This window comes from Pipistrellus kuhlii, unplaced genomic scaffold (assembly GCF_014108245.1).
Source record: "Pipistrellus kuhlii isolate mPipKuh1 unplaced genomic scaffold, mPipKuh1.p scaffold_m20_p_35, whole genome shotgun sequence".
In the NCBI taxonomy this organism is placed as follows: Eukaryota; Metazoa; Chordata; class Mammalia; order Chiroptera; family Vespertilionidae; genus Pipistrellus; species Pipistrellus kuhlii.
Genome location: NW_023425535.1, coordinates 5,841,674 through 5,913,305, shown reverse-complemented (window position 1 = coordinate 5,913,305; position 71,632 = coordinate 5,841,674). Strand labels below are relative to the sequence as shown.

Here is a 71,632-nt window from a genome sequence, read left to right as displayed (position 1 = left end):
CTGAAGAATGTGTTCATTTGCATTTGAATGCTACATCATCTTTCCTTTGTCCAATCCCTCTCCCAGTGATCTGCAGGGAGTAGCAGGTGATTCCATGGTGAAGCTGCCCAGATGGCCATGCTTACAATGTTTAGTCTTCCTTTGTCATTGTTATCAGCTAGGCAGAGCCATATAGCTACTTAAGTATGGATTGTGATTGACCTATGAACAAAATTCAATTTTCCTGACATTGTCTTAAATCTTAGTAAACTGCCTCTGGTGCGGAGAGGTCTAGGGGAGGCCAGAGAGGGCAAGACTAGTTGCTCTCCTGCAAAGAAATTATTCAGTGGTTTGTTTGAACTTCAGGGGGAAAAAAATTTTGAGATCTGAAAAACTGTGTGACCAGATCTGTTGCTGAAACTTCTCCCTAAGTAAGCAGGATGTAAGAGAAGGAAGAGACATAAGAAAGTAAAGTTTAAATTTGCCTCATCAAGAATCTAGAGAACAGAATTGAAGCTCTTAATTATTATGTCTTGTATTTTTCTTAGACATGTAATGTTATTAATCTAAAAAAAATGCCAAATATATTTGACTTGCCAGCTTTAAAAGTTCAAAGTATAAATTAAATTAGGAAGAGTTAATTGCAGTAACTAAATGCCTACAATATAGTAGGCAGAACTGTATTACATTTGTTAAAAATAAGCAGTAATGATCAAAGATCTCAAGGATTGGTGTATTCTCATTTGACAGATGAGAAAGTATGTGATGCTTACACTTAAAAAAATTATTTTAAGTCAGTGATGCAGTGTGTTTTGAAGTCAGTTTTTCTGAAGTAATGTTTCAATGTAACATATGAAACTTTTATACTTGATCTGTTTTGTTTTGCTTTATAAGCCATTGTTGTCATTTGTAATCACATTGTAAGCTTGAATTTGGGCTTGTACCTGCATCTTGCATTTTGTAAACTTTAGGGAGTCATTTTAAGTTTCAGTCATGTGTATCTACCTTATAGATTTAAATAGATTTCATCACAAAGGTTTATAATTTATTTAGAATTATGCTAAAACAATGTGAAAATAATATTTTGTATGATTTAACCCCCCGCAACTGCTTGGACAATTTTCACCGATATTCTGTCGGGGGGAGAAGGGGAGGACTTAGAAAGGCAGATAAATCTGTATCTATAGGAAAAATGTGGCATTTTAAATTTCAAGTGGCTGGAGGCCTGGGAACAGGTACTGGACCTGCTCCCTCCTCCCTTGCCTTTTCTTTGAAATTTGAGGCATGGTTATGTATTTTTGAAGGATATAGAAAGAAAGTTTAGAAGTTAATTTGAAACTATAAAAGGCCAGCAACTAATAGGAAGGAATTCGTATGTTTATTGTAGAAAGCAGGGAGCCTCCTTGGACATCAAAGAAGGACTGTAGACCTCAGAAGGAACATGTACTGAAGGAACACAGCTGCTGAACTGGACAATGGGCCTTTGAGGAGCTAAAGAAGGATCTTGTCTCAGCACCTGCTCTAGCCTTGCCAGACATCGCCAAGCCCTTACACCTCTACGTGAGTGAGGTAAGGGGAATTGACAAAGGGGTTCTCACTCAGACTCTAGGTCCCTGGAAGAGACCTGTTGCCTATCTGTCTAACAGACTGGACCCTGTGGCAGCAGGGTGGCCAGTGTATCTCCAGGCAGTGACCACCACAGCATTGGTGGTGAAGGAGGCAGATAAGCAGACTCTGGGCCAGGAGCTAACCCAGATAAGCCAAGCTTTTCTCCTGGACCAGCCCTATGTCCGAATTCATAAGACTGGCCATCAACCCTGCCAGCCTGTTTCCAGATGATGATGGAGGAACCCATTCATGACTGCACAGAGGAAACAGACAACAAGGTATTGTTCACGGATGGGAGCAGTTATGTTCAGGATGGGACCTGATATGCAGAGGCAGTGGTAGTCACCCTGGACCACACCATTTGGGCACTTTTGGCCTTAATCCAGGCCCTTTGATGGAGACACTGCGCCATCCACAGAGAAAAGAGGGTTACCAACTGCAACCGGAAGAAATTGGCTGAACAGAAGCAAGCCACCTAAGGACAAGATGATTGGTGGACCCTCTATATGCAAGACTGTTGGTCCCAGAGGCTCTAGGTTAGACTTGCCCAGTGACACCAGGTTACCCACTTAAGTGTCACCAAGACTTCTGAACTTCTGTGAGGCAGAGTTGCTAGAAGTACTGTCTGTGCACAGGTAAATGCTAAGCAAGGTAAGGGGGTCCCCCTGGAAATTCCGGTCCCAGGGATCTTCCCCAGGAGAGCATTGGTAGGTGGATTTCAGAGATTAAGTCACCAGCAATAAGGTCTAGTTTTTGTAGACACTTCAGATTAGGTTGAAGTATACACCACTAGGATGGAAACTGTCTCTATAGTAATCAAAAGATTACTCCAGGAGATTATACCTAGATTCTGGCTGCCAGTATCAGATAACAGCCCCACCTTTGTAGCTAAGGTATCTCAAAGTATAGCTCTAGCCTTAGGACAGGTAAAGCAAGACTCTGGAAAAGGGATTTAACTAAATGTGTCCTAGAATCAGTGAAAATTGGACCAACCCCCTGTCCTTTGCCCTCTTAAGGGCCAGATGTACCCCTTACAGGGGAAAGTTTCCCCTTTTTCGGGGGGAGGGGAGATCATGTATGGTAACCATTCCCTTACTCAAGTCCTTACAGACTCTGCAGTTTGCTTGTTCCAGATGCACTGCCAGTGCCCACCGCAGACCCTATACTCCAGGAACTCAGTGTGGGTAAAGAAATTCACTGCCCAAGGACTCAAAGGGACGCTACACTGTTATCCTGAGCACACCCACGGCTGTTGAAATGGCACCCAGACCTGACTACATGACTCCCAGCTCCTGCATGGCCTGGATCCTGGCAACTAGCGGCCTCACCTGTGAGATCCCCAGCCTGGGCTCCCTGCAGGCAAGGAGGAGAACTGATGCCTGCAGGAGGGGAACTGGACTTCAGTGAGGACAATACTGATGGGAACTGTGGTACTAAAGGTCTTGGTAACTGTATTTGTTGTTTATGCTGAAAGGAAGTAAGCTAAATCAATGATTTGACTTGTGCACATAAGACAAGGGGAAATGAGAAGGCAGGGCAGGGCAAGGATAAACTCCTGACTCCACTGTGGGGAAGTTATCCTCCATTAACTGGACCCTAGCCCTCACCCAACCAATCAGGGTCAGCCAAAGCAGTGACATCACCACCGGAGTAAAACCTCAGGGCTTGGCGAAATTCGCACTCTCTTCCGCCATGCTGAAGTGGGTGGGACAGAGCCCATGCTAGCATGGAAGAGGTTCTTTTGTTTATTGCATCAGACTCGGCTCCCTGGTGGTCCTTGGGGACCACGAAGTCTGGGCGTAACAGAAATAACAAGAAATTATTAAAGGTGAGTAATAATAAAACAGTATAAACTAAGGCCTGAGGCAGGGAGTTAATTAATAGAGATGCTATTATATACTTTAGGGCCTTTTCTTTAGGTAAGGTGCTTGCAGCAAGAAGTGTTATTTATGACACAGACTTTGCCTTGCTCAATCCAGGGCTTTTTCAGTGAATAACAATCTTTAGAGACTTGAGAAGTAGCTTCGGTTAGTGGTAGTGGTAGCATAAGCTGTCCTGTAGACTATGGTTTAGCACATTTTACTCTGAAAGAGATGTTAACAAAAAAAGAAAAAGAAAAAAAAACATTGAAACCTGTAAATAATTTTTTTGTGAGTTTATTTGAGCCTTACTGTCGACACATGCCGGGAAGCAGAACTTCAATGGATTGAGATAATGCTCCCAAGAATGGCGGGTTACATTTCTCTATTTATACACTAAAATCAAAGGAGGGAGATAGGTGGGTTACATGATGGAGTAAGGAGGTGGGAGAAAGCAAAGTGGTGGGAAACTCCTGGGACTGGATAAAAAGTAAAATGATGGACATTTACTCAGGTGAGTGCAGGAACAATTAACATGATAACGAAGGAATTTGAGGCATCTGTTCTGGTGCCCACCACATTTGATTGTGCCCCAGAGGTTCCAGAAAAAGGGAAGTTACAAGTTACCCAGACATCTCATAGATATGTTATCTTTGAGGCAAAAAGGCAAATGGGCTCAGTAAAAAGATCAAAGTTGATCTTTATCTGGGAAAATATCTGGGACATGACTACCTACTATCACCTGTTAGATATTTAATTTTCAAACCATCTTTTGTGGTTATCTTAGGTCTCTGGGTTTGCAAGACTGCCATGCAGGCCTTTCCTGAGCTTGTCGAGTTAGAATGTGGTTCTTTTCTTTCACAGAGATGTGGGAGGTATACATTTACTTGAGATTATTTGACCCTGAATTTGGCTACTTATAACATACTTACAAGTTAAGGATTTGGGAAGCCAGTATGACTAAAATTTTGCTACATTAGGGATTTAAAAAAAAAAAAAAAAAAAAAAAAAAAGGAGCTATAGCCGAGACCAGTTTGGCTCAATGGATAGAGCGTCGGCTTGGGGACTAAAGGGACCTGGGTTCGATTCCGGTCAAGGGCATGTACCTTGGTTGCGGGCATATCCCCAGTAGGGGGTGTGCAAGAGGCAGCTGATCGATGACTCTCTCTCATCGATGTTTCTAACTCTATCTCTCTCCCTTCCTCTCTGTACAAAATCAATAAAATACATTTTTTAAAAAAGGAGCTATAAGTGGGAGCATCTCATGTGGTTGCAACCTCTCATAAAAGGCAGAGAAGTACCAGCCATGGGTTTAGATGACACTTATAAAAAGAAAGAAAATGAAAACATTGTTTATCTAGAAACTAAAAGCCTGGTGCACTTAATTTTTACACTAGGGGAGGGGAGTGTCCCTCAGCCCAGCCTGCTCTCTCTCCAATCTGGGACCCCTCATGGGTTTAGGCATGATCCTGCAGAGATTTGGCCTAAACCAGCAGTCAGATATGCCTCTCACAATCCAGGGCTGCTGGCTCCTAATCACTCACCTGCCTACCTTCCTAATCACCCCCTAATCAGGCGTCCTCAAACTTTTTAAAGTGGGGGCCAGATCACGGTCCCTCAGAGAGCTGGAGGGCCGGACTATATTAACTACTAATTCCTACTGTAACACCTCAGCTGTGCTCACTGCCCAAAAAACCTGGCGGGCCGGATCAGACTCCTCTGCGGGCCGCATGTGGCCCGCGGGCCGTAGTTTGAAGACCCCTGATTACTGATCCCCTGATGGCCTGATTGACATCTAATTGCTTTCCTGCTGGCCTGATCTCCCCCAACTGCCCTCCTCTGCCAGCCCAAATGCCCCAAACTGCCCTCCCCTGCTGGCCCAATCTCCCCCCACTACTCTTCCCTGCTGGCCTGGTCATCCCCTACTGCCCTCTCCTAGTGGCCATCTTGTGGTGGCCATCTTGTGGTGGCCAACTTGTGACAAGGAGTGGGTGGCCATCTTGTGATGGCATGGGATGGCTCTTGTGATAATGTGAGGGTGTGAGTGTACAAGGGCCACCTAGGCTTTTATTAGTATAGATACTAGAGAATGTTCCTTATCTGGCACTCACTGACTTCCCAGGATCCTTTTGAAAGAGAAGTTTCAAGTTGTTTAGAAGCACACACAAGTAGAAATCTGATGATCTAGTTCACATGTGTCAAACACAAGGCCCGCGGGCCAAATCCGTCCCGCCAGGCCTTGCAATGTGGCCCGCACCGTGCTGTCATCACTGCACTCTGCTGCGTTTCCATCACAATGACAGTTTATGACTGTTCAGTAAACCATTCGGCCCGTGATTTAGGCTGGATTTTAGATTTTGGCCCCTTCTCTGATTGAGTTCGACACCCCTAATCTAGTTGATGGCAATGCAGCTTTGTCCTCCTATGCTGGCATTCAAGGCTCACTTGAGACAGACAGATCTAGGAGTCGATACTGCCGACCTGTGGGGAGACTTAAAAATGGTGCCTATAAAAGCGCTTTTTGGGAGAAACCAAGATGGCGGCATAAGTTAAACACCTAAATACAGCCTACCACAATAATTTTAAAATTACAACTGGAAAAAAGCAAACATCACCCTGAACCATCAGAAGGCTGGCTGAGTGGAAGCTCTACCATCTAGGAAGGAAAGAGAAAGTACACTGAGCCTCAGGAGCTGTGGAAGTGCGGAGTTCTGTGTGCAAGGAAGGGGCAGCTGCCAAATTCACTGCTGGCTTACTTGAAGCACGCGCAGAGAGGGCGGGCAGCTAACTCGCGGCTAGCTTTCTTGTTCTGGAGGAAAACAAAACCTCCCTATTGCGCTAATAGCCAGCTTAAGTCAGAAAGAAATTAGACTGTCAGGCATTGGACAAAATTTTCTCAGAGGTGCACATGGCCAGTAGTGGGGGGCTCAGGAATAGGACCCTCTTAGGGTGGGGCTGATGGGAACCAAGCTTGTCTATGCCACCCCGAGACTCCACCCCATCCAAGTGGAGCACAGAAGCCCTCCCAGTGGCTAGTTTTCTCATCCAGGTGAAAAACAAAACCTCCCAACAGCATTGATAGCCAGCTCTGGTCCTGGAAGAAACTGAATGTCAGGGAGCAGGCAAAACTTGAGAACAGCCTCCCTGCAAGTGGTGCATGTGCCATCAGCCAACATTGCGAGACTCGGCAAATAGGACCATCTTAAGGCTGGGCTGACAGAAAACCAAAGCTTGTCTTGCCACTCCGAGACTCTGCCCCATCCATGCTGAGCACAGATGCCCTCCTAGCTGAGACACTGCTGATCCTCACAGCCAACTGGCTTGGAGATCAACTCTCCCCAGTGATACCAACAACAAGCAAGGTTTAACAAGACTGCACACACAGCCCACAAAGGACTGCACCAAGACTGTCCACCCTCAGGTAACTGGGAAGGCTGAGCTACTGGGCCCTGCTAGGACACCTAGCACACAAAGCTACTCCATCAACTCAGGGAAGCAGCTAAAATGCAGAGAAGAGGCAGGCGACAAAGGAAGGAAATGGAGGAAAGCAAAAGAATGGACATAGAGTTTAAAACCACAGTTATAAGGTTTTTCAAGAATTTCCTAGAAAAGATCGATAAAATAAATGAGACCTATGAGGATATGAAAAGGGATCAACTAGAAATAAAGCATACAGTGAATGAAATTATATATATATATTACACAGAGTCCTAAAAACAGAATGGAAGATCGCAAGAATCAAGTCAAAGAGTTGGGACACAAAAAGCCAGAGGACACATCTCCACAGAAGCAAGAAAAGAAGAAAATCCAGAAAATTGAAGATAGTGTAAGAAGCCTCTGGTACAACTTCAAGCACACCAATATCAGAATTACGGGGCAAGAGAGAGAGCAAGATACTGAAAACCTATTGGAAGAAATAGTGACAGAAAACTTCCCCCACCTGGTGAAAGAAATAGACTTACAAGTCCAGGAAGCGCACAGAACCCCAAATAAAAGGAATCCAAAGAGGACCACACCAAGACACATAATATTTAAAATGCCAAGGGAAAAAGACAAAAAGAGAATCTTGAAAGCAGCAAGAAACAAATAGTTAGTTACCTATAAGGAAGTACCCTCACGACTGTCAGCTGATTTCTCAACAGAAACTATGCAGGCCAGAAGGGAGTGACAAGAAATATTCAAAGTGATGAACAGCAAGAACCAATCAAGATTACTCTACCCAGCAAAGCTATCATTCAGAATTGAAGGTCAGATAAAGAGCTTCACAGACAAGAAAAAGCTAAAGGAGTTCATCACCATCAAACCAGGATTGTATGAAATTCTGATCAACTCTCCCCAGTTGAAGAGGAAGAAGATAAAGATAAAAATTATGAAGAACAAATATGTAACTATCAACAAGTGAATCTAAAAACCAAGGAAATTAAAAAATCTGATGAACAATATGAACCAGTGAATATAATACAATCAGAGATATAGAAAGGGAGTGGACTGACTATTCTCTGGGAAAAGGGGAGTGGGGGGTGCTGGAAGGGGCAGAGAGTGGGGTATGAACCTGGTGTAGGGGTGCAATGGAGAGAAAAAAAGAGAACAATTGTAATAATCTGAACAATAAAAAGTTAATAAATAAATAAATAAATAAATAAATAGGCTTTTTGGACTGTTTAAAGGCCTGCCCAAATAAATGAGGGCTATTCCAGAAAGCTCTGGGGCAATGTTGATCATATTAGCTGACAACTTTGATTATTGGGATCTTTTAAAGGCAAACAGGAACTGTGAGTTACTATAAACCTCTGTGTTTTCTGGAATTTGGACAAGTAAAGCTTAAGGGTTAGGGACAATTGGCTAGGTAGGAATCACTGCCTTATTTATAAGTCCTGAACTAGTCCTCCCTCTCTATTAGGCTCTTGTACCCCTAAGATGACTAGGTTTCAATAAACCTTGGGCTTCTAAAATAGATGGCCTATTAGAATACTGAGTCCTAGAGCCTCAGGATTGAGGGGATAGTGTTTCTGATGTGCATGTGAAGCTTTTTTCAGGATCAGGAAGGCATGGGAAAGGAATAATTTATCCCAGCTACACCCTAAAGGCTGAGAAAAAGATCTCTTTCTTGACTTCCCAGACCTGCCTGTAGCGGCTACAGCCTCTGGGGATGGTTTACCAGTGTTTGGGAGGAGTACAGAGAAGGTGGCTCCAGCATCCGAGAGGAAATTAATTTCCTTGCCTCCTCCCTGGCACTGTCAGGCTTACCTTGCCCCCTCCCCACACACACACACACACACACAGTCAGGCTTACCTGGGGCTCCTGGTTGGAGGTGGCAGTCCCATGAGGAGCGGGATTGAGAGACCCCGAGCCCCATCAGTCCTATTGGGCTAACTGGTGGCCAGCCCTGTCCCAAGGAACCTCAATCTTCAGAGGCAGTCCAACTTCTAGGGGTTTCCTTCACAGACAGGACAGGGCTTCGGGAGTCCAACACATCCCTTGGGGCAACTCCAGCACATAAGTCCAACCTGTCTACTGTTGTAGCAGGTGAACGGGACTGACCGTTTGTCTCCAGGCTCTGACTGTGGGCCCTTGCTTTGTAGAAGCATGGCATTAAGAGCTTTGGTTCTGGCCTGCCTCCCCTTGTTTCTTCTTTTTTTCCCATTCTGGTCTCTATTATAGCACACAGAGGCAGTAACTTTCAGGAGATTTTTAAAGTATTCTTGGGACCAATAGCCAATTCTTGCAACCTCCTGATGTCTGGGACAGCCTATGTGATAAATGTGGCCTTTAAAATTAGTTGTCCTAATTCTGAATCTGGGGTAATGTTGGTACACTTAACCAAAGCCTCAGTGAGCCTTCCAAAAAGGCCAATGGGTTTTCACCAGCCCCTTGATTAACGGTGGTTAATTTAGAGTAGTTAGCAGGCTTTGTTTTACTATGTTTGAGGCTTTCTGTGACACAGAACTGGCAGTTCTTTATTTTCTAGTATATTTTGCTTTTCAGTGGCTGAGAGGGTCAGGTGTAATATGAGTATGATGTCTCTATATGAGAGATCAAATATTTAAATGAGGTTTTGGAAGACCTTAATATATTTGTCAGGGTCTTCTGAGAACTTTCCTATATCACTTTTAATTTGTCTCATGTCCTAGGGTAAGAAGGGATCTGGGCTAAAGTATGGCCAGATCCTTCATCTGTCTTGGGGCAAGCTAAGGTTGGCTCAACCCTCTCCCTCAGTGGACTTGGGTTATTATTTCCAGGAGCAAGGGACTTACTTTAAAAGAAGGTGACATTTTTTAATAAATCTGGCCTGGACCTTAGGGTAAAGAACATTTGGACATATGGGACTTCTCACCATTTCCTACGTTTCCTACTGAACACATTAAAAATTCTTTCTGGAGCTAGTTTTTATTATTTTCTAGTTGGCATTTGAGGCCAAACCTGAGTGCAGAGGAAAAAAACAGGCTTTTTTTATAGGACTCTCTTTCACGGCCCGCATAGAAAGAGTTCCAATTTAGGGTTCAGGTTCTGGAGAAGGGCCGCACACAAATGAAAAGAGACTTGAAGAAATTCAATTAGGTGATATGGAGGGCCAGGCAGTAGTCCCACTCTAGTGGGAGAACTACTACCTGCTCTGTCCTTACCATCCCCTTTTATTGAGGCTTTGGGAAAAACATCTTAGGCAACATAAACAGAAATTTACATGTAGCCCTTAGGCAGGAAATAACAGAAACATTCACGGGACAAACAAGGTAGATTCTGTTTCAGCTAACAATATCTCAACTAAAGGTTAGAGCAATTAAAGTTGTTGACCAGCCTTCCTGGCTTCCTGTCAACATCTCTTTTTTAGTGAAACTGATTTGTTTTCCAGCACTTTTTTTTTTAAGGTTTGTGGGTCAAACTTATCCCAGTTCTTGAGGAGAGTAGATAGCAAGCTTCCCATGTGAGAAAAGAAAAAAAATGAAACATGCAAGGATGCCTCCCACCCTTGTAAAGGGGACCACCTTATCAGCCTGGGGTTGCAGACAAGGAGGCAGGGTGGGCTTAAGCTCCCAAGCTCATCAGAGGCTGCCCCTTTCTAATGCTCCCGGTGACTTCTTGATGGGGTGGTGTGTAGAACCAGTGATCTCAGGCCCCTTGTTTGTGATTAAAGTGCCTGAGGCAGCTGTCATATTTTTGAAGTACCTACTGGACCATATTCCCGAGAGGTTTAGTCTAGGATGAGGACTTAAGAGAGTACCTGGAACCCTGGTTTGGCCCATATCCAGTGATCCGAGGAAAGTATTAACAGCTCCGGTCCCCATCCCTTTATTCCCTCCTCATTAGAGGTTTATCCTCTGCCTGAATTTTGGATGGAAGCTCCTACTAGTCAAATTTAGTACTTTAAGCTTTCTGCTCACTGGCTTACCCTTTTATTTTTATTGAACCTTAATTTCTGTTGTTTTATTTTCAAGCTTTAAAAATGTCACCTTCTTTTAAACTGGGCAACTAACAGGGTTGCTTCCCTGCTGGGAGAGGGATGTGCTAGTTGACTTTTCAGGGTACTACAAAGGCACACCTTTTTAGTTATTTATTATAGTGTACTTTGGTAGAAGAGATTTTTATTAATAAACTTTCTTTTTAAAGCTTATTTTATTCAGGTATGCCATATCACCTTCTCTATATATTTTCATTATTGTTTCTAATTAATAATTTCCTGAAGTTTTACAATCACCTTTTAGTTCAAACATATGACCTGCTTAGAAGCCTGAAATTTAGAGTAAGAGTCCTTTCCATGGTTTTTTAAAGACTTAAATGCACCAAAGTAAGGCAATGCTGTCCAATAACAAAGTTCAAAAGTGGCATGTTATAGATTTGTTTAAAATACAATTGATAAAACCTTTGCTTTATAATATTCTGAGACAACAATCTTCTAGTACAACATACAATTTGTATATACAACATGTGGACGTGGCTTATTGCAGACGATGTATTAATCATTGAAAACAATTTATAAATCCCAATAAAAGAAACGTAAAACCCCAGAATGTCACTGGCAAACACAGAATTATCTGTCAAGCTTGCCCTTTTTCCCTGACTGAAAGTTTCTTGTTTGAATTGGCTTTGAATCTGTGTAAGTTTTTATTTTTATTTTTTTCTGGAGTAGACTGAAATTTCTGTAACATTCAAAGAATAAGTATTTTAAATAAAACATTGCTATTAATTTTTATTTGGCAGTTTCCTCGTGCAATTTCAAGTATATTGCATTGGTCTAATTTAGTTCAAAGATATTTCTTTTTAGGGAGAGAGAATAAATATTTGAGTCACCTCAGGGCCCTTGGGGTGTCATTAAGCTGTCTCTCAATTAAATTCTTGAAATATTACATTTGGGAAAGTTGTCAAATATACTCAATTTAAAGATCATTAAAACTTAAACCGGTTTTAATATTAAAGATTTTGTATTGACCACAGAATTAATTATTTTCAATTTGGCCATAACATTTTTATACCTTAGTGACATCACAGATATGATATACTTTGTATGTCACAGAGGAAATGCTGGGAGGACATGCCCATCTCCCCCCATTTCTTTGCTGCTGTGCCCCCAGGGGCGCAGAAGCTGAAAGCAGTGATCACCTCATAGTTCACCTTACTTCCTGCTCCCACAGGGCCTGCGCAGGTGTGTGACATCATAGCCAGGAGTGAACCCCCTAGTCCCCATTGATACCTCTGCTGCCTACCAACGTCTAATGCACATGATGCTGGGCGGGGCCTGGCCAATTTCCCCAGTTAACATATATGTAACCTTCACAAATTTAACTTTAAAATTAACCTTAGAATCTTAAAATCTTAACCTAGCGAAACAACCTTTGGTTTTGAGTGGCACAAAACCTACACGGAGCAGAGACAGAGGGCTATCTGTGTTCACAAAGACGGCGAAGAGCAAGCCGAGCTGGCAAATCAGTAACGAGGGCACATGGCAGACAAGGAGACTCTCAAGATTCAAACCCTGCCACAGGTTCAGCCTGTCCACAAGCAGCTGGACGTTCCCTATCTTTACACAAATAGATTCAAACATCAACAGGAAGTATCAATAGAAACACAATATTTACAGGTGCACACAATCCACAGGCACTCCTTTAAAAAGGCAAAGTCTCTCTTCCCAGGTTTGGGGACTGACCTCCCAGAACCTCAGTATTCTTCCAATGGACTATTTTGGCCATGTGGCTTGCCTGGTTGCCTCTCATTCTCCTTGTGTCATTTTCACCATTTTTCTAAAGAAAAACAGTATCAGGTCTATCTATAGCATCCACGAAGAGATGGGGCTCAGGCCAATGGGCCACCCAAAATCAGGTGGGATGCCTCCCCTGGAACTAGCCATTCCCTCTACACGGGTATAGAAAGTCCTGGAAGCATCCCTAACTTGTGAGAAATGGTTCCCTAACTAAATTTCAAATGATGGACTGGGAAATAAAAACATGGCGAAAATGAGACTTTTAAGAACACTCCCAAGTTTGCAATCATTTTACAGAATCACAGTGAAGGCGAGAGGCCAGTTACCTAGCAATTAACAGGCTAACTTAACACTGTGGCTGTAATGCTGAATTGTCTGAGAGGCTAAAACTTCTGCAGGGTGGTAGCAGGGCGGAGTTATCCCTAGCCCTCACCCAACCAATTGGGGTTAGCCGAGGCAGTGACATTACCACCGACCAGAGTAAAACCCCTGGACTGGGCGAAATTTGCTCTCTCTTCCGCCATGCTGCCGGCATGAGTGGGACAGAGCCCATGCTAGCATGGAAAAGGCTCTTTTGTTTATTGCATCAGACTCAGCTCCCTGGTGGTCCTTGGGGATTACGAAGTTTGGGCATAACATATGGGGGAATTCGTCTGGGATCCCCAGCCAGTACCATGAGGGAGTCCGATCCGGAGAGCCTGACTGGCCGTGGTAGGTGTGTGTGTGTCTGTGTCCTTGTGTGCATGCTCTGGAGGGACGTAAAACCCCTCGTGGAATTGGTGCCCAGATATGCCTGGTGGACGCACCATGAAGGCCACGGGCAGGAGGTCAGAAGACGTTCTGACCTCCCGAGAGGGCCCTTGAGGGACCCTCATGTGCGGAGAGGGATGGTAACCTCTCGCAGGATGAGGTGCGTGGTGTTAGCCGTTGCCTCACCTGCGGAAATCTTTCCCAGATCTGAGTTTGGTATCAGTGAGCGAAATGGGGCCCCAGGATGGAGCCCGCGAAGTGTGGCCAGCATGGTGGTGTGGGGCCCCCTGGCGGCGTTGGGTCGGAGGAGGGGCTTCTGCGGGGCTCAGTCTGTGCATTGGAGCACGGCTGGGCAGTGGTGGCCTTGCTCAAGGAGCAGGCAGCTGGGTTAATTTGCTGGCTGCCTGGAGAAGGGGAGGCGGATCCGGGAAGCCGCTGGGGCAACCCGCACTTTCTCCTCGGGGGCCACCTGAGTAGCGTGGTTGGTGCAGCCGCGGAAGCAGCCTCCCTCTGGGGACCTGGGCCCAGGGGGCCTGGGCCAGTGTGGAGGCATCGGGTCCCTGGCAACATTGGGTACGGAATAAGAGCTCAAGGGTGAATTTCTGTGCTCAGTAAAGGGAAAAGGCCAGTTCAAAACGAGTGCGCATAGTTTTGGGCTGTGCTTAAAACTCTTTTCTGTGTACAGAATGAGCTTTTAAAATGATGGAGATAACTGGGAGATAAATTAAAACTGGTTTCCCAAGTTATTGTAAGCAGCTTTTGGAATTCCCTGCCATGAGGCAGAAACTAGATAGTAATGGTAACAAGGGAGTCTTCAGCTACAGAATGTGTTTATTTGCATTTGAATACTACTCCAGTGATCTGCAGGGAGTGGCAGGTGATTCCATGGTGAAGCTGCCCAGATGGTCTTGCTTACAATGTTTAGTCTTCCTTGTCATTGGTATCAGCTAAGCAGAGTCATATAGCTACTTAAGTATGAATTGTGATTGACCTATGAACAAAATTCATTTTTTCTGACATTGTCTTAAATCTTAGTAAACTGCCTCCGGTGTGGAGAGGTCTAGGGGAGGCCGGAGAGTGCAAGACTATTAGCTCTCCTGCAAAGAGATTATTCAGTGCTTTGTTTGAACTTCAGGGGGAAAAAATTTTGAGATCTGAAAAAATGTGTGACCAGATCTGTTGCTGAAACTTCTCCCTAAGTAAGCATGATGTATTAGAAATGTAATGTTATTAATCTAAAACATGCCAAATATATTTGACTTGCCAGCTTTAAAAGTTCAAAGTATAAATTGAATTAGGAAAAGTTAATTGCAGTAACTAAATGCCTAGAATATGGCAGGCTAAACTGTATTACATGTACTAAGAATAAGCAGTAATGATCAAAGATCTCAAGGATTGATTTATTCTCATTTGTCAGATGAGGAATCTATATGATGCTTGAGCCCTATCCAGGTTGTTTCCTACAGACCTAAGTAAATTTGTTGGGAATTTATAGTGTGCCTCTTGTGAAGAAGTAGGCCAAGTCATATATTTTTCTCTTAATGTAGAAAAAGTGATAGCCATATTAATTTGTTTTGTTTTGCTTTTCTCATATGCCATTGTTGTTGAATTTGGGCTTATATCTGCATCTTGTATTTGTACATTCGGTTGTTTAAACTTTGGGAATCATTTTTGGTTTCAGTCATGTGTGTCTACTTTATAGATTTAAGTAAACTTCATCACAAAGGTTTATAATTTATTTAGAATTGTGTTAAAACAATGTGAAAACAATTATTTGTATGATTTAACCCCTTGTGACTGCTTGGACAATTTTCACCGATGTTCTGGGGAGGGGGGAGTAGAGGGGGCTTAGAAATGCAGATAAATCTGTATCTGTAGGGAAATGTGGCATTTTAAATTTCAAGCAGTTAGAGGCCTGGGAACAGGTACTGGACCTGCTCCTCCTCCCTTGCCTTTTCTTTAAAAATTTGAGGCATGGTTATGTATTTTTGGAAGATAAGATTTTTATAAAAGTTATAAAGAGAATGTTCTGACAGGTTAGTTAGGAGAGGCAAGCCTGTTAGTTTCCTGATGGGCATTGGGGCAGCCAATTTAGTCTTGAGAGAGCCGATAGGACCCGTACATCAGCCCAGGAAGCCACCGGACAAACTGCCTGTTTTCCTTGGACATCAAGAAGGACTATGGTCCTCGGAAGGAACACGTACTGGGGGAATGTAGCTGTTTAACTGGTCCAAGTGGAACAATGGGTCTTTGAGGAGCTAAAAGAAGGCTCTCATCTCAGCAGCTGCCCTAGCCTTGCCAGACGTTGCAAAGCCCTTCCACCTCTACGTGAGTGAGGTAAGAGGGATTGTGAAAGGGGTTCTCACTCAGACTCTAGGTCCCTGGAAGAGATCTGTTGCCTATCTGTCTAAGAGACTGGACCCTGTGGCAGCAGGGTTGCCAGCGTGATTCCAGGCAGTGGCCACCACAGCATTGGTGGTGAAGGAGGCAGATAAGCAGACTCTGGGCCAGGAGCTAAGCTTTTCTCCTGGACCAGCCCTGTGTCCAGATTCATAAGACTCTGGCCATCAACCCTGCCAGCCTGCTTCCAGATGATGGAGGAACCCATTCATGACTGCACAGAGGTAACAGACGACAATGTACTGTTCACGGATGGGAGCAGTTATGTTCAGGATGGGACCTGATATACAGAGGCAGTGGTAGTCGCCCTAGACCACACCATTTGGGCACAGTTCCTGAACTTTTGGCCTTAATCCAGGCCCTTTGATGGAGACACTGTGCCATTCACAGAGAAAAGAGGGTTACCAACTGCAACTGGAAGGAATTAGTTGAACAGAAGCAAGCCACTGAAGGACCAGATAATTGGTGGACCCTCCATATGCATGACTGTTGGTCCCAGAGGCTCTAGGCCAGAGTTGCCCAGTGACACCAGCTTACCCACTTAAGTGTCACCAAGACTTCTGAACTTCTGTGAGGCAGAGTGGCTAGAAGTACTGTCTGCACAGTCCTTACAGGCTCTTCTGTTTCCTTGTTCCAGATGCACTGCCAGAGCCCACTGCAGATCCTATACTCCGAGAACTCAGTGTGGGTAAAGAAATTCACTGCCCAAGGACTCAAAGGGATGCTACACTGTTATCATGAGCACGCCCACAACTGTTGAAATGGCACTCAGACCTGACTACTCCCAGCTCCTGCATGGTCTGGGTCCTGGCAACTAGCGGCCTCACCTATGAGATCCCCAGCTTGGGCTCCACACAGGCAAGGAGGAGAACTGATGCCTGCAGGAGGGGAATTGGACTTCAGTGAAGACAATACTGATGGGAACTGTGGTACTAAAGGTCTTGGTAACTGCATTTGTTGTTTATGCTGAAAGGAAGTAGGCTGAGTCAATGATTTGACTCGTGCACATAAGACAAGGGGGGAATGAGAGGGCAGGGTGGGGTGAGGATAAACTCCTGACTCCACTGTGGGGCAGAGCGGAGTTATCCTCCATTTTGTATAACTGGACTCTAGCACTCACCCAACCAATCAGGGTCAGCCAAAGTAGTGACATCACCACCGGAGTAAAACTCCTGGACTTGGAGAAATTCGCTCTGTCTTCCACCATGCTGTCGGCGTGAGAGGCACAGAGCCCATGCTATCATGGAAGAGGCTCTTCTGTTTATTGCATCAGACTTGGCTCCCTGGCGGTCCTTGGGGATCACGAAGTCTCTGCGTAACAAGCCAATTAATTTGGAGTCTTGTATTGCATTAGCAGGCTAAGGGGAATGTTGCTTCTCAAATTATGAGCAAAAACATGGAGGGAGTTTTCCCTTTTTACACTTTCCTAGTCCTTTGTTTCCCAAATTTGGAATGAGCCTTCTGGACCTTTTCTCTGGCTTGGCTTGTAACCTGAGTTTGTAACTTAAACATAGTACATTTCAGATAACTAGAGCATGGAGTAGCCAAGACAGCAGCAGAACTGCTTGAAAGGTCAGATAGTTGAGCTTATTTTCTCTATCATTCAAGCAAGCAAGCATTTACAGAAGTCAAAATACTGTTAAAATTTCAAACAGCAGTTTTTTAAATTTTAATAAATCTTTATTGTTCAGATTATTACAATTTTTCCTCTTTTTTTTCCCCCATAGGTCCCCTCCACCCAGTTTCCACCCCACCCTCTGCCATTACTTCCCCCTGCCCACTGTCCTCATCTATAGGTGTACAATTTTTGTCCAGTCTCTTCCTACCCCTTCACACCCCTTTCCCCCTAAGAATTTTCAGTCCACTCTCTTTCTATAATATACCCCAATTCTATTATATTCACAAGTTTATTCTGTTCATCAGATTTTTAATTCACTTTATTTTTAGATTCACTTGCTGATAGATATATATTTGTTGTTCATAATTTTTATCTTTACCTTTTTCTTCTACTTCGTCTTCTTAAATAATACCCTTCAGCATTTCATATAATACTGGTTTGGTAGTGATAAACTCCTTTAGCTTTTTCCTATTTGTAAAGCTCTTTATCTGACCTACAATTCTGAATGATAGTTTTGTTGGGTAGAGTAATCTTGGTTGTAGGTTATTGCTATTTACCACTTTGAATATTTCCTGCCACTCCCATCAGGCTGCATAGTATCTATTGAGAAATCAGCTGGCAATCATTTGGGTGCTCCCTTGTAGGTAATTAATTGCTTTTCCCTTGCCCCTTTTAATATTCTCTCTTTGTTTTTGCTTTTGGAATTTTAATTATGATGTGTCTTGATGTGGTCCTCTTTGAATGCCTCTTGTTTGGGGTTCTCTGCACTTCCTGGACTTGTAAGTCTATTTCTTTCACCAGGTGGGGGGAAGTTTTCTGTCATTATTTCTTCCAGTATGTTTTCAGTCTCTTTCTCTCTCTCTTCTTCTGGGACCCCAATTATTCTGATGTTGGTACGCTTGAAGTTGTCCCACTATCTTCAAATTTTTGGATTCTTTTTGCTTTTCCAGTTGACGGTTTTTTGCTTCTTTGTATTTCAAATCTTTGACTTGATTCTAACATTCCTCAAATCTGTTGTGTCTCTGTATAAAATTTTTTATTTCAGTCAGTGTATGCTTAATTTCTAGTTGATCCTTTTTTATATCCTCAAGGATCTCGCTAAATTTAGCAGCCTTTTCTAGGAAATTCTTAAAAAACCTTATAACCATGGTTTTGAACTCTATAGCGAGTTGTTTGTTTTCCTCCATTTCTTTCATTTGTGATCTGTTTCTTTGTCTCCACATTTTCCCTGCTTCCCTGAGTTGGTAGGGTAGCTTTGTGAACTAGGTGTCATATATGGCCAAGTGGCTTGGCCTCCCCAGTTACCTGAGGTGGACACTCTTGGTGCACCCCTTTGTGGACTGTGTGTACAGTCTTGTTGTAGTTAAGTCTTTTTTTTAAATAAATCTTTATTGTTCATATTATTACAAATGTTCCTCATTTTTCCCCCTCCATTGCTCCCCTCCACCAGGTTCCCACCCCACCCTCTTCCCTTTCCCCACCCCTCATTGTCCTCATCCATATGTGCACAGTTTATGTTTAGTCTCTTCCCGCACCCCCCCTCTCCCTTTTTCTCCGAGAATCATCAGTTCACTCCCCTTCCATACCTCTGATTCAATTATACTCACCAGTTAATATTGTTCATCAGATTTTTTAATTTCCTTGGTTTTTAGATTCACTTGTTGATAGTTACGTATTTGTTGTTCATAATTTTTATCTTTCTTTTCTTCCTCTTCATAGAGAACCCCCTTCAGCAATTCATATAATTCTGGTTTGGCAGTGATGAACTCCTTTAGCTTTTTTTTATTGGTGAAGCTCTTTATCTGGCCTTCGATTCTGAATGATAGCTTTGCTGGTTAGATTATTCAGTAAGTTCTTGCTATTCATCATCTTAAATATTTCTTGCCATTCCCGTCTGGCCTGCATGGTTTCTGTTGAGAAATCAGCTGACAATCGTATGGGTGCTCCTTTATAGGTAACTACCTGCTTTTCTTTTGCTGCTTTTAATATTCTCTCTTTGTCTTTTGCTCTTGGAATTTTAATTATGATGTGTCTTGGTGTGGTCCTCTTTGAATTTCTTTTGTTTGGGGTTCTGTGCGCTTCCTGAACTTGTAAGTCTAATTCTTTCACCAGGTGGGGAAGTTTTCTGTCACTATTCTTCCAGTATGTTTTCTGTATCTTGCTCTCTCTCTTCTTCTGGGACCCCCATAATTCTGATGTTGGTTAGCTTGAAGTTGTCCCAGAGGTTTCTTACATTATCTTCAACTTTCTGGATTCTCTTCTCTTCTTGCTTCTGTGGAGGAGTGTCTTCTAACTCTATGTTCCAAATCTTTGACTTGATTCTCATGATCTTCCATTCTGTTTTTAGGACTCTGTATAATATTTTTTATTTCATTCACTGTATGCTTTATTTCTAGTTTATCCCTTTTTATTTCTAATTGAGTCCTTTTCATATCCTCATAGGTCTCATTTATTTTATTGGCCTTTTCTAGGAAATTCTTGAAAAAACTTATAACTATGGTTTTGAATTCTATATCCAGTTGCTTTTTGTCCTCCATTTCTTTTGTTTGTGATCTGTTTCCTTGTCTCAGAATTTTCTCTGCTTCCCTGAGTTGGTAGGGACGCTTTGTGTGCTAAGATGTCCTATATGGTTCACTGGGTCAGTCTCCCAGTTACCTGAGGTGGACACTCTTGGTGCACCCCTTGGTGGACTGTGTGTACAGCCTTTCGTAGTTAAGTCTTGATTGTTGTTGGTCTCACTGGGAGGAACTGACCTCCAGACCAATTGGCTATGAGGATCAGCTGTGTCTATTCCAGGAGATAACCTTATTCTACTAGACTTGAAAAATTGCAAAAGCCTCTGCAAAGCTTGGGTGGGGTAGAGTTTCAGGGTGAAGCCTACAGCCTTGGCTTTCTGTCATCCCCGCCCTATGAGGCTCCTGAGTCTCAGTGTTCCTCAGTGTCCTCGCTGCAAGCACCTCTGAGAGAAAGGTGCTCTCATGTTTTGCCCGCTACCAAACAGTCTAGGCTCTTCCCCAGTGATCTCGGAACTGGGGTTCAGTGCAGTTGGAAGTGGGGTAAGAAGTGGGCTTCAGAGCAATCTGGAACTTTTATCTCCATCCCGCTAGGACAATCCAGCAGCACAGTCTCTGTGCACAATGTGCACACCTCCAGAACTTCCTTTTGCCGTTCCCCTGAATTTTTGCCTTACAGCCCAGTCTCCCTCCATATGTGCCTGGGTCCCCAGGGTCTTGCCTAGAACTAGGATTCAGTGCAGTTGGAGCTGGGGCTCAGCACAGTCCAGAGCTTTTGTCTCCTTCCCGCTAGGGCAATCTGGCAGCAGAGTCAACAGTCTATCCTCTGCCCAATGTGCATGCCTCTGGGGGCTCTGCCTTTCGCCATTTGCCTGAGTTTCTGCCTTATAGACCAGACTCCCTCCATATGAGCCTGGGTCCCAAGGGTCTCGCCAGAACTTGGCTTTAGTTCTGTCAGAACTGGGGATCAGCATGGTCCGGAGCTTTTATCTCCTTCCCGCTAGGAAACGCCAGCCAGGCACTCAGCCTACCCTCCTCTCCAGCTCCATCCTCTCTGAGCACGCAACATGTCTCCATACCTTGGGCTTTTACAGCTCCTCTGATTTTCCTTCTGGTCTTCTTTTCCTTCTAGTTGTAGAATTTCCAGTCAGTCAATTTTCCTGTAGTTCTAGATAATGTCCATTTTGTATTTTAGTTGTATTTTTTTGAAATAGTTGTGTGAGGCTGCAGTTAGGCGTTTACCTATGCCACCATCATGGTTTCTCCTCAGTTAAGTCTTTAAAAATATATATTTTATTGATGTTTCTAACTATCCCTCTCTGTAAAAAATCAATAAAATATATACTGTACTGTATACAGGTAATAAATTTTCTTTATTTTCATTTAACAATAAATGTGTACCATATTCTTCTTCATGGAAAAATAAGACATCCCCTGAAAATAAGACTTAGCGCATCTTTGGGAGCAAAAATTAATTAAGACACTGTCTTATTTTCGGGAAAACAGGGTAGTTAATCAAACATCTCACAGATATGTTATCTTAGAGGCTAAAAGGCAAATGGGCTCAGTAAAGAAGATTTAAGTTGATCTTTGTCAGGGAAAATATCAGCCTAGGTCATGACTACCCACTATAACCTGTTTTTAGTTAAATATTTAATTTTAAGACCATCTGAAAATTATTTTAGGTCTCTGAGTTTGCAAGACTGCCACGTAGGCTTCCCCTGAGCTTGCCAGGTTAGCATCTTTTCATCCACACTGATCTCAAACTGTTAGAGAGTGGGAATATTTGAGCATGCTTTCTCTTAGTCGTCTTGGCCATAAATCCCAGCAACAACTAATAAAACAGCCTTGCAAGATGGATCACTGTCAACTTTCCTGATAACAGGATGCAGTTACTTACTCCGCCAGGCGCCGGGACCCTATAAATGGCATGTTGACTTTACCCAAGAAAAACTACTTTGTTTAAATTGTTTTAAAATTGTTTGCTCTGCAAAAACAGGAGGTAATGAATGGGTATAAATATGGTTGGACACAAAGGGTCAGGACTGCTATGGGGGCTGCATAGAGAGAGAGCAGTCAGCCAGCCAGTTATTAAAAAGGCTCCCTAAATTTTAATTTGGTCTGGACTCCAGTGGTCATTTGTTTACTAGAGTTCGCTCCACAATAAAAGGTGGCTGGAGAGGACAGAGCTATCAGCTCTCCCACAAAAAGATTACTTAAAGCTTTGTTTAAAAATTACCGGAGAACGCGTTGGGAAAACCAAAATTTAGTGAAAATCACCTTAAGTAGTAATTATTACTTTGGAAAGGGAAATAGGAAAAAATTGTAAACCTGTCTTTATCTATTAAACATGCCTTTAATTAGGGAAAGAAATGTGGCATAACCAAAGCAAGCAGGATGGGGGGGGGGGGGGGGCAAAACACATGGCAATCCTGTAATACAGATGCCCACTCCCCCAGTATGCTAATTTAAAGTCTCCTTCTCCCCATGAAAATTTTTACAAAATTTAGAAATGCATCTGGGATTTCCGCATATGTAAAAAGCTAGCTTAAAACAAATGCGTGCAACTGTCAGATTTTAGATATTAGGCAGTTTTGAGCTAAAAACTTGACTCTCTTTACGGATGGTACAGAATAAAACCCCAGGACTATTTTTTTTTTCCTGCAAAAAGAAAGATGGTGGCCAAAACCGATTTGGCTCAGCGGATAGAGCTTCTGCCTGCAGACTGAAAGGTCCCAGGTTCAATTCCGGTCAAGGGCATGTACCTTGGTAGTGGGCACATCCCAAGTAGGGATTGTGAAAGAGGCAGCTGATTAAAGTTTCTCTCTCATCGATGTTTCTAACTCTCTATCCCTCTCTTTCTCTCTGTAAAAAATCGATAAAATATTTTTTTTTTTTTAAAAAAAAAAAAGAAAGGTGGTGTATTTGAACCAAACATAAAGATACAAGCTGGTTCTAGCAACAACATTGTATTTCCATAATAAAGAGTAGTTTTTAAAATGCTAATGAACTGCATTCAAAAGTAACATAAAAGCCACCAAGAAAATCAGTAAAATTGTCTCTGTCATAGTATTTATCCAAAGTAAATACCTTAAAATAATTACAATTGGAATCAAATCTCAAAAAAAATTGTTGAAACATAGATAAATAATATATTAATTATAAAGATCTAAATAGCCCATGTAAAAACTGGGTATACCCTTTGTTAATTAAGAAGGCTGGCTTCTCAAGGCCATCTTTAATGAAAGAATGGGAAGATTTTGCATTTGAATGGTTACAAACTTCCAAAAAATCAATAAAATATATTTAAAAAAATAAATAAATTAAAATTAAAATTAAAAAAAATGAATGGTTACAAACTTCCTCTAAAGTCATTTGGCAGCTTAAAACTTTGGAGTTTGCTAAATTAAATAAATAATCTAAGTATTTGACTTGCCAGCTCAAAAAGTTTAAGGTTCCAATTAAATTGGGAAAAATTATATTGTTATGGTAACTAAATGCCTATAGAGATTTATTTTTGAGAAAATCTTGCCTTTTCTCTGAAAAATTAGGAATTAAAAAATATTATAGCCCATGTAGAAAAATTACAACATTGGTCTAATTACATAAGAAAGATTAATTCTATGATCTGAACCAAATTTTTAATACAAAACCTAGTTTTAATTTAATTCATACATTAAGATAATTATAAAAAGTATATAATCTTGACCTAACTGGTTTGGCTCAGTGGATAGAGTGTTGGCCTGTGGACTGAAGAGTTCCAGGTTCGATTCCAGTCAGGAGCATGTACGTTGGTTGTGGGCACATCCCCAGTTTGAGGTGAGCAAAAGGCAACTGAACGATGTTTCTCTCACATTGGTGTTTCTAACTCTCTATCCTCCTCCCTTCCTCTCTGTAAAATCAATAAAATATATTAGAAATATATAATAACCTTTAAATCATATATCTATTACTTAAATACATACATATATGTATATATATATATATATATCTACACACTAGTAGCCCATTGCAGGAAGATTCCTGCAACAAGACTTTCTGCTGCACTCTCCCCAGCCCTGTCTGCTTTCCTTCCTTCTCTGCCACCCCACTTGCTTGCTTTTCCCCAGCTTTGCTGCCTTCTGCAGCTCTTCACTTCTTTCTAGCTGTCTTGATATGCAAATTAACCGCCATCTTGGTTTCCATACTAGCCCTGATTGGCTGGTGGGTGTGGTTTGGGCATAGTGAAGGTGTGGTCAATTTGCATATTACTCTTATTAGGTAGGAGATATATATATATTTTATTATTATTATTTTATGGTTTTTCCAAGTTAACTTTCAAGGCTATAACTGAGGGATGATTTTTTAAAACTCCAACGGCCCAGAGTGATTCAAAGGGTTTGTTCTCTCTTCTCAAAGGAAATACTTTAAATATACTTGAAATCACATGGAAAGCTTTATCAAATTAAAATTAATCAATATATTTTACTTATATACATACTAGACGATCAGTGCACAGATTTATGCACATTGAAAGGCAATTAATTAGAAGGTGGCTGGCGGGGCGGGACTGGGCGAGGTAGGCCAGACATGTCCTGGAGCCAATCTCCCATGGTCCCTCCCAGGCTGGCTGCACCTGGGGAGGTTCCACAGCTTAAAGGGTGTCTAAGGAGTGAGCAGGATTCCTACAGCAGGTGGGGTCCCTCAGCCTGGCCAGTGGGGATCGGGCTGAAAATGGCTCTCTGATATCCCCCAATTTCGAAAAGACGGTTCTTGACGCATCCTGAAATCAAACTCCCTCCTCTCTGGCTCCAGTTGTGTCACTGGAGAATTGCAGTTGTCAAGTCACTGCATTGAGTGTCTGCCACCTGGTGGTCAGTGCACATCATAGCTACCGGTCAGATGGTCAGAAGGTTGGCCACTCACTCAGGCTTTTATGTATAGATATATTTTATATTTTTAAAAATATATTTTATTGATTTTTCACAGAGAGGAAGGGAGAGGGATAGAGAGTTAGAAACATCAATGAGGGAGAAACATCAATCAGCTTCCTCCTGCACACCTACTCGGGATGTGCCTGCAACCAAGGCACATGCCCCTGACCAGAATTAAATCCAGGACCCTTCAATCCACAGGCTGACAGTCTACTATTGAGCCAAACCAGTTTTGGCGATATATACATATATTTTAAATGTTATGAAGATTTTGGCCTCTAAGGAGGGCAAAATAAAGTAACAAAATATTTATTAAAATCCAAGCAGAATTTTAAGATATAATTTTAATAAGAAAAGCTTCTAGCTGCCTGCCTGCATTTTAAACAGGCTAGAAGTGGGGCAGCATTTGTGCCTTGTGTATCAGACATATAAGTTTACTAAATTTACTTGGCTTTGGTTTTTTAATAAAGATACCTACTTAAATTGCTTAATAAATTAGCTTTTTAAAATATAATCAAGGTCTCAAATAAATTAAATTATATGAGAAGCCAATATTTTTATAACATTGAATCCAAATAAAGTCTAAGAAAGTTACTGAAGGCTTCTCATAATCCCTCTTTATATAAGCCAAAGGGAATACTCTTTAAAAATACAATTCTAAGCTTAATAATAAGGAGAAATTTTAAATTTTTCTAATCTCTTCCACTTATATTTACAGGGTAAACTAAAGATTATTGTTAAAGTACCAAATCTGTCAATAAATAGTAGTCAACATAATGTAAGGAGGGTCATTGTAATAGTTATTCGACCGCATGACTCAGTATCCAAGCAGCAGCCCTATAGGTTGTTTGGTGTAAAAAAGAAAGACCAAGACTTTTAAAGAAACTCTAAAAGCTGGCTTGGAGAGATTCAAGATGGCAACTTAGGTAAACACACCTAAACTGCTGCTGTGCACAACAATTTCAAAACTACAACTAAAAGACAAAGTGTCTATCACCCAGAACTATGGGAAACCTGGCTGAGTGAAAGCTCTACAACTAGACTGAAAGAGAAAGGAGCATTCAGGACAAAAGCGCTGAAAAACTGAGGTACAGGGCGTGATATGGGGCTTGATATAGGCTGGTGGTGGATACCAGCTGGCGGAGGATCCCGGCTGGCAGAGGGTGTTGCTTTCTTCAACCCAAAGAGAGACAAGCTCCCAATATCTCTGAAATTCAGTTTCTGGGGAGAAGCAAGACTATCTGCCATCAAGTCGGAAAGTGAGGGTGACTTGCTTGCAGAGCTGTGTGCAAGAATAATTATTTGCTGTGTTGGGGCACGAGATGCAGGGACACAGTCAGAGAGGTAGAGACAGCTGACTGGCAGCCATCACTGTTTGCCACACCCTAGCATAGTAACACCCTGAGACTATGTTCCATACAATCTATAAACATACCCAAGCTCCAAGCAGCAGCTTTTGCATATGAATGGCCTTCTCTATTGCAGTTTTACCTAGCAAACTTGCAACCTGGTACAGACAGCTCCAAAGCCTCCAAGCTCCAAGCAGAGAGGAGATGACTGTGGTTCTTACTGTAGCTCCTGCAGGGTGGCCTCAGACAGTAGCTGAACTACACCCCATTGGAGATCCAGAAGCCAGTGTATCTAATGGTTAGTGTGAGACACCAGATTTCAACTCCTCACATCCATAAATGATACATCTGGGAGGCAGACTCAGCACCAAAGACCCACCGAAACAAGGCCTACACCATAAGCGTGTCTCCACTGCAGCAGTTCTTCCATTATCAACACAGAGGGTCCTCATAGCCAATTGGCCTGGAGGTCAATTCCTCCCAGTGTCCCAACAGCAATCAAGGCTTAACTAAACCAAGACTTTGCACTCAGCCCACAAAGGGATGTACCAAAAGCAACCACCTTGGGTGATTGAGGAAGCTGAGCTACTGGCCCCTATAGGTCACCTACCACACAAAGCCACTCCATCAACATAGAGAGGCAACCAAAATGCAGAGATACAGAAGCATGACACTAATGGGAGAGATGGAGGAAAGTAAACTACTGGATGACACAGAGTTCAGAATCACATTTATAAGATTACTCAAGAATCTTCTAAAAACCACAGAGAAACTTGAAGAGACCTTCAAGGACCTTAATGAGAATACAAAAAGAAAAGAAAAGAAAAGAAAAGAAAAGAAAAGAAAAGAAAAGAAAAGAAGAGAAGAGAAGAGAAGAGAAGAGAAGAGAAGAGAAGAGAAGAGAAGAGAAGAGAAAGAAAAAAAGAAAAGAAAAGAAAAGAAAAGAAAAGAAAAGAAAAGAAAAGAAAAGAAAAGAAAAAGGACCAATCAGAAATGAAGCATACACTGTCTGAAATAAAGAGTATACAAAAACTCAAGTGTAGATCAAACCAAAGATCTGGAATATGAGGAAACAAAAAACACCCAACCAGAGAGGCAGAAAGAAAGAAGAATCCAAAAGAGTGAGAATAGTGTAAGGAGCCTCTGGGATAGCTTTAAGCATACCAACATCTGAATTTTTGGGGTGCCAGAATAAGAGAGAGAACAGGATATTGAAAGCCTATTGAAAGAAATAATGACAGAAAACTTTCCCGACCTGGTGAAAGAAATAGACTTAAGAGTCCAGGAAGCACACAAAACCCCAAACAAAAGGAATCCAAAGAGGACCACACCAAGACACATCATATTTAAAAGGGAAAAAGACAAAGAGAGAATCTTGAAAGCAGCAAGAGAAAAATAGTTAGTTACCTATAAGGAAGTACCCACACGACTGTCAGATGATTTCTCAACAGAAACTATGCAGGCCAGAAGGGAGTGTCAAGAAATATTCAAAGTGATGAACAGCAAGAACTTATAATCAAGATTACTCTACCCAGCAAAGCTATCATTCAGAATTGAAGGTCAGTTAAAGAGCTTCACAGACAAGAAAAAGCTAAAGGAGTTCATCACCATCAAACCAGGACTGCATGAAATGCTGAAGGATATTCTTTAAGAAGAGGAAAAAGGTAAAGGTAAAAATAAGAACAACAAAAAGACATCAAGTACATACCTACCAACAAGTGAATCTAAAAATCAAGTGAATAAAAAAATCTGAAGAACAGAATGGACTGGTGAATATAATAGAATCAGGTACATAGAAAGGGAGTGGACTGACAATTCTCAGGGGGAAGGGAGTCTGAGGGGTGTGGGAAGAGATTAGACAAAAATCTTACACCTATGAATGAAGACAGTGGAGGGGGTTAAGGGCATGGGGTGGGGTGGGGGAGCTATGGGGGTGAAAAAGAGGAACACCTATAATAATCTAAACAATAAAGATTATATATATATATATATATATATATATATATATATATATATATATATATATATATTAAATGAACAACAAATACCTATCAACAAGTGAACCTGAAAATCCAGTGAATTAAAAATCTGAGGAACAGAATAAACTGGTGAATATAATAGAATCAGGGGCATAGAAAGAGAGTGGACTGATAATTCTGAGGGGGAAGAGGGTAAGGGGGGTGCAGAAGAGACTGTACAAAAAGTGTACACCTATGGATGAGGATAGTGGGGAAGAGGTAAGGGCAGAGGGTGGGGTGGAAACTGGGTAGAGGAGAACTTTGGGAGGGGTAAGGAGAACTATTGTAATAATCTGAACAATAAAGATTTATTAAATTTAAAATAAATAAATAAAAATAAAAGCTGGCTTGGAAATTATTCTGAAAGAAAATAAAGAGGTTTCCTTCAAATGTCTAAAAAACTATAATTAAAAGTCAATGTATCAGGCCTCATAAAGGAAAGTAAATATTTTGTGTTTTTGCCTCTCTGACAAAGTTTATATAAAGTTACTCAGAAACTATTAGCAGAAATTTAATTAATGTTATTTACTGTCCATAACCTAGAACAAATAATGTTTAAAAATTAACTTTATTTCAGAATAATTTAACTTGACTAATTGAAATAAGTGAATATTCAAGAAAACTTAATTGTACTGGACAGGAAACTGTTCCTGAAGTATTAACTAAATTTTTTACTGATAATTCATCTCATAGTAAACTTTATTAATATGCAGTGAATACAAAGCAGTCATATTTCTATACAGAAAATTTAAATGAAAAGTTATCAAGATTGCATTGTAAAATTTCCAAAAGCCATCTAACATTTAAATTTAAAAAAAAAAAAGGGGGGGTGAGGGGGATAGTAAAATAATGTCCTGTAAGAAAAAATCCTGTAAGAAAATTACATCAAGCTTTAATTGCTTTAAATTTTTACTTTGAAAATTATTTTTCATTTGTAATACTGATAGCAAGACAGACACCCATGAAAATACACATGGTTTCAGAATAAGCCAAAGGAAAATTGTTTGGGCAAAATGAAAGGATCCCAATTCTTTTCTAATTTATAGAAAAGAATTCCTTTATTAACCTTGGGTCAAGAATATTTTTGTATATTTCCAGAAAACTTCTTCAAGCCCATGTAGATTCCTGAAATAACGAGTCCAAAGAGGAACTACCAAGACTGCTCCAGCTACAAAAATAGCAGTGGTCCCCCAAAACAGAGGAGAAACAGTCCAGAAATGAAGATGGTGAAGACACCTTGCCATGCTAGCAGACAGCAGCTGTGTGTCACTGCAGGTTGCCCAGGACCAAACCAGAGAGGGTCAAACCTGCATTGCCACCATTTGTCCATCATCCAGAACTAGAATATCATTGCTGGCATATACACATAAGTAACTGTTGAAATTTGGACTCAAAATAATTGGACATTAAAATTGAGACTCAAAGAACTGTTGGCCCAAAAAGAAACTGACTACAGGTTAATTCCTTTAATGCCTGACAGCAATTTAAATGGACTTGATAGAACTCTGTTCTTTCCATTGAATTTAAAAATCATAAAACGTACATTATTGTTAAATTTAAAAAGTCAAAAAGGGCGAGATGCCAGAAGCCAATTCCAGCATGTCATAATTACAATAGTTTTATCAAAAGGTTATGAAACTGCCCTAACCAGTTTGGCTCAGTGGATAGAGCATTGGCTGTGGTCTCAGGGGTCCCAGGTTTGATTCCGGTTAAGGGCATGTACCTTGGTTGCATGTACCCCAGTGGGGGTGTGCAGGAGGCAGCTGATAGATGTTTCTCTCTCATTGAAGTTTCTAACTCTCTATCCCTCTCTCTTCCTCCCTGTGAAAAATCAATAAAATATATTTTTAAAAAGAAGAAAAAAAGAAAAAAAAAGTTATTGAAACTTGGGGGCTCAACAAGGGCTGAATCACATATGTAATCACCTGTTGGATTGGCTAATAGGCACTTCCCCTACACCTGAATAGGATGTTTCTTTGCTGCTAGATAGCTCAGGGCATCTTAATCTACATGTTATTGCTTCTTGTTGGCTAAACACCTGAACAGCTATAGGCTATTCACCTATCTGACAATGTACCCTACCCTTTGAAGTTTATGTCTCCACCTTGCCATAGGAAAATTGTGTTAATAAAAAGCAGGGGTCCTAGATAACTAAGAACTATGAACTACGAACTTGGAACTTTAGCTCCTTTTGCTGAAACTTCTCTGACCACCAATGCCTTTCAAAATTATCTTTTATCTCTGGACTCTTTCCTACTCTATGCACAAACTTTATCCAGATTGCTGAATCTTTTGTAATGCTGGAACTAGAACCCTGGTAGCTAGTATCTGGAAGGCCTTTGTCTGGCTTCATCCTTGGCCTGATCTCATTTTGAGATTTGGGTCTCCTCGACTCTGTTATTAAAGACCTTAAAGGTCATGTTTAAAAGGTCTCTTTGGGGAGTTTGTCTCCTCTGGGCTTGTAGGGTCATGACTGCTGTATTTTCTCATGGTCTGAGCAAGGCGAGAGAGGAAGCCTGCAGGATTTTGTGTCTTTCCTCGGTGAACTTTGCTAATTTTTTTTTTTTTATAATTAATTGCTTTGTGGGCTGCGTTTCTCAGTCTTTCTAGGTAGAGAATAATGTGGTTTTAAGACCTGAGAACTGCCTGCTCTTCCTGCTAGTTCCATTGTGGGTCCTTGTTAGGGGCAGCACCCACTCCGACTGGGAGGGCGGGGTGCAAGGGGCCTGCCAGAAGAGGGTATCTGCGTGGCCCTGGGCATGAAGCCAGATCTGGCATGAGCAATCTCCAGAAGGGGCACTTTAAGGCTAGTGGGAGTGGGGGGAGGAAGAGAGCCCAAACCTGCTCCGGAGCGGGTATGGACTGAGGGGTGGCAGTGGGACCCGCTAGGGAGGGTGCGGGCTCTCAGGCTGCTGGGAGGGGGAGCCATAGGCTGAGGGCAGGGATGATCTGCGAGATCCAATGTGAGGAAGGAGAGGGTCGGGATGGGGGCTGAGAGGAGGAGGGACAGTGTGCGGGAGAGCAGCTGTCACAGAGAAGGACGGCTGCGTGTGGAGAGCTGGCTGTACCTTGAGAATTAATCTGCACCAACATATGCAACAGGCTATTCTGAAACCTATAGCCAGTACGGTACAGAACGCCTCGGACTCCCACCCAACCTGCTCTTCAGATTAGCTGAGTGCCGGTCTGCTCTTCATACGCCAGATGGATAGGTTTACTTGCCTTGCTTCTCTAATAAATGTGCATGCTTTTTAAAAAAAATAATAATAAATTCACTTTAAGACAATGTGACCTGTGCGCATGCATATAAGCCTAACTAGTGGTCATGGACAAGGGGGGGGCGGTGGCAATAAGTGGGATAAGTGGGGAGTGGTTTGGGATGGGAATGGGGGGGGGTGACAATTATGTGATACCATAATCAATAAAGAAATTTTAACAAAAGAAAACAACTGAAGATATGTAGTTAAAAGCATTTTAAAAATTAAAATATTAGCCAAGAACACTACATCAAGGAGGATCCAAAATGGCTGCACAGGTAAACACCTAGCTGCAGCCACACACAACAATTTCAATAAAATACAACTAAAATATAAAATGGACATTGCCCAGAGCTACAGGAAGTCGACTGACTGAAAATTCTAGAACAAGAAGGAAAGAGAAAACCAGAAGGAAAATCAGAGGAGCTGTAAAAGCCTAAGGTACGGAGACACGGCTGCGGACGAAGCCGGAGAGGAGGGGAAAGCTGAGTACCTGGCCGGCGTTCCCTAGCGGGAAGGAAATAAAAGCTCCAGACTAGGCTGAACCCCAGTCCGACAACGCTGAACCCCAGTTCTAGGCCAGACTCTGGGGACCCAGGCTCAAACAGAGGGAGACGGGCCTGTGAGGCGGAATCCTAGGGGAGCGGCAAAAAGCAGAGTCCCCGGAGTCACGCACATTGCGCGCAGAGGACGGACTGTTGATTCTGATGCTAGATTGCCCTAGCGGGAAGGAGACAAAAGCTCTGGCTATGCTGAGCCCCAGTTCCGACTGCTCTGAACCCCAGTTCTAGGCCAGAACCTGGGGACCCAGGCTTAAACAGAGGGAGCCTGGGCTGTGAGGCGGAATCCCAGGGGAGCGGCGAAGGGCAGAGCCGTGGAGTCGTGCACATTGCGCGCAGAGGACGGACTGTTGATTCTGATGCTAGACTGCCCTGGCGGGAAGGAGACAAAGGCTCCAGGCTGGGAGGAGTGCGATGAGGAGCGGGCACAGGCAAGCCGGGCGCTGGCAAGGAGCCAGGCGACAGGGCCCCCGGGGGGCGGAGGGAGGTGCTGCTGGGCCCTCGACCGCTGATCGCCCGCCATGGAGCCGAGGCCGGGGGCTGCTTCCTGGGCGGTGGTGCCAACCCCGGCAACAGGCTGAAGCAGTGCAGGAGCCCGCAGAGAACAAAGGGACGCTGTGGGCCAGCCTGATGAGCTTCCAGGACGAGGAGGAAGAAACCGAAGAAGTTTTCAATGAGAAGAAATCAAGTTATAGCAAAAAGATAGTAAAATTACTTAAGAAAGAATACAAAGAAGATCTTGAAAAATTGAAGATTAAGACAGAACTCAACTCAGCAGCCAACATTGCAACATAAATGTGTTTAAAAAAACACACACAAAAAAACACGACAGAATGTTGGAGCGGCGGCAGCCAGGCCCAGAGTGGCCAAGCCCAGGGCAGTGGCAGCCGGGTCCGGAGCAGCAGCATCCAGGCCCAGAGCAGCCAGGGCGGAGGTGGCTAAGCCCAGGGCTGCCAGGCTTGGAGCAGCCAGACCCGGAGAAGCCAGGCCCAGAGCAGCTGGGTCGGGAGCAGCCAGACCCGGGTCGGGAGCGGCCAGGCCCGGAGCAGCCTGGCCGGGAGTTGCCAGGCCCGAAGCAGCCATGCCCGGAGCAGCTGGGCCCAGAATAGCCGGGTTGGGAGCAGCCAGGCCTGGAGCAGCAGCATCCAGGCCTGGAGCGGCAGCAACCGGGCCCCAAGCAGCAGTGGCCAGACCCGGAGCAGCTGGTTGTGGAGCGGCTGGAGCAACAGAGGCCAGGCCTGGAGCAGCTCGCTCCTCGCCTGCCCCAGGCTTCTTCTCAGACATGGCTGGAAACTTTTGGGGGAACTTGAGGGTCTGCTGAATCAAGTGATGACGGCTTAGATCTGGATGTGTTGAGTTATAGCGCTGGGGTGTTGATCTGTGAGTGCCCTGTGTGGGGTCTGGATGAGGCTGGTTGATCTATTTGGAAATGTCTTTTGTGTGAAGTGTATCCTTGGGCATGAGGATGTATTATTGATTTGAGAAAATGCTAAGTAATTGATTTACTACCTGAAAAATTTAAAGTTCTGAAAGTTTAAGGTCTCTTGCCAAAAAGAGGTTTTAAAGCTAACACCTTAATTTTAGTGGAGAAAGGGGGGGACAAGCCCTTCCCACCCAGAACAGGTAATCCAATTCCAGCCAGCAGCTATCTTTAAACAATGTGTTCATTTACATTTGAATGGCTACACCTTTTGTCTAAGGCCATACCACCCCATCTCGCCTGAATGGCTATGCCTTTTGATAGCCTAAGGGCAAGTTTACATGTAAACAAGTTTGCTCTCAATTCCCAGGGCAGAAAAAACAAGGTTTAAAATTATTAGATTTTAAAATTTATTCTTAAAAATATAAGTTTATTAATTAAATAAAAACAAGGAAATTAAAAAACCTGATGAACAATATTAACTGTTGATTATAATAGAATCAGAGATACGGGAGGGGAGTGGACTGACAATTCTTGGGGAAAAGGGGAGTGGTCTCTTGGAATGCGGGAAGAGACTGAACATAAACTGTGCACCTATGGATGAGGACCATGGGGGGTGGGGAAAGGGCAGAGGGTGGGGTGGAAACCTGGTGAAGGGGGGAAGAAATGAGGAACCTTTGTAATAATACGAACAATAAAGGTTGATTTTTAAAATAAATAAAAATAAAATATTAGCCAAAAAAGACAATGTGTTTATTACTCATTTGAATGTATTCCCAGGAATATGACAGTAATTGAGTTGGGGACAGCAACTCTCCCTCTGACTTAAGGGCTGTCCCCTAGCACCTCTGTGTCTGTGAGAGGTGCTGGCACAAAAATATCTAAACAGTCAGTCCTCGGCACCACCTGGACCACAGGCACACCCTGCGGCATCAGCCCTTCATGCACATATACACTGCAGCGTGAAACGTGCAGTGTGCAGGCCACGCAGCAATGAAAAAAACGGAAACTCCTAGCTTGCTCTCCAACCTCCTGTAACTTAGATCCTTTCCAGATTTCAGGCGCTAAATCAGTTGGCTCCCGTCTGAAACCAGACACTGTTTATACTTTCTTGAGGAGCCACAAAAGACCGCCGGAGCAGAGTCGGGTAACTCTCACACCACGTTTTGCATGTGTTGAATAATGTTTGTAACCGCTGCAAGGAAACCGTTAAGACAGAGCTCTGGCCACTGGCCTGGGACACAGGCCATCCCTTCCAACCCCCTGGCACTGGCCCCGCCCCTCGGCCCAGACCCCGCCCTGGTGCCCGCCCCTCTGTCGCAGGTCGTCCTGTGATTGGCTGTCTGTAGTGCGGCCGCTTCTCCGGACGTTACGTCACGCCGTGAGCAGGGGAGCTGCGCGCGCTGAGAGGCGGACGAGCTGAGCAGCCGCTGCGTTTCGCTGCCTGAGGGGCCGTGCGGGTGAAGCGACCCGGAGCTGAGGTGCGGTTCCCGCTGCGGGCGCCCGAGGTCGCCGTGCTCTCGGGGCCGGGGCCGCCGGGGGCGCCGGGGCCGCCGGGGGCGCGAGGGCGGCGGCTGCGTCACAGCCCGCGGCGCGTCGCCTGTGCTGCCCGCAGTGACCTGTGGCCGGGCGGCGCCGGGCCTGGGCGACCGGGCTCGCCTCGCTGCCTGTTCCTGGACGGCGAGTGCTGAGTCACCCGCCGCCCGCAGGCGAGGGTGCCCGCGGCGGTGTTGGGTGGGTGGACGGGGCGAGGCTCGCGCGGGCGCTCGCCGCGGCCCGGGGCTGGGGCGGCCTCGGGCGCCTTTAGGGTCGGATCCGAGGCCCAGGTCCAATCCGGGTCCTCCCGCTGTCCTGGGGCAGGCCCCGCGAGCGCCCCCGCGAGTGCAGGCGGGGCTGGTGCTCGGCTGACGGTGGGGACCCGTGGACGCAGGGCTGGGAGCAGAGCCGGCCAGACTCTGAGATGGGCGTTCTCAGCGAGAATTATGGGCTTTGGGGTGCAGGTTAAAAATACATATTCCTGCGTCCCACCCTGGAGGTTGGATCATTAGGACCAGCAGAGTGAGACTCCGGAATCTACACTTAAAGGTGCATCCCAGGTGGTTTCAATAACTAGAATACTTTGCATCCCATTGGAAGAGAAGTCATTTTGGCACGTTTGGCAGAAATGTGTTTGGTTTCCATTGATGTCTTATAACCTTGCAATGCAGTATGACCTTAGGTACTTGTCTCTTCCTGGGTTTTGTAGGACGAATTTCCTGAATTAACAAGGGACAAGCAAAAGATTAAAATTTTAAAAGCTCACTTTAGTCCCTCTTTTCAGCCAAAAATGATTGGCCCCTTTTTGTCCCTGCTCACGGTGGTTTCTGTCTTTGTCTCTCCAGCACCTGCGACCTGCGGGGAGCCTGGCGCATCACCATGCTGGCCGCGAGGCTCGTGTGTCTCCGGACGCTGCCGCCAAGGGCCTTCCGCCCCGGCCTTTCCACCAAGGCCGCCTCTGTGCTGAGGGGCCCCATCAGGAAGGACCCCTGGCCCTTAGCCCCCAGCAGGGTAAAGATCACCTGGATGCTGCTAGGGCTGGCTCTCTGCTCCCCAGCCAGCTCTCTGCTCCACCATTAGTCATTTACTGGAACAGCTAGCCTTGAAAATGCCCCAGATTAGCTCTTTCTCCCCATTAGTTTTGTATGTTTCTGTTCCATCTTCATCTCGTGTGAAAGAGAAAAGGAACTAGAACTTTTCCGTTTTTTACAGCTCTTGGTTTCTCATTAAAATAACTAGTGAAGGATGAGAGCTATGGTGTAGCATAGAGATCATGGAGCCTATAGTGAAAAACTTTACCCTGTGACTATTACCAATTGTCAATCATATTACTAAACTAGAGGCCTGGTGTAGACATTCGTGCAGTGGCGGGGGTTGGGGGGGTGTCCCTCAGCCCAGCCTGCACTCTCTCCAATGTGGGACCCCTCGAGGGATGTCCAACTGCCCATTTAGGCCTAATCCAGGCAGTCAGACATCCCTCTCACAATCCAGGACTGCTGGCTCCCAACTGCTCATCTGCCTGCCTGCCTTCCTGATTGCCCCTAACTGCTTCTGCCTGCCAGCCTGATCACCCCCTAACCATTCCCCTGCCAGCCTGATTGATGCCTAACTGTTCCCCTGCAAGTCTTATTACCCCTAACTACCCTCCCCTGCAGGCCTGGTCACCCCTAATTGCCCTCCCTTGCAGGCCTGGTCCCTCCCAACTGCCCTTCTCTGCTTACCTGATCACCCACAACTGCCCTCCCTTACAGGCCTGGTCCCTCCCAACTTCTCTCCCCTGCTGGCCATCTTGTGGTGGCCATCTTGTGTCCACATGCAGGCAAGATCTTTGACCAGTTGGGGGCAGCCATCTTTTGTGTTGGAATGATAGTCAATTTGCATATTACTCTCTTCTGTCATTTAAACTTTTGTTTAGGAAATAGTAAAATTGGGCAGGTAAGAGAGAAAGCCATTTCTTTAGATAATAGAATCCTCACATTCAGAGAAGTATACATTTTGAAACGGGAGGTAGATAAGGACATATACAGAATCTAGAAGAGATTTTACCTTTTAATGAACCGTTTCACTGTTGAAAAGGAGCTAAAATGGAGATAGTAGTTATTCCTTTGGCTTTGTGTTAAGGAAAGAAACTTTATTGAGCTCATTTTCCAGATGGAAAAAAAATGTAGCTAATAAAGTCTGTAGTTTATGAAATATACATTCTGAAACTTTAAGAAGTTAAGTTATAAAGAATTAGCAAGTCACTTTGAAGATAGAGCACAAATACAATGGGGTCTCCATTTAACATTTAAATTGGCTACCGTACTTTCATAGTGAAAGTACATGCACATAAAGTACCAACTGTATATAGAGTTTTTTAGTGTAGTAAGATCCTGTTTTATCGTTAATGTTCTGTTTTGTTGTGGGTGGTGTATGTCTTTGTTTTCATATGTATCAGGAATATGCCACCAAGACAAGAATTGGGATCCGGCGTGGGAAAACTGGACAAGAACTCAAAGAAGTAGCAATGGAACCGTCAATGGAAAAAATATTTAAAAGTAGGTGCCTAACCAGACCTTAATAAAAGCCTAGTTCTCCGGGAAGAACTATTAACTGGCTACCCTAGAAGCTTCTCGGAAGCTGTACCTTCAGTTCACAGTTTGGAATTCAGCTTTGCAAGTTCAGCTTTGCAAGTTCAGAAACTAGATTGTTAATCTACTCAAAGCCAGCCAAGGTTCCTTGCAAAATGTCAATATATTATGTGGGAGACAGCCCTAATCGGTATCCCATGGGATATTTCTGTTCAGTAAATTGGCCCTAGAAACCAAATTATATGAATACTATGGCCATAGAATAATAACATTTGTGTACAAATTTAGACTAAAGGGAGTAAGCTGGTCTTCATGAATACCTTTATCTAGTTAAGTTCTTTCTTTCTCAGTATTAAAAGCAAAAGCACCCTCTCCCTTAATTCTGCGGCATAAACATGGTTCACTTTTTTCCTTAACTCCATATGTAAAGCATCATCTTTGCTACTGTCACTTTAGACACAACGTGATCTCTTAACATTCTTTCTTTAAAAAAATTATTGCTTGATTGATTTTAGAGAGAAGGGGGGGAGAGAAAAGAAAACATCAATTTGTTCTACTTTATATGAATTCATTGGTTGATTCCTGTATGTGCCCTGAACAAGGGTCAACACTAACCAACTGAGCTTCCCAGCCAGGGTTCTTTCTCATCTTTGCTTTCTAGTTGTCATGAGAACATACCCCAAATTTTTGAAAAATATATATTTTATTGATTTTTTACAGAGAGGAAGGGAGAGGGATAGAGAGCCAGAAACATTGATGAGAGAGAAACATTGACTAGCTGCCTCCTGCACACCCCTCACAGGGGATGTGCCCGCAACCAAAGTACATGCCCCTCACCGGAATCGAACCCGGGACCCTTCAGTCCACAGGCTGACGCTCCATTCACTGAGCCAAACCGGTTTTGGCTCAGCAGTGTTCTTACTAGTCCCCTAATTCTAAGGCCATTTCTATGTATACTAATTATAGCTATTACAAAGAAGTATGGTGTATAATTTGATTTCCCTCATTTACTCTAAGCATGGTGAAGGGCTTACTGCCAGCATTTTAATTTAGTTAAAACATGACAGTGTTAACCTGCATTTTCTCCTGTGTTCTGCAGTTGATCAGATGGGAAGATGGTTTATTGCTGGAGGGGCTGCTGTTGGCCTTGGTGCATTGTGCTACTATGGCTTGGGAATGTCTAATGAGATTGGAGCAATTGAAAAGGCTGTGTAAGTAAATGGTTCCCAAACAGTTCTAGCCTTAAAGGCAACAATTTTCTTCTCTTCTCATTCTTACCTTTGGCCACTTGGAATGTTTTATGTCAAGTCTTGTGTAGCAGAAAAATGAATACAGATAGGATCTCTTATTTCCCTGACCTATATTTATTCAAACCTAAATAAAATTCTTTTTCCAAGGTTATATATATTCAGGTAAGGAGAAAATGTGTTGCTTTGTATATGAGTCAAATGCTTATGTCTTTTATTTTTATTATTATGTCTGTGTTTATTTTTTAAGTAGATTTATTAAGGCATATTTTTTATAAGTTCACCCATTATGAGTATACAATTCAGTGATTCTTGAATGTATATAGAGGTTCAACTATCACCACAGCTGTTTTAGAACATTCCCATCACCTGGAAAAGATCCCTTTTGCTTAGTTGTAACCCTTCCTTTCCCAGTCCCAGGAAACCATTAATCTACTTTTTGTCTTTATAGATTTACCTTTTTTGGACATGAAGTATGAATAAAATCATGCTGTGTGTGGTCCTTTGGGCCTGGATTTTTTCACTTAGCACAATGCTTTTGAAGTTCAGCATTTTGTAGAATGCATATATCTCATTCTTTTTTTGTGTGTGTTTTTATTTTAATTGCTTCAAAAATTTCCATCACCATTTATACCCTCTGTGTTCTTTTCCACCTCCACCCATCAGCCCCCCCTTATATGTCTTTATCATTTACATTTTATGGTAACTTCAATGTATGCATCGTTTCCAAGATAAATAAGGTGAATAAGATTTAGAGCAGTAACATATTTCCCAAGACCTCCCAGCTAATCTGATTCAACCAAAATTCACATTCAGAATCTTATAAATTAACATTTATTTATTCATTTATTTTTTACAGAATTTGGCCTCAGTATGTGAAAGATAGAATTCATTCTACCTACATGTACTTAGCAGGAAGCATTGGTTTAACAGCCTTGTCAGCCCTGGCAGTGAGCAGAACTCCTGTTCTCATGAACTTCATGTTTAAAGGCTCTTGGGTTGTAAGTCATCTATTTTTTGTTTACCTTTTCCACTATGTATCAAAAGATTAGACAAAAAATATTGGGACGGATGTTAAAGGGAAAGAATGCCTTACTAAATTTAACAGGTTTTTGTTCAAATAATATATGAAATTAGTAGTGCAGCTGAGCTAGAGTAAAAATTCTACAGTGAAGTACTATGTCAGCTATCGATATATTTTCTTGGATGTGTATTTTATAGTGGCAAAGGGGTTAGAAATCAAACTTATAGGAATGTCCTATTTATCTAGCAGATAAATGTTTACCAAACTACCTGTATTTTGCATATCTTATAGCAATTTAAGAGTAGAATAGTGCTACAACTATTCTGAGTTTCCTTGATCACCCTATTTTGAATGAGTGTTTTTTTTTTCTTTTTTTGTATTTTTTAAAGCACTTTTTAATCTTTTTTTTTTTAATTAAGGTATTATATGTGTACATTGCCTCCCCCCACCTCACTCCCATACATGCCCTTACCCCCCAGTGTTTTGCGTTGTCCATTGGTTATGCTTATATGCATGCATATAAGCCTGTCGGTTGATCTCTTATCTCCCTCACCTCTCCCTAACCTTCCCAATGTAATTTGATAGTCTATTTGATGCTTTGTTGCCTCTGTATCTACCTTTTTGTTCATCAGTTTATAATGTTATTTATTATCCACAAGTGAGTGAGATCATGTGGTATTTTTCTTTGGTTGACTGGCTTATTTCACTTAGCATAATGTTCTCCAGTTACATCCAGGTTGCTGCAAATGGTAAGAATTCCTTCTTTTTTTTATAGCAGCAATAATACTCCATTATGTAGATGTACCATAGATTTCTGATCCAGTCATCAGCTGATGGGCACCTAGGCTGTTTCCAAATCTTAGCTATTGTAAATAGTGCTGCTATGAACATAGGGTGCATATATCCTTTCTGATTGGTGTTTCTAGTTTCTTAGGGTATATTTCTAGGAGTGGGATTCCTGGGTCAAATGGGAGTTCCATTTTCAGTTTTTGAGGAAACTCCATACTGTTCCCCAGCAGTGCATGACTTTCTTTTTCTCCACATCCTCGCCAATACTTGTCATTTGTTGATTTGTTGATGATAGCCATTCTGACAGGTGTGAGATGGTACCGCATTGTCGTTTTGATTTGTATCTTTTGGATAATTAGTGACTTTGAGCGTGCTTTCATGTGTCTGTTGGCCTTCTGTCTTCTTTCGAAAAGATTCTATTTAGGTCTGTTGACCATAAGTTGTATAATCTGCCTATAGATGTTGGAGATTAAACCTTTATCAGTAATAATGTTTGCGTATATGTTCTCCCATACAGTGGGCTTTCTTGTTTTGTTGGTTTCTTTTGCTGTGCAAATGCTTTTTATTTTGATGTAGTCCCATTTGTTTTATTTTCTCTTTAGCTTCCATTGCTCTAGGAGAAGTATCAGTGAAGTTTTTTCAGCATATGTCTGAGATTTTGCTGCCTGTGGATGCCTCTAGTATTTTTATGATTTCCCATCTTATGTTTAAGTCCTGTATCCATTTTGAGTATATTTTTGTGTATGGTGTAAGTTGGTGATCTAGTTTCATTTCTATGCATGTATCTCCAATTTTCCCACCACCATTTATTGAAGAGACTCTCTTGACTCCATTGTATGTTCATGCCTCCTTTGTCAAATATTAATTGAGCATAGTGGTTTGGGTCGATATCTGGATTCTCTATTCCACATGTGTCAAACACAAGGCCCGCGGGCCAAATCCGTCCCGCCAGGCCTTGCAATGTAGCCCGCACCGCGCTGTCATCACTGCACTCCGCTGCGTTTCCATCACAATGACAGTTTATGACTGTTCAGTAAACCATTCAGCCCGCGATTTAGGCTGGATTTTAGATTTTGGCCCCTTCTCTGATTGAGTTCGACACCCCTAGTGGTCATTATGTCTGTTCTTGTGCCAGTACCAGGCTGCTTTGAGAACAGTGGCTTTGTAAAACAGCTTGAAATCTGGTATTGAGATACCTCTTACTTTATTCTTTTTTCTCAGGATTGCTTTGGCTATTTGGGATCTTTTTTTGTTCCAGATGAATTTTTGGAGAGTTCCTTCTAGGTCTGTGAAATAATGCCGTTGGTATTTTAATGGGGAATGCATGGAATCTATAGATTGCTTTGGGTAGTATGGATATTTTAATGATATTGATTCTACCAATCCATGAACATGATATGTTCTTCCATCTGTTTATGTCTTCCACTATCTCTTTTTTTAGAGTCCTGTATTTTTCCGCATATAGGTCTTTTACCTCCTTAGTGAAGTTTATTCCTAGGTATCTTAATTTTTTTGATGTGATGGTAAATGGGATTGCTTTTTTGGTCTCTCTTTAAGTTAACTATTGGTGTATAGAAATGCCATGAATTTCTTGGTGTTACTTTTGTATCCTGCTACATTGCCAAATTCATTTATCAACTCTATTAGTTTTTTGATGGAGTCTTTTAGTTTTTTATGTACAATATCATGTCATCTGCAAATAAGGATAATTTTACTTCTTTTCCAATTTGGATGCCTTTTATTTCTTTTCTTGACTAATTGCAATGGCTAATGCTTCCAGTACTATGACAAACAGGAGTGGTGAGAATGGGCATCCCTGTCTTGTTCTTAGGGGAAATGGTTTTAGTTTTTGCCCATTGAATATGATGTTAGCTGTGGGTTTGTCATATATAGCTTTTATTTTGTTGAGGTATGATTCTTCTATTCTCACCTTGTAGAAAGTTTTTTATCAAGAAAGGGTGTTGGATTTTGTCAAATGCTTTTTCTCAATCAATTGATATGACTGTGATTTTTATCTCTCAATTTGTTGGTGTGATGTGTCACGTTTATTGATTTTCAAATATTTTACCATCCTTGCATCCCTGGGATAAATCCTACTTGGTCATGGTGTATGATCTTTCTGATGTACTTCTGGAGCCGATTTGCTAGAATTTTGTTGAGGATTTTGGCATCTATGTTCATGAGGGATATTGGTCTGTAGTTCTCTTAAATTGTGTTGTTTTTATCTGGTTTTGGTGTTAGGGTGATGCTGGCTTCATAGAAGAAGCATGGAAGTGTTCCTTTCTCTTGAATTTTTTGGAATAGTCTGAGGAAGATAGGTTTTAGTTCTTCCTTAAATGTTTGGTAAAACTCCCCTGTGAAGCAATCTGGCCCCAGGCTTTTTATATATATATATATATATATATATATATATATATATTTATTTTATTGATTTTTTACAGAGAGGAAGGGAGGATAAAGAGTTAGAAACATCAATTAAAGAGAATTATCGATCAGCTGCCTTTTGCACACACCCCATTGGGGATATGCCCGTAAGCCAGGTACATGCCCTTGACTGGAATCCAACCTGGGACCTTCCAGTCCGCAAGCCAACGCTCTATCCACTGAGCCAAACCTGTTTTGACTGGCCCCGGGCTTTTATTTGACGGAAGCTTTTTGATGACTGCTTCAATTTCTTCCATAGTTATTGGCCTGTTGAGCTGTTTGATTCTTCCTGATTGAATTTTGGATAGTTATATTTTTCTAGGAATATGTCCATTTCCTCCAGGTTGTCCAGTTCATTGGAATAGAGTTTTTCGCAGTATTTTTTTACAATCCTTTGTATTTTGATGGTGTCTGTTGTTATTTCACCTCTTTCACATCTGATTTTGTTTATTTGGGTCCTCTCTCTTTGTTTCTTGGTTAGCCTGGCTAGAGGTTCATCAATCTTGTTTATACTTTCAAAGAACCAGCTCTTGGTTTTGATGAACTTTTGTATTTTTATTTTGGTCCCTATGTCATTTATCTCTGCTCTGATTTTTATTATTTCATCCCTTCTGCTTACACTGGGCTTTTCTTGTTGCTCTCTAACTCTTTGAGTGGAAGGTTTAGGTAATTTATTACCATTCTTGTTTTTTGCAGTAGGCTTATAGAACTTGAATTTCCCTCTCAAGACTGCTTTCACTGTGTCCCATAGATTTTGGATTGTTTTGTCATCTGTTTCCATGATGCTTTTTATTTCTTCCTTGATCTCTCTGGTAACCCAGTCATTTTTTAGTAGCATGGTGTTTAGTCTCCATGAGTTTGATTTCTTTGGATTGTTTTTATTGTAGTTGACTTCCAGTTTTATGCCACTATGATCTGAGAAGATGCTTAATATGATTTCTATCTTCTTTTTTTTAATCAAACTTTATTGTTCATATTACTACAAAAGTTCCTCATTTTTCCCCCCTCCACCCCACCGTCTGCCCTTTCCCCACCCCCCATTGTCCTTGTCCATAGGTACACAGTTTATGTTCAGTCTCTTTCCCCCATCCAACACTCCTCTTTTGTCAGTCCACTCCCCTCCCGTATCTCTGATTCTATTAAAATCAATAGTTAATATTGTTCATCAGGTTTTTTAATTTCCTTGTTTTTTTTTTAATTAATAAATTTTTATATTTTTAAGAATAAATTTTAAAATCTAATAATTTTAAACCTTGTTTTTTCTGCCCTGGGAACTGAGAAGCAAACTTGTTTACATGTAAACTTGCCCTTAGGCTATCAAAAGGCATAGCCATTCAAATGTAAATGAACACATTGTTTAAAGATAGCTGCTGGCTGGAATTGGATTACCTGTTCTGGGTGGAAAGGGCTTGTCCTCCCATTTCTACATTAAAATTAAGGTGTTAGCTTTAAAACCTCTTTTTGGCAAGAGACCTTAAACTTTCAGAACTTTAAATTTTTCAGGTAGTAAATCAATTACCATATTTTCCGGCGTATAAGATGACTTTTGAAACAAAAAAAAGTCAACCAAAAATCGGGGGCAAAAGACCAAAATTGCACAAAAATTACCTGCAGATCTTGACGGCAAAGTACCGTATTTTTCGGACCATAAGACGCTCCGGACCATAAGACAGCACCAGTTTTTAGAGAAGGGAAATGAAGAAAAAAAATTCTAAAACAAATAGTGTCCTAAAATATTTTATGTGCATTAAAACCCAACATCACAGTCATAAACACATGTAATCAACCCTGTAAAATAAAGAGCAGCATTTAGAACCATTTTAGAGCCGGGCAAGCATACAGAGACCACACAGAGCCGGGCAAGTAAAAAAAGTTTTTTTTTAAAGTATATGTGTAGGCTATATTTGGACCATAAGACGCAGGGACTTTTCCCCCCCACTTCTGGGGGGGAAAAAGTGCGTCTTATGGTCCGAAAAATACGGTAAGTCTTTTCTTTGAAGTGGGGTGTAGTCTTATACAGCGAATATAGGCCTAAACCTATATTTTAACTAAAACTAGGGGGTCGTCTTATATGCTGGAAAATACGGTACTTAGCATTTTCTCAAATCAATAATACCTCCACATGCCCAAGGATACACTTCACACAAAAGACACTTCCAAATAGATCAACCAACCTCATCCAGACCCCACACAAGGCACTCACAGATCAACACCTCAGCGCTACAACAACTCAACACATCCAGATGTAAGCCTTCATCACTTGATTCAGCAGACCCTCAAGTTCCCCCAAAAGTTTCCAGCCATGTCTGAGAAGCAGCCCTGGGGCATGAACAGGCGAGCTGCAAGCTGTTACGGGCCCAGCTACTCTGGGCCTGGCCGCTGTTGCTCTGGGCCTGGCCTCTGTTGCTCCGGGCCCAGCTGCTCCAGGCCTGGATGCTGCTGCTCTGGTCCTAGCTGCTCCCGGCCTGGCTGCTCCGCTCCCAGCTACTCCGGGCCTGCCCGTTGCTGCTCTGGGCCTGGGTGCTGCTGCTGTAATGTGCCTTAGCGTCGGTCTCTTGGTGTTATTTTTGTTTGGGACTCTGAGCTTCTTGGATTTGTGTGGGTTTTTTCTTCTCTATCTCAGGGAAGTTTTCTGTCATTATTTCTTCGCACAGGCTTTCTATTTCTTGTTCAGTTTTCTCTCCTTTTGGAACCCCTATTATTCTAATATTGTTTCGTTTCATGTTGTCACAAAGTTCCCTTAGGCTCTCCTCCTGCTTTTTAAATTTTTTTTTCTAGAAGCTGCTCTACTTGGGTATTTTCCTCCATAATGCCTTCTAGCTCACTGGTGCAGTCCTCTGCTACTTCTAATCTACTCTTGATGCTTTCTATTGAGTTCTTTACAGCATCAATGTTATTTTTCATTTTGTCTTTCTTTTTTTTTTTTTTTTTTAAGGGTAGTTTGAATTTATTAACAAACTAGAGAAAACAGCACACAATGACTATGAGAAGCCAAGAAAGATGGGTGGGATTCACTTTGCCTGACTCTCCTGTGCAGCCGGAATAGACCCTCCTGGTCCTCACGGACTGTGCCCCTTAGAGGATGGAACGGGGCCCTGCAGGGAGCATAGTTCTCTGCTTCTGCGTGATGGGTGGGACTCTACCCCCCACTGGAGGATCATAGAACCGCACAGCTAAGATCCAGAAAACAGAGCTCTTTTCCTAATTTGCAGCTATACCTTTTCACACCTTTAGATTAATTTTCAATTTTTGAAATAGCACGTCTAGAGACAGATTGCAAGCCCATCCCACCAGAGGCTATTGTTCTGTTCTTTGATGCTTAATAGTCTAGATCCAAGTGGCTCCCTCTCACACTCTGAAGAGAAGACCCTACATTAGCATCTTCAAAGTCATGAACATACATTGTTTCATTTGATCCTCACAGCAGCTCAGGGAGGGAGGCAGGCAGGCGGGCAGGCGGGCGGGCAGGCAGTATCCAGAGGATGGCGTCACAACTGGTAGAGCTGGGAAACCAAACCATGTCCTCTGCCTTCTGGGCCAGGGCTCCTTCTACTCCACAGGTGAACTGAGCTCTCCTTGATGAGCAGGGCAGCCTTTCTGCTTAGCATAGAACAGTGGTCAGCTAACTGCGACTCATGAGCCCCATGCGGCCCTTTGGCCCCTTGAGTGTGACTCTTCGACAAAATACCACATTTGGGTGTGCATGTACAGTGGGATTGAAACTTCGTGGCCCATGTGCCAAAGTCGGTTTTCGGCTCTCAAGAGATATTTCAATCGTCATACTGTTGATATTTGGCTCTGTTGACTAATGATTTTGCCTACCATTGGCATAGAAGACATGTCCTTTGGGTTCGCAAACAAAGGTGATTTAAATTCCAGACCTAACCAGCAAGATCAGGGGACAAACACTCCTGAGCTCAATTCAGCATCCACATCAGAGGGACGAAAAAGACAGAACATGGGCATCTTTGACGAGGGTTTCTTCCCGTTTAATTGGCTCTCACCCAGACCACACTGGAGGCTGTACCCGGAACGCAGCAAAGTCCAGGAGAAAGGAAGATATTCAGAGGACTTTCTCATCTAGCAATTTATTGATTGCTTCACACATCCTCTTGAAGCTGGATCTATAGTTTCCATCCAGACTATAAAGGGTAGAGAGGAACTCCACGTCAGCAAAGTGGTTGAAGACATGGTTGATGCGCCCATGGGTCCTGGGGGTCAGGTGTTGCTGCACCAATTCCTGCACCAGGTCCTTGCACTCGTGCAGGAGCTTGGAGAGCACATTCCTATCGAAGGTGTATTCCACCTCATAGAAGCTGACGATAGTCATGGTGGTCTGGTTCAGCTTCTTCCTGAACTTCTCCATGATAGTCACCTCCTTCTGGTTGAACTGGTTGTTCTGGTAGAGCACATGTGTCAAACACAAGGCCCGCGGGCCAAATCCGTCCCGCCAGGCCTTGCAATGTGGCCCACACCGCGCTGTCATCACTGCACTCCGCTGCGTTTCCATCACATTGACAGTTTATGACTGTTCAGTAAACCATTCGGCCCGCGATTTAGGCTGGATTTTAGATTTTGGCCCCTTCTCTGATTGAGTTCGACACCCCTATGGTAGAGGATCCCAATTTTGATGGCCACCTTGATTAAGTCTTTCATGATCTTGTGGGCTTCCTTCTTGTTGTGGGTGTGCTCTTTGGTGACTTTGTAGAGCTCATCAAAGATCTCACTGCTGGTGTCATCGATCAGCATGTTGGCCACAGTCTTGCTGGCTATTTTGCTCAGAATCTTCTGGGCTTGAAGGGCAAAACTCTTGGAACTAAAGAAATCGGGACCTGCAGTGGTGGTGGGCTCACCCTCACTCTGCTCGCCAGAATCCGAATCCATGCTGCGGGCTGCGGGCTGGGCGTCCACAGTCTCCTGCCCGTCTGCGGGGCGCTGGGAGCCGGCGGGCATCCTGGCCCGGGTTGTCGGGCGCAGGTGGTGCAGTCACCCGGAGGCACAGCCCAGGAGGCATGGGCTGGGCTGGCACGGCGGCTGCAGCTGCGACCAGGAGGCGACTCCCCACTCCTGGCGCCCCGGCCAGTGCCTGCGCAAGGGGAGCCTATTTTTCTTTTTTCCTTGGTTCTTCTTCACTTCCTCTTGGTTTTTACTCATATTGTCGAATTTGTCTTCCATTCTTTTCAGCCACCTTATGACCATTTCTCTGAATTCTTTCTCTGATAGGTTGCTTGCCTCTATTTCATTTATTTCCTTTTCTGGTGATTCCTGCTTTTCTTTCATATGCGGGCTGTTTCTTTGTCTCTCCATAGTCTCTCGTTTCCGGGTGCCTAGTTATGTAGTTCTCTCTCTCCTTATCCCAGGTGAAATCTGACCTTTCCGTGTTGGAGTGTAGAACTCCTGTGAATCCAAGTGTTTGCACCAATTGGGGACTGGTATTCTGAGGCTTGCAGCTTTTCGGTGGTTGCCATAGTTGTAGATTTTCAGGCTTCCAATAAGACCCACTTTCCCCTTCAAGATGGCATGGTCTGATGAGTGTTTCTTGTACATTTTTTATTTTACTAGATACCAAAAACTAATTTCCAGGGTGGTGAAATCACCCTATTTTTCTACTCTCTGGTTGAAGAGATAAACTAGAGTAAGTGGTAAAGAATATACAATAAGAAGCAGAAAGTTTTAAATCAGTTGAAAGATTAATTTTGTCTTGGACTAGTAGAGAAGTCCCGTGAAGTTTTATCTCATCAGGGCTATTGAAGCCTGTCATTTCTTATTTTAGGAGAGTACAAGGGTATTGCAAGTTTGCAAAAACAGCTTGAGCAAAGAAAGCAGTTATTAAAAGTGCCTTTACAATTCTTTAGCATATTTGAGGGCTCGAGTGTGAAGACGACGTTAAGGGACTGTGTGATTGGCAAGCTGAGAGGAGTGCCTAAGCAGTGAGGCCATTGCAGAGGACTGGAACAGCAAAGGCCTTGTGGGTATTGGAGTATGGAGAACTAGTGTGGAAGAGCCAGTGTACTAGCTCTGCCTTTGCAAGATCTGATAAGAATGTGAACTAGAACAGTGAGTGTGAGGCTGGACGGGAAGAGAAGATGGGAGAGTCTATGTAATAATACTCAGAGATGTCCTATGGCACACCAGTTCTCTATAGGTAGCCCAAATCCATCCAACCTCCAAATCTGTAATATTTACACAGATTGTACATTCCAAAAGGAGGAACACTTACAGTATCATAGCCATGTGGACAGTCAGTATTCTTAGGATATTACTTCTCAGATGGGTGGCATGGATTGCCTAGCCTACAGGTTCTACAAGGCACAGAGTAAGCATGTGCATTCTCACCAGGAATGTTAGTTGAATCAGTAGTACATCATTTACAATAGTGCTTTTTGTAATTAAGCAAGCATGGCTATATGAGGAAGATCAAAATTCACAAAGGAAAAAAAAATATTCACAAAGGAGTTTAGCCCCTAAAATAAGAATGTTAAAGAAGTTTTGTGCATGGGCTATATTCTCCTGTGGGCATTACCCTGTTTCCCCGAAAATAAGACAGTGTCTTATATTAATTTTTTCTCCCAAAATTGTGCTAGGTCTTATTTTCAGGGGATGTTTTATCTTTCCATACACTAGGTCTTATTTTCAGAGGAGGTCTTATTTTTGGGGAAATACGGTAGATCACTCTCATATGCTTTTACTCTTGTACTTATATAAAAGTTTAGGAAGCCAGACAGATGCTTCAGTGGTGAAGATGTAGTCTTTTTTTTTTTTTTTTGGGGGGGGGGGGGTGACATGTCTGTAGACACTAATCATTGTATTAAGTGTCTTTGGAACAGAGGAGAGTTATCTTGACACCTCTTGGCAGCAACGGGACCCACCATAAACCTTCCCAGATAAAGAGAAAGTTCTGAAGTAAGTCAAACAGGAAAGAGTTCTTAGGCACAATGAACAGAATTAAAGAGGCATAAGCCTGAGGCATGTTTGTGCAGCTGGAGTGGAGACTGGAAAGTTGAAAGGCAAAAAATGGAACTGGATCATGAAGGTGCTTAAAAGAAAAAGTGTAATTGTGATAAATAACCTGACAATGCTTTGCACAGAGATATGTGAAGTAGTTTTTAGTAATTGTCCATTGGAAAATGGTAGAATAGAACTCAGCATGTTTTTCTGTTTAATGTGAATGGAAGCAGCAGGTGCCTGTGTGTCAGACAGACAGTGCAGATGATGAGGCAGGTCTGGAGCATCACACAGGATTCTTAGCATCTGGAGAAAAACCTTCCCAACCAGAAGCATTTGCATTCAGTCACGGTGTTCGTTTGTTTTTAGTAATTGGCCAAATAAAATATATGCTATCTGATTCTGTCCAAAAGCTACAAGTTTACAGTTTTCCCTTTAAATTTCCTGGCTATTTGTTATCATCTTTCTTCCATTAACTATATTGCTTTCTTGTTATATACACAAGGAATCTTTACAAATCATAATAATGGAAATCTAAGGCAACAAAAAGGGAAGAGGGCCAAGTCAGCCAGAAAGTTTGAAGGAAAGAAACAGTCTTATTTCTTCTCTTTTCCATGTGCTTTTATTTTCTCAGGTTTCTTTTCCAAGAGTGATATATGCACACACACACACACACACACACATACATACATACACACACACACACACACACACACACACATATATATATATATATTTTAATTGGTATATCTTGACTAATATTTTTAAATGCTATTAGTGCTATACTAGAATGTAATTTAAAAATAATTATTCTGGGACTTGTAAAGAGATTTTGTGAAACCTATGTCTAAAAAGAATAAAATTTTTATTTTAAGGCAAAAAATGGAACTGGATCATGAAGGTGCTTAAAAGAAAAAGTGTAATTGTGATAAATAACCTGACAATGCTTTGCACAGGGATATGTGAAGTAGTTTTTAGTAATTGTCCATTGGAAAATGGTAGAATAGAACTCAGCATGTTTTTCTGTTTAATGTGAATGGAAGCAGCAGGTGCCTGTGTGTCAGACAGACAGTGCAGATGATGACGTTAAGTTTAAAAGATGACGTTATTAAGTCAAAGCTTAATTCTGTATTCACTTAAAACTGTCTGCAAATTTAAGGGCGTTGGCACTCTTGTAACTTGGCCAAATGGAAATAAAGACCTTTTATGTGTTGGAAAAAACATGGTTTCTTGGAAAGATTAACTGAAAATTAGAACTTGTGGGCTTCTACTTTGTTGTTGTATAAGGATAGATTTTTCTTAATAATATGTGTTCTTTCAGACAATTGGTGCAACCTTTGCAGCCATGATTGGAGCTGGAATGTTGGTACAATCAATACCTTATGACCGGAGCCCAGGCTCAAAGCATCTTGCTTGGTTACTGCACTCTGGTATGTTCTAGTTTTCAGTTGTTATTAAATAGATCTTTAATACTACCTTTTAAGTGGCTTTTCACAACCACACATGCTTTGTACATAATTTAGTTAAGCTTCATGTTTAGAAAAATTTGGTAATTTTCTACTTACCTCTGTTTATATACTATTATAAGACCATGGAAATCCCCAGTACTAATCTTGCCTCCTGTATAGTCTAATGCAGTGGTTGGCAAGCTGTGGCTCAAGAGCTACATGAGGCTCTTGACCCCTTGAGTTTTTAGCAAAAGCCAGCTTAGGTGTACTCTAATTAAGTTAATAACAGTGTACCTACTTATATAGTTTAAGTTTAAAAAATTTGGCTCTCAAAAGAAATTTCAGTCATTGTACTGTTGATACTTGGCTCTGTTGACTAATGAGTTTGCCAACCACTGGCCTAGTACATGCAGAGATTTTCTTTTCTGTGTTTTATCTAATAACCAAGATGATTTTATTTATTTCTTTTTAAAATATATTTTATTGATTTTTTACGGAGAGGGATAGAGAGTTAGAAACATCGATGAGAGAGAATCATTGATCAGCTGCTTCTTGCACAACTCCTACTGGGGATGTGCCCGCAACCAAGGTACATGCCCTTGATTGGAATCGAACTTGGGACCTTTCAGTCCACAGGCCGACGCTCTATCCACTGAGCCAAACCGGTTTCGGCAACCAGGAGGATTTTAGACCTGATACCCATCACAATATATGTTTGTGACTAATGCATTTAGGGCAGTTCTTGGCACAAGGTAACATTGGGCAGGGTAAAGGCTGTCAGCCTTGCTATTGCAGGGCAGTTTTCATATCCTTGTAGGTATATTCTGTGAATTTTTTCTTAATTGTTGCAAAACAAATATTTGAAAGTTCAGACAAAGTTTCCTGGCATAGTTTGTTTCTAGGTTGAATAAAGAGCCAACCAGATCGAGAAACAAAAATGCTTCCTTGGTGCATGTTCTCTACCACAATGCAAGACATTTTATAAGCATTTCCCTGAAACTTCAGGGAGACATACTGGGAAGTGTTCTAGCATGGTTAGTAAATGGAAACCAGGTTTTTGGCACTCAATCACAACTTGGGGTGAAATATGTCATTTATGTTATTCATATGCTGTCTTTATTTTGGTAACTAGGAGACAGCATGATTTCCCAACCTTGTTTTCAAGACTCTTTGGTGTTAGGTTACTCAATCATAGATGATCTCCTTGGAGACTTGCAGGACAAATCACTGTTTGAGAGGGAGATGGTCCCTTTTCTTCTATTACCAATGACTTGCTTTTAGAAAAAAAAGTATTTAGAAGAATAGACTGTGCATTTGTTAATAAGACTTTCATTGAATCACCAAAATTCTCGCCATTTGAATTTTCACATTTACATTTATGTTTCTAAATATCTAGGCTACTGAGTAGTTTTAGCAGGCACCTGTTTCCCATTTTAGACAATGAGTTCTTTGAGGAAACAGGGTTAGTGTCTTTTTATCTAGGATAAATAGGCAGGAGGCAGCCAATCAGTGGCTCTCATCATTGATTTCCCTCCTCTTCCCCTCTAACTCCTTCTCTCCCCTCTTGGTCTCTTAAGTCACTTGTTAAATTGAATTAAGCATTTCTACCTGCTTTGCTTACAAAACACCTTTTAATCTGATGTTATTGTAGCATATAAGTTATTTGGGTCAGTATTTTATGTGTGTTGGTGGGAGTGGGGTCCTTAAGACCACTAATTCACTCAGCAATTGATTAGTATTCATCGGTGAGGTTTATTACAATGAAAGGATGCACGACTGGATCAGCAAGAGGAAAAGATATATAGGCAGAGTCTGGTGTTGGAGAAATACACAATCTTTCAATGTTCTCCTTCCTGGGGGGCACACCAAGAATGGGAAAAGAGGAAGAACGTGTAGTTTTTCTGCCCAGGGAAGCCAGTAGACACTCGGCCAGGGTTTTTATTTTTAGTTTGTTTGTTTGTTTGTAAATATGTTTTCATTTATTTCAGAGAGGACGGGAGAGGGAGAGAAAGAAATAACAATGATGAGAGAGAATCACTGTTGGCTGCCTCCTGCATACCCCACACTGGGAATTAGGCCCAAAACCCAAACCTCTGCCCTGACCAGGAATCAAACTGAGACCTCCTGGTTGAGCCAGGCAGGCCAGGCCCAAGGTTTTTATTGAAAGCTGATCATGTAGGCACCCTCCTAGCAACTATCAAAAAACAGACTCCCTGCCCTGGCAGGTGTGTACAGTAATTGGAGTTTCAGCCTCACACCAAGGGTCACAGTTTTGATTTCTGATCAAGGGCATGTACCTGGGTTCAGGTTCAATCCCTAAATCTTTAGTCCCAGTCGGGGCACTTGTGGGAGGCAACCAATCAATGTCTCTCACATTGATGTTTCTTTCTCCCTCTGTCCTCCTCCTTCCTCTCCATTCCACTCTATTAAAAAAAAAAAAAAAAAAAAAAATCAATGTAAAAATATCTTCAGGTGAGCATTAACCACAAAAACAAATAAAAAATCCAAACCAGACTCCCTGAAGGAAAGCAGGTCTTTAGCATAACTCAAGTGTTTGCACCAGTAGCCTCACCCTGTCAGAGAACTGTCCAAGTGCCAGCTTCTCAGATAAGAAGCAGGACTAACCTGGCAAGCAGGCCTTTGTAAAGACAGCCCTAGGCCTGCTATGTTAACCCAGGGCTGCACAGTATGATGGCCAATTTATTTATTTTTAATTGTTGTGGCTCAAAATATGTTTTATTCTTCATAAACATATTAGGAAACTGGGTAGATATTAGCATATTCATATTGTATAATTGAGGAAACCAAGGCTGGGTGAGTCATACACTAGGAAGCACAAAAGTCATTGGCACCCCAGTCTTGTTTTTCCAAGTCCTGCACTATGCCCGTTTATTATTCCCTGGCAAGATTGAGATGGGACCCAGAGGGGGTTTGGATGATTCAAGGACTCAGCATCAAAAGGACATCAAAGCTGACATTTTTTATCCAAATGTTTAGTACACCAGTGGTCTCAGTCAGGACCAAGTGATACTTAGCAGGCATTACTGAAATGCTCGTTGAAAAACTATTCTATTTGTGTTATTCCCCCAACTTTATTAGTAATTGACACATAATATTGTATAAGTTTAAGGTGCAGCATGTTGATTTGATACACGTATGTGTAGCAGAATTATTACCACCATGGCATTAAATAACACCTCCATTCCATATTTGCCATTTCTTTTTTCCTAGTGGGAATATTTAAGATTTACTTTCTTAGCAACATTCAAACGTATGATGCAGTATTATTAGCTATAATATCTGTCAAAAATTCAGAAATAACAAGTAAAAGCAGTGAATTACTGAAATAGTAATTAGTAAAAGTTAACAGTACACACATCAAAATGACAGTCTGCAAACTGGGAGCACTTAACCAGAAATATGGAATGAGGCTCAGGTATCTATCGGGTCTAGTAATAATTAATGTCGTTTTTAAACATTCGTTTAAAGTCTTGCTTGGCGTTGACATGTATTGACATAACCTTCAAACATGTGGTATCTACAGAACGTGTGAAGTGCAATTAACAAGTTTTGCTTGAAAAAGTTTGTGTTCGGTTTGGTTTTTGTTGCAAAACTAGGGCTAAGAAGATGGCGGATGAAGAGCATATTCGGCACTGCATGCTTTACGAGTTCCAATTAGGAAGAAAAGCAAGTGAGGCTGCAAAAAACATCTGTAGTGCTCTTGGTCAAGATGCAGTTAGCGCCAGAAAATGCCAGCGTTGGTTTGAGAAATTCCGCGAGGGAAATTTTTCGTTAGATGACAAGAGTGGTCGAGGCCGTGTGTCCAATTTTGATCAAGAAGCTCTTCAAGTCTTCAAGCTCTTTTGGTGCAAAATCCTCAAGTTACTCAACAAGAGCTTGCGACAACTTTAAATTGTTCACAGAAAACAATTTCCAATCAATTGTGTGCACTTGGCAAAGTCCAAAAGTTTGGAAAATGGGTTCCTCATGAGTTGACCAACAACAACCTTAATCAAAGAGTCACAATTTGCAGTTCGCTCTTCTCTCGTCAAAACCGTTTGTCGTTTTTAGAGCAAATTGTTACCGGAGATGAAGAATGGGTGCTGTATGTTAATTTGAAAAGGCGGCCTCAATGTTTGGACAAAAATGAGGCTCCGCAGCCCACGCCAAAACCTGACTTGCATGCGAAAAAAGTGATGATGTGTGTTTGGTGGAATTTTAAAGGAATTCTTCATTATGAACTTTTACCATCTAACCAAACCATTACAAGTGCAGTGTATAGTGCCCAATTGGAAAGGTTAGCCCAAGCTTTAAGAGAAAAAGAACCCGCGCTGATTAATCGGAAGGGCGTAATTCTTCACCACGATAACGCACGACCGCATACTGCAAGAATCACTGCTGAAAAACTGCGCCAGTTGGAATGGGAAGTTCTCCCTCAACCTGCATATTCTCCTGATATTGCCCCTTCCGATTACCATTTGTTTCGTTCTTTGCAAAACTTTCTTAAATAAATTCGATTTAAAAAAAGTATTATAAAACGACATTAATTATTACTAGACCTAATATACTAATTAAAGCCTAGGTGGTCCTTGTGCCTTTGTGTGATGCCCTCACATCATCACAAGATGTCCACCACAAAATGGTTGGCAGGGGAGGGAAGTTGTGGGCGACCACGTCAGCAGGGGAGGGCAGTTGGGGACAACCAGGCGAGCAGGGGAGCGGTTATGGGGTGATCAGGCTGGCAGGCAGAAGTGGTTAGGAGTCAAAAGTCCCGGATTGTGAGAGGGATGACTGCCGGCAGTTGGACATCCCCTAAGGGGTCCCATATTGGAGAGGGTGCAGGCCAGACTGAGGGACACCCCCTTCCCTTGCACATATTTTGTACACTGTGCCTCTAGTTCTATATAATAAAAGGCTAATATGCAAATTAACTGAATAGTGGATCAACTGGTCGCTATGATGTGTACTGACCACCAGAAGGCAGACTCTCAGTGCAGGAGCTGCCCCCTAATGGTCAGTGTGCCCCCACGGGGAGTACTGCTCAGCCAGAAGCCCTGAGCCAGGCTCATGGCTGGTGAGCACAGCAGCTGTAGTGGGATCCTAGAGCAAAAAATATTTAAAGTTATTCATCATGAAATACAATTAGTTACCTTACTACTTGACCTAGAAATGTTATTCTCACAAAAGAAATACACTAGTATTGAAGTTTTAGTATGAAGACAGCTCTGTGCCTATTCTGAGTTAAACTATGCACATTTAATGTTTAAGAAAGGGTAACTTGTTCTACTCACCATTAAGATAATGCCTTATCTAAGATTTATTTGTTTATCTATTTATTTATTTATTTATGGTTCATTCTCACCTGAGGATATTTTTTCCATCGATTTTTAGAGAGGAAGGAAGGGGAGAGGGGGGAGAAACATTGATAGATAGCCGCCTGCACATGCGGGCCTGCAATCCAAGTACATGCCTAGACCAGAAATTGAACCCGGACCCTTCAGTCTGAGGGCCAAGGTTCTTATCACTGAGCCAAACTGGTTAGGGCAAGATTTATTTTCCAGTTGAATTCTGTTTACCTGGTTAATTATATTGATAACTTTCACTGTAATTTTTATGAGGCTGTTTATAAATATTTGACAACAAATTACTTTTTACAAGTTATGATTACATTCCTTATTACACAATGTTCTTGAAGTTTCTACATTAAAAAAAAATATATATATATATATATATATATATATATATATATATATATATATATATAAATAATTGATTTCAGAGAGGTGGCGAGAGGGAGAAAGAGACACACCAATGATGAGAGAGAACTATTGATCAGCTGCCTCCTGCATGTCCCTTACTGGGGATCTAGCCTGCAACCTGGAGCATGTGCCCTGACCAGGAATTGAACTGTGACCTCCTGGTTCATGGATCAACACTCAACCTTGAGCTACATTTAAGATTAGCATAATATACTCACTTTCTCGTCTTACTTTGTTTAAGACTAAAGTTAGGTTTTAATCCAAAAAATTAACTACAGCACAAAATTTGACAGTCACTAAAATGTAGGTTAGTGTTTGTACTTGTGAGTTGTGGCTGTTTGACTAGGAATAATGCTGCTATTGTGATTTTAGAATCTGGATAGCCCCAGGTTTTGGTTGTGGGATTTTGGGAGTAGTGTTAACATAAATAAGGGGAAGGCTTTTTTATTGAACTGCTTAATATAGGTTCAAAGGGCATGTTAGAAGTGGCATTTTCCCTTTGGTTGTTTAGTAAAAACTAACCACTTGTTTTCTCCAGGTGTGATGGGCGCAGTGGTGGCTCCTCTGACGATATTAGGGGGGCCTCTTCTCATCAGAGCTGCGTGGTACACGGCAGGCATCGTAGGTGGCCTCTCCACTGTGGCCATGTGTGCGCCCAGTGAGAAGTTTCTGAACATGGGAGCACCCCTGGGAGTGGGCCTGGGCCTCGTCTTTGTGTCCTCACTGGGTAAGCCACTGTGCTTTGACAGTTGGTTCTTGGTTCATGATGTACCAAAATCATCTTAGATACTCAGGTTTCTTACTGGAGGGAAAAATATTTAGTCATTTTTAAAAGTTGTTTAAAAGATCTGTGCTAATTAGACTGGATTTTCTTATTTGGCATCATAGCAAATCATTACTATTGGTTTACCAAATGCATCTAAAATGGCAAAGTTGGACTGCAGAACATGAGCATGGCTCTGATACAAGAGCCTTCCTGTAATGTGGGTAAGCCACCCTTTGCAGAAATGAGTATCATGGGTTTTGAATTGAATGTATATAAAATTAGACCGTTTTTATAACTGAGATGCTTTTTTAATCTGTTCAGTATACAAAAAAAAAAAATTTAAAATAGCATTAACTATATATACCGTTAGAGAAAAGACCCTTTAAAAAAAAAACACCTCTTTTCCCATTTTGATTTCAGGATCTATGTTTCTTCCACCTACCACTGTGGCTGGTGCCACTCTGTACTCTGTGGCAATTTATGGTGGATTAGCTCTTTTCAGCATGTTCCTTCTGTATGACACACAGAAAGTCATCAAGCGTGCAGAAATAGTGCCAGTATATGGAGTTCAAAAATATGATCCCATCAATTCGTAAGTAGTCTTTAATGTCTTTGTTATATAAAACATTTATTTTGTCCTGTTTTGTTTTATGATTATACTAGAGGCCTGGTACATGAAATTTGTGCAGTGGGGGTGGGCGGTGCATGGTGTTTGTCCCTAGACCCAGCTAGCACCCTCTCCAATCTGGGATCCCTCTCACAATCCAGGACTGCTGGCTCCCAATCGCTTGCCTGCCTGATTGTCCCTAACTACTTCTGCCTGCCAGCCTGATCACCCCCTAACCACTCCCCTGCCAGCCTGATTGATATCTAACTGCCCCCTGCCAGCCTGTTTGTCCCCAACTTCCCTCCCCTGTCGGCTTGGTCACCCCTAATTACCCTCCCCTGCTGGCTGGGTTGTTCCTAACTACCCTCCCCTACTGGCCTGGTCCCCCCCGCAACTGTTCTCCCCTACAAGCCTGGTCCCTCCCAACTGCCCTCCCCTGCTGGCCCTCTTGTGGCAGCCATCTTGTGTGTTGGAGTGGTCAATTACCTCTTTATTACATAGGATAGGATTAGTTTCTTAGGGCTGCCCTAACAAACTGTACAAACTGGGTGGTTTAAAACAAGAGAAATGTATTCTCTCACAATTGGTAGAAGTCTCAAATCAAGGTGTTATCATTGTTGGTACTTTCAGAGGTCTCTGTGGCAGATTCTGTTCTTGCCATTCTTATCGTCTTGGCAGAGCCAGCATTGCTTGGCTTGTAGATACATCACTCTGAACGAACTCTACCTCCGTCTGCACGTGGCATTCTTCCTGTCCCTGCCTGTTGCTGTCTCTTCTCTTCTCTTATGAGAATGGGAGTCATATATGATTAAGGCACACCCTACTCCAGTGTTCATCTCAACTCACACCTTAATTTTATTCACAAAGATCCAGTTCCCAATAGGGTCACAGTCACAGATAACCAAGGATTAGGACTTGGACATACCTTTTTATTTCAACCCACAACAAAATTTGTCAAATTTTACTATTTTATTTCTATTGCTGTTTGGTCTATTCTTTCTTTAGTAAGCTGTGTATCTATAGAAATTTTATTTTATTGTAACCAAGTAATATTTGGATATTCAGTTAATTCAGAATAATTAGTCTTATGGTGTTCTTGTTGGTCAATTTTAATATTTAACAGATTTTAGAACTGAAGAAAAGATGTATTGGGTATTCATTGGAAAGTGTAAGTAATTGACTTGAAATGTTTAATCGAAAAGACTTTTACTAAAAATTGGAAATATCTTAGTATGAAAATTTCATTTTGGAGATATTTAAATTTAACTGATATTAAGTATTATATAACAATGCTTTTTTCCTTTTTTTTCCACCAAAGTAGGCTATTTTATTGAATAATTTCTTGAGTTTCATGGTGTTACCACATATTTTTAAAGTAACTTATTTTTTTTAATATATATATTTTTATTTCAGAGACGAAGAGAGAGGTAGAAATATCAATGATGAGAATCATTGGTAGGCTGCTCCTACATGCCCTTCCCTCCCACTCCCCGGGGGTTTGAGCCCGAAACCTGGGCATGTGGTCCTGACTGGGAATCTAACAATAACCTCGTGGTTCATAGGTTGATACTTCACCACCAAGCCATGCTAGCTAGGCTAAAGCTATTTCTTTTTCTTTTTTTTAAATTGTATTTATTGGAGTGATACTGTTAATAAGATCATATAGGCTTCAAGCGTACGTGAAATTCGTGCACTCTGGGAGTTGTGGTCCCTCAGCCCGACCGGCACCCTCTCACAGTCCAGGAGCCCTCGGGGATGTTTGTCTAGCATAGGGGTGTCGAACTCAATCAGAGAAAGGGCCAAAATCTAAAATCCAGCCTAAATCACGGGCCGAATGGTTTACTGAACAGTCATAAACTGTCACTGTGATGGAAACACAGCGGAGTGCAGTGATGACAGCGCGGTGCGGGCCACATTGCAAGGCCTGGTGGGATGAATTTGGCCCGAGGGCCTTGTGTTTGACACATGTGGTCTAGCAGCTTAGGTCCACTCCCTGTGAGTCTGGCTGAGTGGCACTCCCCCTGTGGGAGTACATGGTCTTTCTGCTGTTCGGTCAATTTGCATATTAGCCTTTTATTATATAAGATTATCTATTTGAGTGCTGTACCCCCCCCATGCAAAGTCAATTCATCTTCTGTCACCATATAGTTGGCCCCTTTACTTTCTGCCCCCCCTCTAGTAATTACCATCCATTGTTTGTCTCTGAGTTTCAGTTTTATATCTCGCATATTAGTGAAATCACGTGTTTCTTAGCTTTTTCTGACTGATTTATTTCGCTTATGGTATTTTCAAGGTCCATTCATGTTGCAAATGACAGTATTACACCTTTTCTTATGGTTGATAGAATCTCATTGTGCACTAGTATACGTACAACATCTTAACCAAAAGACATGTTGGTTGTCTCCATGTCTTGGCCACCATGAATAATGCTGCAGGGAACATAGGTGTGCCTATATCTTTGTGAATAAGTGTTTTAGAGTTTTTCAGGTAGATGTTGCTGTATCATATGGTAGCTATTCTTAATTTTTAGGAACCGCTATACTGTTTTGCATAGTGGCTGCATTCCCACCACCAGTGAATGGGGTTCCTTTTCCTTCACGACACTTTTTATTACTTGTCTTGTTGATAATAGCCATTCTAACAGGTGTGAGGTGGTATGTCATTATAGTTTGGATTTGCATTTCGCTAATAGTGAAGTTGAATCTTCTTTCATATATCTTTTGGCTGCTTATATGTCTTCTTGGGAGAGGTATAAAATTCTTTGCCCATTTTTCAGTTAGATTTTTTGTCTGGTGCAGACAGAAACATCAATGAGAGAGAATCATAAATCAGGTGCTTCCTGCACACTCCCCACCGGGGATGTGCCCGCAACCAAGGTACCTGCCCCTGACTGGAATCAAACATGGGACCTTCCAGCCCACAAGCCGACGCTCTATCCTCTGAGCCAAACCGGTTTCGGCCACATTAATTTTTGGATTAAGATATAAATATAAGATCCGAAACAATAAAGTACATGGAAGAAGACATGGATACTAGGTTTATAGACCTAAGTCATAGAGAACATATTAGAAATTTGACCCCAAATGCAAGGGAAGAAAAGGCAAAAATAAATGAATGGGACTATATCAAACTAAAAAGCTTCTGCACAGCAAAAGAAACTACTGACAAAACAAAAAGGCAACAAATAGAATGGGGAATGATACTTGCAAACAATAGCTCCAACAAGGGGTTAATATCCAAAATACATAAAGAACTCATACAACTCAACTTATTAGTCTTTTTTTAATACTAAAACTGTAACGATTTTAAAATGTTGCTATACTTACAGATTCATAATAGTTTCTTTGGATGAAGGGGAAGTAGGGCCTTAAGGAGAGGGTATATTACACTTAAAATTGCCAGACTTGTGTCTAACATAAAGGTGTGGGTTTTTAAAAATATATATATTTTATTGATTTTTTACAGAGAGGAAGAGAGAAGGATAGAGAGTTAGAAACATCGATGAGAGAGAATCATCGATCAGCTGCCTCTTGCACACCCCCTACTGGGGATGTGCCCACAACCAAGGTACTTGCCCTTGACCGGAATCGAACCCTGGACCTTTCAGTCCGCAGGCCGATGCTCTATCCACTGAGCCAAACTGGTTTCGGCACAAAGGTGTTTTTTAAAAAATTATTATTAAGGTATTATATGTGTACATATCGTACCATTGCCCCCCTCCCATAGATGCCCTCTCTCCCGAGAGTTTTTTTGTCCATTGATTATACTTATATGTATGCATAAAAGTCCTTCGGTTGATCTCTTTATCTCCCCCATATCTCCTCACTATAATTTAACAGTCTGTTTGTTGCTTTACTGTCTCTGTATCCATCTTTTTGTTCATCAGTTTATAATGTTCTTTATTATCCATAAATGAGTGAGATCATGTGGTATTTTTCTTTGGTTGACTGGCTTATTTCACTTAGCATAATGTTCTCCAGTTACATCCAGGTTGCTGCAAATGGTAAGAATTCCTTCTTTTTTTATAGCAGCAATAATACTCCATTATGTAGATGTACCATAGTTTTCTGATCCAGTAATCTGCTGATGGGCACCTAGGCTGTTTCCAAATCCTAGCTATTGTAAATTGTGCTGCTATGAACATAGGGGTCCATATATCCTTTTTGATTGGTGTTACTAGTTTCTTAGGGTATATTCCTAGGAGTGGGATTCCTGGGTCAAATGGGAGTTCCATTTTCAGTTTTTCGTGGAAACTCCACACTGTTCTCCACAGTGGGTGTACCAGTCTGCATTCCCACCAGCAGTGCATGAGGGTTCCTTTTTCTCCGCAACCTTGCCAGCACTTGTCATTTGTTGATTTGTCAATGATAGCCATTCTGACAGGTGTGAGGTGGTACCACATTGTCATTTTGATTTGCATCTCTTGGATAATTAATTAGTGACTTTGAGCATGTTTTCATGTGCCTCTTGGCTTTCTATCTTTTTTTTTTTTTTTTTTTTGCCTTCTATCTTATTTTGAAAAGATTCTATGTAGGTCCATTGCCCATTTTTTAATTGGATCATTTATCTTTTATTAAGTTGTATAAGCTGTCTATAGATGTTGGAGTTTAAACCTTTATCAGTGATAACATTTGCAAATATGTTCTCCCATACAGTGGGCTTTCTTGTTGTTTTGTTGATTTCTTTTGCTGTAAAAAAGCTTTCTATTTATTTATTTATTTATTTATTTATTTATTTTTAAAATATATTTTATTGATTTTTTACAGAGAGGAAGAGAAGAGGGATAGTTAGAAACATCGATGTGAGAGAAACATTGATCAGCTGCCTCTTGCACACCTGCTACTGGGAATATGCCCGCAATCAAGGTACATGCCCTTGACCGGAATCGAACCTGGGACCTTTCAGTCTGCAGGCCAATGCTCTATCCACTGAGCCAAACCGGTTTCGGCAAGCTTTTTATTTTGATGTAGTCCCATTTGTTTGTTTTCTCTTTAGCTTCCATTGCTCTAGACAGGCGTCCTCAAACTTTTTAAAGTGGGGGCCAGATCACGGTCCCTCAGAGAGCTGGAGGGCCGGACTATATGAACTACTAATTCCTACTGTAACACCTCGGCTGCGCTCACTGCCCAAAAAACCTGGCGGGCCGGATCAGACTCCTCTGCGGGCCGCAGTTTGAAGACGCCTGCTCTAGGAGAAGTATCAGTGAAGTTTTTTCAGCGTATGTCTGAGATTTTACTGCCTGTGGATGTCTCTCGTGTTTTTATGGTTTCCCGTCTTATGTTTAAGTCCTGTATCCATTTTTATTTTATTTTTGTGTATGGTGTAAGTTGGTGATCCAGTTTCATTCTTTTGCATGTATCTGTCCAATTTTCCCACCACCATTTATTGTAAAGACTGTCTTGACTCCATTGTATGTTCATGCCTCTTTTGTCAAATATTAATTGAGCATAGAGGTTTGGGTCGATATCCGGATTATATTCCATTGATCTATATGTCTGTTCTTATGCCAGTACCAAGCTGCTTTGAGAACAGTGGCTTTGTAATACAGCTTGAAATCTGGTATTGAAATACCTCTTACTTTATTCTTCTTTCTCAGGATTGCTATGGGTATTTGGGGTCTTTTATTGTTCAAGATGAATTTTTGGAGAGTTCTTTCTAGGTCTGTGAAGTATGGCGTTGATATTTCAATGGGGAGTGTATTGAACCAATAAATTGCTTTGGGAAGGGTGGACATTTTGATGATGTTGATTCTACCAACCCATGAACATGGTATGTTCTTCCATCTGTTTACATCTTCCTCTATTCTTTTTTCAGTGTTGTGTAGTTTTCCGCATATAGGTCTTTTACCTCCTTAGTTAAATTTATTCCTCAGTATCTTAGTTTTTTTTTATACGATGGTAAATGGGATTGCTATTTTAGTCTTTCTTTCTGTAAGTTCATTATTGGTGTATAGAAATGCCATGGATTTCTTGGTGTTAATTTTGTATCCTGCTACATTGCCGAATTGATTTATCAAGTCTATTAGTTTTTTAATGGAGTCTTTTAGTTTTTGTGTACAATATCATGTCATCTGCAAATAAGGACAATTTTACTTCTTCTTTTCCAATTTGGATGCCTTTTATTTCTTCTTCTCTAATTGCAATGGCTAGTACTTCCAGTACTATGACAAACAGGAGTGGTGAGAATGGGCATCCCTGTCTTGTTCCTGTTCTTAGAGGGAATGGTTTTAGTTTTTGCCCATTGAGTATAATGTTGGCTGTGGGTTTATCATATATAGCTTTTATTATGTTAAAGTATGATCCTTCTATTCCCACCATGTTGAGAGTTTTTATCAGGAAAGGGTGTTGGATTTTATCAAATGCTTTTTCTGTGTCGATTGATATGACTATGATTTTTATCTCTCAATTTGTTTATGTGATGTATCACCTTTATTGATTTGCAGATATTGTACCACCCTTGCATTCCCGGAATAAATCCTACTTGGTCATAGTGTATGATCTTTCTGATGTGCTGCTGGAGCGATTTGCTAGAATTTTGGCATCTATGTTCATGAGGGATATTGGCCTGTAATTCTCTTTCATTGAGTTGTCTTTATCTGGTTTTGGTATTAGGGTGATGCTGGCTTCATAGAAAGAGCTTGGAAGTGTTCCTTCCTCTTGAATTTTTTGGAATAGTCTGAGGAGGATAGATTTTAGTTCTTCCTTGAATGTTTGGTAAAATTCTCCTGTGAAGCCATCTGGCTCCAGGCTTTTGTTTGCTGGAAGCTTTTTGATGACTGCTTTAATTTCTTCCAAAGTTACTGTCCTATTGAGATTTTTAGATTCTTCATGACTGAGTTTTGGAAAGTTATATTTTTCTAGGAATATGTCCATTTCCTCCAGGTTGTCCAGTTTGTTGGAGTAGAATTATTCATAGTATTTTGTAACAATCCTTTGTATTTCGGAGGGGTCTGTTGTTATTCACCTCTTTCATTTCTGATTTTGTTTACTTGTGTCCTCTCTCTTTGTTTCTTGGTTAGCCTGGCTAGAGGTTCATCAATCTTGTTTATCCTTTCAAAGAACCAGCTCTTGGTTTTGTTGATCTTTTGTATTGTTTTTTTGGTCTCTATGTTGTTTATCTCTACTGTGATTTTTATTATTTCCTTCCTTCTGCTTACACTGGGCTTTTCTTGTTGCTCTTTTTATAACTCTTTGAGTTGTAGAGTTAGATAATTTATTACAATTTTTCTTGTTTTTTTCTTGCAGTAAGCTTGTAGAGCTATGAACTTTCCTCTCACGACTGCTTTTGCTGTGTCCCATAGATTTTGGATTGTTGTGTTTTCATTGTAATTTGTTTTCAGGATGTTTTTTATTTCTTTCTTGATTTCTCTGGTAACCCAGTCTTTGTTTAATAGCATGCTGTTTAGTCTCATGTGTTTTAAATCTTTGTATTATTTTTATTGTAGTTGATTTCCAGTTTTATGCCACTATGATCTGAGAAGATGCTTGATTTCTGTCTTCTTGAATTTGAAGAGACTTTGCCTATTTCCCAAAATGTGGCCTATCTTTGAAAATGACCCATGTGCACTTGAGAAGAATGTGTATTCTGTGGCTTTGTGGTGAAATGTCAATTAATGTCAGATGTCGATTAATTCCATCTGGTCTAGTGATTGATGTTTCTTTGCTGATTTTTTGTTTAGATGATTTGTCCAAAGGTGAAAGTGGGTTATTAAAATCTGCTACTGTTGATTGTATTGCTATTAATCTCTCCCTTAATGTCCTCCAGCAGTTTTTTGTTTTTTTTTTATGTATTTGGGTGCCCCTTTATTGGGTGCATATATGTTTACCATAGTTACTTCTTCTTGTTGGATTGCTGCCTTTAGTATTATGAAGTGGCCTTCATTATCTCTTGTTACATCCTTCACTTTGAGATCTAATTTGTCAGATATAAATATTGCTTCTCCAGCTTTTTTTTTTCATTTTCATTCGCCTGGAAAACCTTTTTCCATCCCTTCACCCTCAGTCTGTGTGCGTCTTTTTTCTGAAATGGGTTTCTTGTATGCAGCAGATATATGGGTCTTGTTTTCTTATCCAGTCCCTTATCCTATGTTTTTTGATTGGGGCATTTAATCTTTTTACATTTAAAGTTATTGATAGGTACTTATTTTTTGCCATTTTTATTCTGTACCCCTGTGTTCCTTCTTCACTTCCTATTTCTTTTTTTATTTTTACAGCAGACCCTTTAGCATTTCTTGCATTGCTGGTTTGGTGGAGATAAATTCCCTTAATCTGTGAAGTTCCTGATTTCACCTTCAATTTTGATTGATAGCCTTGCTTGGTACAGTGTTCTTGGATTCAGACCATTCCTTTGCCTGACTTTGTATATTTCATCCTGTTCCCTTATAGTAGGGGTGTCGAACTCAATCAGAGAAGGGGCCAAAATCTAAAATCCAGCCTAAATCGCGGGCCGAATGGTTTACTGAACAGTCATAAACTGTCATTGTGATGGAAACGCAGCAGAGTGCAATGATGACAGCGCGGTGCGGGCCACATTGCAAGGCCTGGCGGGACGGATTTGGCCCGCGGGCCTTGTGTTTGACACATGTGCCTTATAGCCTGACGAGTTTCTGTTGAGAAATCAGTTGCTAGTCTAATGGGGGTTCCTTTATATGTAACTTTCTCTCTCTGGCTGTTTTAAAATATTTTTTTTTTAAATATATTTTATTGATTTTTTTTTTTTACAGAGAGGAAGAGAGAGGGATAGAGAGTTAGAAACATCGATGAGAGAGAAACATCGATCAGCTGCCTCTTGCACACCCCCTACTGGGGATGAGCCCGCAACCAAGGTACATGACCATGACTGGAATCAAACTTGGGGCCTTTCAGTCCGCAGGCTAACGCTCTATCCAGTGAGCCAAACCGGTTTCGGCTGCTTTTAAGATTCTTACTTTGTTGTTGGTGTTCACCAATTTAATTATAATGTGCCTTGGCATCCATCTTTTTGGATTAATTTGCTTGGGGCTCTGAGCTTCTTGGATTTGTTTGGGTTTTTTCTTCTCTATCTCAGGAAAGTTTTCTGTCATTATTTCTTAAAACAGTTTTTCTATGCCTTCCTTGGTTTTCTTTCCTTCTGGAACCTCTATTATTCTAATATTGTTTTGTTTTGTATTGTCCCAAAGTTCCCTTAGGCTCTCCTCCTGCTTTTTAATTTTTTTTCTAGAAACTGCTCTAATTAGGTATTTTTTTCCATCTTGTCTTCTAGCTCACAATGTGTTCCTCTGCTGCTTCTAGTCTATTCTTGATGCTTTCTATTGAGTTTTTTACAGTAGCAGTAGCAATGTCATTTTTCATTTCCTCTTGGTTCTTACTCATATTGTCAAATTTGTCTTCCATTCTTTTTAGTCATCTTACGATCATTTCTCTGAATTCTTGCTCTGATAGGTTGCTTGTCTCTAATTCATTTACTTCCTTTTTTGGTGATGCTGCTTTTCTTTCATATGTGGGCTATTTCTTTGTGTCCCCGTGGTCTCTCTTTTCAGGATGTCTGTTTATGTAGTTCTCTCTCCTGCATTGATTTAGAGGCACAAAATACAACACAGTCAGATACAACACAAAAGGCACTAAACAAAAATGTATTTGCGTTATTAATAACCTCTAAGGTTAGTAAAGGTGACTACTAGAGAAAGGCAAATTAGGGGATAAGAGAGAAAGAAGAAGAAGGAAAAAAGAAAAGAAAAAAAAAGTAGTGTCAAAATGAAATTGGGAAACGGGGGGGGGGAATAAAAGAGACAAGAAAGAGACTAAGAGAGAAAAGGGGAACAAACTATATATATATATATATATATACACATATATATATATGGAGAAAATTCCAATAGGACAACCACTAATCCCAGTACATTACAGCAACAGTACTTGGAGATTAATATAAACTATAATATCAAGCAAGGCAAGGGGAAATATAAGTAAATAATAAACAAAAAGAAAGCAAATAAAAAATACCAAGCAACAATAACAAGAGTAGGCAAATCAATCTCACTAAAAAGCACAGAAATTCAATCTGATCAACATTCAATCAAACAACAACAAACGAACAGAGAGGAAAACAATTTTTTAAAATATATATAGTTAAGATAGCGAAGAGAGTGGTATGTATGCACTTAGAGCAGGGAATTGGAAATTAGATATATAAGCCGAGATCGGTTTGGCTCAGTGGATAGAGCGTCAGCTTGGGGACTGAAAGTTCGATTCCGGTCAAGGGCATGTACCTTGGTTGCGGGCACATCCCCAGTGGGGGATGTGCAAGAGGCAGCTGATCGATGACTCTCTCTCATCGATGTTCCTGACTCTCTCTCTCCCTTCCTCTTTGTACAAAATCAATAAAATATATTTTTTAAAAAAAGAAAGAAATTAGATATATAAGTAGGGTGAAAATTTTAGCAGGGGATATACAGAAAGAATAGAGAAAATGTAATGCAGGAAAGGGTTAAGATAAACAGGCCACCAAAAGGGGAAAGGTTATGAAGAGAGTGATGGCATAAAAGTCGAATTGAGATAGGGTTAAACGATGCTACAGGAAAGATGAAAATAGAATGAAGAATACGAATCCCAATGTAAAATAAAGAGAAAATAAAATGGCACTTAATAAAAAGAAAATGGAAACAAAAAAGGTGAAATAGTAGTAGTAATAATGATGATTAAAATTAAAAATGTAACTAAAAAGGTAAAATCAAGTGAGGAAAAAAGAAAAAATTTTGTTAAGTAAAAGATATAAAAAATGAAAATAAAATAAAAAATAGAAAAATTAGCATGAAAAATGTGCAGTAGTGAAAGTCATTCCTCTGTAATTGTTTGGCACGCCTGTTTCTCAGGCCAGACAGTATTGCAGTTCCTTGCGTTCCACTGCACCTCAGTGTTGTACGCTAGTCCTTATTTTTAAGTAGGCTGTTTCTTAGTTACTTATGTCCCTTTATTTTTGATTAATTAAAAGTAATAATAAAAGAAGTCAGTTTGTAATTCAGCCCTTAGGTGGCAGTGATTCTGGATTGACTTTGCCATCTTTTTGGCTGCTCTAGCTATCTTTTTCTATGGCACTCAATACCAGTTTGTGGAGGTGGGCTGTCTCAGAGCTGGCTCCCAAGTGGTCTCTACCCACTCTCATCCCCAGTTTCCAGAAAGGCAATTTTCCCCTGCAGTCTCCCAGGATATGACAAACTGGGTAGTCTTTGCTTAGTGCTCAGAAGCAAGGGGATGAAGAGGAACAAGCCCAGGTGTGCACAGGACGGGTTTGTGCAAAAGTTCAAGCAATCTGCACGCCTTTCAAATTCTTATGCTCTCCCTCTGTGTCAGATAAGATTTTAGAGATTCCCTTCTGTTAGCAACCTTGAGGACCCCCTTGCACAATCAGGGATCACGCCAAACCCAACAGCGAAGTTGGGGGTGGGGGGGGCTTTTGTGGGCACAGACTTCCCTGGTCCTCAGGGTCTTGCAGCGTACGCGTTTCTCTGCCACGCTGCCACTTTCGGAGCCGCAGCTGGGACCCAATGCCTCACGTTATCCCCGGCAAAAGCTGACCTTTCTGTGGGTGAGTGAAGAACTCCCTTGAATCCGCGTGTTTGCGCAGATTGGTGCGTCACAGCTGTTCAGTGGTCTCCACAGTTGTGGGTTTTTCAGGCCTCAGATAAGATCCACTTTTCCTTGCAAGATAGAGTAGTTTTCCCTCTGAGCCCGTAGCTCCAGGAGAGGTCTCCGCCAAGGTGCGGCTGCTTGGTCAGGAAACCACCTCCAGGAGTCCTGCTATCCCTTAGCTTGCCAACTAACACTCCCCGAGCTCCTTCTATCTGCTCTGGACTAGGCTCAGAACAGGTCCATCTGTTCTGTTGCCATTTTCCCTTCCTCCACAAAGGAGTTTCTTTGTGTGTGGTGGTGTTTTTTTGTTTTTTTGTTTTTTTGTTAAATATATTTTATTGATTTTCCACAGAGAGGAAGGGAGAGGGATAGATTTAGAAACATCAATGAGAGAGAAACATCCATCAGCAGCCTCCTGCACACCCCACACTGGGGATGCGCCCGCAACCAAGGTACATGCTCTTGATCGGAATCGAACCTGGGACCCCTCAGTCCGTAGGCCGACGCTCTATCCACTGAGACAAACTGGTCAGGGCTGGTTTTGTTTTGATTCTTGTATTGTCTGGCACCCATTCCTCCCCTCCCCCCATGTCCCTCATCAAGATATAGAGTGTTGGATAGAATAATGATTTTTAGACTGCTCATTGCCATTTAAAAGGTTAATTTGCCAGAAGAAAATCTTGACTATTTCATTGTCGAGGACTTCCTTAGTTAGCATATCTTGTTTTAAAATTTCCAGCTTATATACCTAAGATAAATAATCAGTATTGCTTTTTCTTCTTTTCTAGATTAAGAAATAATTTTTATCACTGTTATTAGAATTACATACTTAAACGGTTATTATTTTCTTTTCTAGGATGTTGGGAATCTACATGGATACTTTAAATATATTTATGCGAGTTGCCACTATTCTAGCAACTGGAAACAGCAGAAAGAAGTGAAGTGACTCCGCTTCTGACGTCGTTAGTGCATCAGGTTCCTGGCTAGTCCGTTAGGGCAGGTATTCATTAAATAGTTTGTTCAAGCAGCTTTTGTTGAAGTTTAGAAGATAAGAACTTGTCATCATGTTTGAAATGTCCCAGTAATGTGATCCTTCAGGTCTGCTTTTTCTTCTGGAGAATAAATTCAGAAGTTCTCTGCCAGATAAGCGGACGTGTTCAGTTCTCATTTTTGAGTAATTTTGAAATGTTTTAATGAACGTGAAAACTGATGTTTGTGTTTGAGAATTTAAGTGTTTTATCTTAAATTTTGTTTTGTTTTGTTTGTTAAGTAAAAATTAGCAAACTTGTGTTTACCTGTTTAGATCTTGAAATGCAGAATATTAACAAGCAATGTCATGAGTAGCGTGGAGATTTGGTAAAGGGACCAGAAAGAAAGAAAGGGTCACATCCAACCTTCCTTTGAATACTGGCCTTAGGACTTGCTATTTGGAAACAAGTGATCACTTTAACGTTTATCTCCTGAACTTACCGA

General features: G+C 41.6%; 2 protein-coding genes across 3 annotated transcripts; one reads left to right on the top strand and one right to left on the bottom strand.

The window, feature by feature from the left end:
* The first annotated feature begins 34,778 nt into the window (after positions 1–34,778).
* GHITM (growth hormone inducible transmembrane protein) lies at positions 34,779–71,306 on the top strand. 2 transcript variants are annotated; one of them, XM_036461162.2, is made up of 9 exons: positions 34,781–34,919; positions 35,820–35,985; positions 37,412–37,511; positions 38,644–38,755; positions 39,651–39,792; positions 51,295–51,403; positions 57,719–57,907; positions 58,367–58,538; positions 71,016–71,306. In XM_036461162.2, exons 2-9 carry the CDS (start codon positions 35,854–35,856, stop codon positions 71,098–71,100), a joined length of 1,041 nt encoding a protein of 346 aa, XP_036317055.1. In that variant the 5' UTR covers positions 34,781–34,919; positions 35,820–35,853; the 3' UTR covers positions 71,101–71,306. The 2 variants fall into 2 exon arrangements, with proteins under 2 accessions (XP_036317056.1, XP_036317055.1); XM_036461163.2 differs by lacking the exon at positions 57,719–57,907 and having other exon boundaries at positions 34,779–34,919.
* On the bottom strand, positions 46,935–48,084 carry LOC118732112 (tumor necrosis factor alpha-induced protein 8-like protein 3). Its single transcript, XM_036461173.2, has 2 exons — positions 47,631–48,084; positions 46,935–47,427 (listed from the first exon to the last, which is right to left on the bottom strand). The coding sequence occupies exons 1-2, from the start codon at positions 47,979–47,981 to the stop codon at positions 47,092–47,094; spliced, it is 687 nt and encodes a 228-aa protein (XP_036317066.1). The 5' UTR covers positions 47,982–48,084; the 3' UTR covers positions 46,935–47,091.
* Positions 71,307–71,632: the final 326 nt, after the last annotated feature.

Coding starts and splice junctions, on each gene's coding strand:
- GHITM (XM_036461162.2), top strand. CDS start 35,854: ATGCTGGCCGCGAGGCTCGTGTGTCTCCGGACGCTGCCGCCAAGGGCC. Junction 35,986..37,411: donor GGCCCTTAGCCCCCAGCAGG/GTAAAGATCACC, acceptor CATATGTATCAG/GAATATGCCACCAAGACAAG. Junction 57,908..58,366: donor CGTCTTTGTGTCCTCACTGG/GTAAGCCACTGT, acceptor TTTTGATTTCAG/GATCTATGTTTCTTCCACCT.
- LOC118732112 (XM_036461173.2), bottom strand. CDS start 47,981: ATGCCCGCCGGCTCCCAGCGCCCCGCAGACGGGCAGGAGACTGTGGAC. Junction 47,428..47,630: donor GGATCCTCTACCATAGGGGT/GTCGAACTCAAT, acceptor GTGCTCTACCAG/AACAACCAGTTCAACCAGAA.